Below are 72089 nucleotides of genomic sequence, written 5' to 3' on the forward strand. Positions count from 1 at the left end.
GTTCAAAATTTATTTTAAAACCTTGCTCTGATATCACTAAAATGTCACACCCTACTCCTCGTAAGATGTAACATGTTCCCGTAGTACCTAATGAATTACCGTACTTCACCTACCGGTAATCTATTAAATATACTACAAGGGATTTTAAAACAATTTTCGTTCATTTTAGAATTGGTGGGTAAAATTTTTTTTTTCAAATTTTAAAAACCTTTATTTAAAGTCCAAACATAAATTAAATTTTTGGATATTTAAAATCTTCGCAATTTTTACAAAAATTTCAGCAGAGTGCCGTCTGTATTTTGAGAAAACAGTTCTTCAAAACCTGAAAATAGAAACACTCCCAATATATTTTTCAATCACAACTTCAATTGAAATCACCAAACTTCAATTCAACAGCAATAGCAACACTTCAATTCAAAATCTAAATTTCAAATCAAGAATTAATATCTCAAAACATTTCATAACTCATGCACATTGCATTTTAAATCATTAATTTACAATCATAAGTTAATTTATAGATGCAAAATCTCAAAAATAATATTATTACAATTTTATCTGTATAACTGCTCAAATTACAGAGATACATATGCATACTATCATATTTACATCAAAATAAACTACCAGGGTATAGAAAAATACCCGTACAAAAATTCTTCAATTGTGCTCCTCTCTAACTGTAGCAGCTCGCTCTATTGCTATGTCCTTTTCTCTATCTGCGACAATAAGTTAAAGCTATCGCTGAGTATATAAATACTCAGTGGTGCACAATAAAGCATAAAATGCATAATATAAAACATTTATGAACAAATCATCATTCAAAAATCTCATAATCGCATTTCACAATTTTTTTCTCAAATCACATTTCTAACAAATCATTATTTTCAAAGCTTAATATAGCACAACTTGATCAAACAATTTAATAAATATAGTGTTGCCAAACAATAACACAACTTAAGCCATGACACAAAATTTTCGAACATGTCATGTGTACATCACGATAAGGCATACTCACCCCACTAATCAAAATCAATGAGGGAGGTGGCTAGCTAGCTAATGAGTACTCATCTAAACTCGCCCCTCAGACTGGAAAGCCAGAGAGGGAGGAAAATTTTCAAATATCATACTCACCCCACAAGTGGAGGAGGAACATATTAGTATTGCCATGCCAAGTGTGAATTAAAAAAAAATTAAATCAAGTTATTCAAATATTTTATACAATTCATAAATCATATTTCTTTCTAAACTTTTCATTTACAAAGTAGGCAACACACTATTTTTCAAATAATATTTTCAAAGCCACAACAATCAAAATTATTCACAACATTTATTTCAAGAATTGTCAAGTAGAAACAAGGAATTTTAAGTTTATTGTGCACAAACCTAACGTGAGTCACCTCTAGGCCTTAACTCAGTCTCTAATACCTTTCGGGTCTTTTTCAATTGAAACACAATATTTATAGTGTTTCAGTATCTTATTTCACACTAAATCTAATAATTAATTCATAAATACATAATTCTAGCCTAAATATGCTTAAACTAATATTCTTGGAAATTTTCATTTTGGAGTTACTATTCATGGTACTATTCAAGTCAATTTATTGACTTTCTAAGGCTTAATAAGTATGAGAATTCCAACTTCACCCACATACCACATTTTAGTCACTAAATTTGTTGGTTTTGGTTGTTTACTCAAATTCTAAGTCTTTTAGGGAAATTTGCAAATTTTTAGTTTTGGTGTCTAAGGTTGCACTGTTCCATTGGTCATCTTACTATTAGAATTTGGCAAAACTTTATTCATAGAAAATGTTCCCTATTGTCTTAAGTTTATTTTCCTTTTTGAATCACTCCAATTGGAGTTTTTTAGCTCAAGTTATAGCCATTTGAACCATGGCTGCCGGATTGGACTCTACCCAGTTTTCTGGGCAAATTTTGGTTCTGACAGTTTTAGGTCACTAATTTTGGGTGGCCAAGTGACTAGGTTAATGGCATAATTTGATTTGTGTTCTTCATGAAAGTTTTAGGTCTATATCTCATCTGTCCACTGGTAAAATTTTAGGTCATTTAGACCTGCCTAACTCAAGTTATGGTCAAATGAACAAACACTATTCATTTGGTTAGTTTGTATAGGGACAGACTGAGATTTTCCAAGTTTGGTCAATTTGTTCACTAGGTTTTGGTCACTTTTTGGGCATGCTTCCTAAATAAAAATTGTGTCATTTAGTGTCTATTTTCATTCCCAATTGGTCTCATACCAATTGGACTTATAAAATTTCATTTTTGGTCCCTGAAAGGTAACTTGTCCCTCAAAGGTAATTTGGTCATGCTGCTTACTCAATCCGAATTTGGCCTTAACTCCAACCATTCTAACACACTTCATTTGGTCACCATTGACCATTTCTCACTTCAAATTAAGTCCAAGACATCATTTACAAGTTTCTCATATTTTTGGTCTCTAAACCCTAATGTCCAAAACCCTAATTCACAAACTCTTGCATTTAGCTACTTTCAAAGCCTTTAATCATAACCATTTAACTAATTAAAGTTCATATACCCATTCAAATAAATCAAAGCATGCAAATCACCCTCCCCTTCATGCTAGCCGAATTTCAGTCATGGTCCCTCAACAAATTTTTCTTTTCATTTCTTTAATTTCTAAGCTCATTTAAAATAACTAAACATGCATTTGAAGTAGAAAATTAAAAGTTAGCATACTAACCTTTCTTAGAACTTCAATTCCTTCAAATCTCTATCTTTTGTATTTCTTTCCTCTTTCAATCTTCTTCTCAAGTGACTAAAACAAGCTCTAATGAGGTTTTTATGGAAACTATTAAGGTTTAATGAAGAATTTCAAGCTTGAGTGCAAGCTTTAATGGAGGACCATTCATGGAGATGGGAGGGAGAGAGTGAGGGCGGCAACTTGATAAGGAAGAAGACCTTTATTTCTTTTTTTTTTCTTTTTTTTTCTTTTTATCTTATGGAAGACCGTAAATTCTAATTAAATAAAATTTTAATTAAAATACTTATGGCATCATGCATGATGTCATGCATGATGTCATCTCCCTACACCTTTTTCTTTTTCTCTTTTTTTTTATTTTTTTATTTTTCTATTAGTTCTTTATTTTAATTCCCGACTCCAAAATTTTCTTTTCTCCGATTTTATTTTACAGTTAAGTCAGGAGTCAGCTCTCGGGGTCAATTGACCAAATTGCCCCTCGCCGGTTCAACCCGATTTGCAAATAATTTAATATTTCTTTTGGATCCCTGACCTAATTATTTGACTGGCTTAACAATTCTTTTTCGTGATTTTCTCTTTTCCACTGTGTTCGTAATAGTCCTAAGGACCGTAGCGTCATATTTTACGGTTTGAAATTTGACTTTAAATTGACTTCACAGTCGTTCCCGAGAAGGTCACCCATCGCTGTGACTCTCGGCTCGTTTAACTTCTTATGTTCTGTTTTTCTTATTTATACTTAATTAATTGGCAATTACTAATTATTTGTGTTTATAGCTTATCTAGTTGTCTTAAGTGTGATTCCAATCCCCTTAATTGTCCGGACCGACTCTGGTCACCGGAACAGTGAAATATACTAGGCTATGCAAATAGGGGTGTTACAACTTGTATATTTTCATCTTGAAATGAATTGAAGTTTTTTTGTTTGCTCAATTTCTTGATGAGATAGGAAAGCATCCAAACCAAATTGTTTGAGTATTTATTTGATTGAATGTAGTTTGAACATTAAACTTGAAAGCGATTATTAATCAGAAGATAAGAGATTGGAAAAACATTACATGTGAACATGAGATCGGACTAAGTCATGACCAAATACCAGATGAAACTTTAAAATATTAGAATTGCAGAGATTTGACATTGACTTGTACTTTTAAGATCAGAACCATTATTAGACCGGATAAAAAACTTTCATTTTAAGGAATATCTGGGGCATTCAGGCGAGAAGCCTGATTACAACATTAACCAAATGCGATTCTGTAATATTTGTATAGAGAGAGATCGGAGGATATCAATGGGTAAGATTAGATGGTCCGGAGACCCAATATTGACTCGAACTCATCTAATAAAGACCAAGAGATAGGAAAACAATCTAACTTGAGCGTGAGACCGGTCTGTTCTAAGGACGAGCAATCTGTGATTTCGGAAAGCCATTTGTGATTGGGGACATCGGTTGAGAGTGGATAATAGAGTTTCAATTTAAAAGGGTCCTGGCGTTCGAAGGTCAACCAAAATATGTTATCTACAGTGATCAGTACAAAATCCGACATTTCAATTCTTTATCCTACCGTCCCCAAATGAATGGAGCGGTGGAAGCCGCTAATAAAAATCTCAAGAGAATAATCAGGAAAAAGACCGTCACTTATAAAGATTGGCATGATATGCTTCCCTTCGCCCTTCATGCTTATCGGACCTTCATAAGGACATTGACTGGGGCAACTCCATATTCATTGGTCTACGGAATGGAAGCTGTTTTACCTATAGAGGTGAAAATTCCCTCTCTGAGAATTCTAAAAGAGTCGGGAATCGACGAGTCAGAATAGATTCAATCGAGGTTAGATCAGCTGAATCTAATAGACGAGAAAAGACTAACAGCTGCGTGTTATGGGCAATTATACCAAAGGAGAATGGCTAAAGCATTTAATAAAGACGTTCGCCCTCGCAAATTCCAATCAGGAGATCTGGTTTTGAAAAAGATCCTCACAAATCAAAATAATCCTTGGGGCAAATGGTCACCAACTTACGAGAGACCCTATGTGGTTAAAAAGGCATTTTCTGGCGGTGCACTGATCTTTAATCATATGGACGGTGAAGAGTTCCCAAGAACCATGAATGCAGATGCTGTAAAAAGATATTATGCCTAAAAAAAAAAGGTTGGAGTGAAAACCTGAAAGGGCACTCCTAGCAAAATGTGTGAAAGATGGTGAAAACCCGCAAGGGCGCTTTCTGCAAAATAAGTAAGGGGTGAAAACCCAAAAGGGCATCCTGAAAAAAAAAGTGAGAAAAAAAAAACTCTAGGGGTGAAAACCCAAAAGGGCGCTCCTAGGACCAAAAAATGGAGAATTAAGGAAGGGAGCCCAAGACCAGAAAAGGTAATAAGTCACCACGGCACGAACGTTCGTCGAAAGATTACTTGAAATAGTGGCAATTAAGGGAGTTCAAAGTTAGCTACAAGGAATTTGTGAGATCTATTCTTGTACCATTTTCCTTTGAAATTGTACCTTTGTTTTTAAGTAATAATAAAATTGTTCCTTCACTCTAATTTATTTCTCTTATATACCTTGATTTATGCACTATTAATTCGTTAAAACTTTATTATAAGATCGGGATTTGAATATTAGTAACCTCATATACTTCGCTATGAGATTTGCAGGGGATAAACGATGGCTGGACGATTGGGAAAAAAAATGTAGGAGTGAAAACTCGAAGGGGCGCTCCTAGCAATATGTGTGAAAGAGGGTGAAAACCCACAAGAGCACTTTCTACAAAATAAGTAAGGAGCAAAAACCCAGAAGGGCATCCTGAAAAAGTGAGTAAAAGGAGGAAATTGTAGTCCAAGCCTTGGGACTCATTCTAACCCTCTCCATTAATCATCTATCTTCGGGACCTTGTTAAGTACACTTTGATCGGAGGAACATCTTGTGTCAGGTTTGCTTTGTGATCATTAAAGGTACAAACACAACATTTCATACCCTCAACCTCTTAGTTAATTTTAATTTCCTGTCATCAACCTCTGGATTCAAGATTCAAGTTGATTTTAATTTTCAGCATTTAATTTCCTGTCATCAACCTCTAGATTCAATATCCAAGTTGATTTTAACTTTTAGCATTTAATTTCCTGTTGTCAACTTCTAGATTCAAGATCCAAGTTGATTTTAATTTTCAACATTTATTTTTCTGCCATCAAACTCTGGATTCAAGATCCAAGTTGATTTTAATTTTCAGCATTTAATTTCCTGCCATCAACCTCTGGATTCAAGATCCAAGTTGATTTTAATTTTCAGCACTTAATTTCCTGTTATCTACCTCTGGGTTGATTTTAATTTTCATCATTTAATTTCCTATTATCAACCTCTGGGTTCAATATCTAAGTTGATTTTAATTTTCAGCATTTAATTTTATCTTATCAACCTCTGGATTCAATATTCAAGTTGATTTTAATTTTCAGCATCTAATTTCCTCTTATCAACCTCTGGGTTCAAGATCCAAGTTGATTTTAATTTTCAGCATCTAATTTCCTGTTATCAATCTCTGGGTTCAAGATCCAAGTTGATTTTAATTTTTAGCATTTTAATTTCCTATCATCATCCTCTGGATTCAAGATCCAAGTTGATTTTAACTTTCAGCATTTAATTTTCTGTTGTCAACCTCTGAATTCAATATCCAAGTTGATTTTAATTTTCAGTATTTATTTTCCTGCCATCAACCTCTGGATTCAAGATCCAAGTTAATTTTAATTTCTTGTCATCAACCTCTGGATTCAAGATCCGAGTTGATTTTAATTTTCAGCATTTTAATTTCTTGTCATCAACCTCTGGATTCAAGATCCAAGTTGATTTTAATTTTCAGTATTTTAAATTTCTATCATCAACCTCTGGTTTCAAGATCCAAGTTGATTTTAATTTTTAGCATTTTAATTTCCTGTCATCAACTTCTAAATTCAAGATCCAAGTTGATTTTAATTTTCAGCATTTAATTTCCCGTCATCAATCTCTGGGTTCAATACCCAAGTTGATTTTAATTTTCATCATTTAATTTCTTATTGATCTTTGGTTCTAATATCCCAGCTGCCCAAAATATGATTCTGAATCTTTACATGGTTCCTATACAAGAGAATTTCATTCTCTTTAATAGAAATTATGTAAAGAGGGGCAGCTGTAGACACCAAATTGAAACTTTATTATCCATTCTCGATCGATGTCCTAATCACAAGTAGCTTTTTCGAACTTACTGATCGCTCGTCCCTGGAACAAATCGATCTCAAGCTTAAGTTAGATTGCTTTTCGATCTCTTGGTCTTCATCAGATGAGTTCGAGTCAATATTGAGTCTCCGGACCATCCAATCTTACCTGTTGTTGTTCTCCAATCTCTTTATGTACAAATATCGCAGAATTTCATTTGACTAATGTTATGATAGGGCTTCTCGCTCGAATTGCCCAGATATTCCTCAAAATGAAGTTAAGGTTTTTATCCTGTCTAATAATGGTTCTGACCTTAAAAGTTCAAGTCAGTGTTAAATCTTTGCAATTCTAATATTCTAAAGTTCCATTCGGTATTTGATCATAGCTCTGTCCGATCTCATGTTCCCGTATAATGTTTTTCCGATCTCTTAGAGTAATTGGATATCTTTTGATTAATAGTCGCTCTCAGGTTTAATGTTCAACTACATTCAATCAATTAAGTAATCAGACATTTGGTTTGAATGCTTTCTAATCTTATCAAGAAATTAAACATAAAAGACTTTAATTCATTTCAAAAATAAAATATATACAAGTCAATTAGAGAGGGGGGTCTTCTCCGCCCTGCGCCCCAGTTACATTCCTCTCTCCCTCCTCACCCTCGTGCTCCTCATTGCTATCCTCTTCAGCCTCTAGGATGAGCTTATCCATCCAGGAGAAGTCCTCCTCAGGATAACGCTTTTTTAGTTCAGACAGGAGGTCATTAGGGGCATTCACATATGCCCCAGCCTCTTTTGTAGTACTCTCCTCCTCCTTTGCTTGGAGCTCCTCCTCTTTTGCCCGAAGTTCTTTAGAAAAATGAGTAAGATTGGCAGATCGGCCAACCCAGGAGACTTCTAGTTCCCACTCCACTTCAGCTATCCTCTCTTCGCAATAGTTCACCCGATCTTCCAGTTTAATGATGTAATCATTGGCAGTGGAGAGCTGAGCCTTTGTAGCTGATGCATCCTGAACCGCTTTAAGAATCTCCTTCCTTAAGACGTGGGCTTTTTCTCTAATCATGCATTGGTTTGCAATAGCCTCTAAGCCCAAACTCATTGTTTGAGTTAGAATGTCATTAATACTCTCCTCAGCCAGCTGGTTTCGATCTTCTTGGAAGCAGATAGAAATGCCAATGACCTTAGCTAGACCAGGATTCCCTCAGGTGGAATGATTTCTTTCCAGCGATTGGATAAGGAGTTGAGCTCCTCGGGAGAGCATTCTAACAGTAGGGCCAGAAGACTCCCCTTCTACATTGGAAGAGATTGGAGGAGGCGGACATTCAATCTGCTGAGGAGGAGAGACGACGAACTCTACTTTTCGAAACCGGTTGCTCCTAAGGTCGAGGAGGGGAGCTTGGTACTTCTACCAAGTCTTGTTGAGGTGTCTGAGCAGTGGTGGCAGTAGCCTCTTTCATCGCTCATACCTTTCAGGAGACCTCCCTCTTTTGTTTGCGGTTCTCTTTGGAAGCATCACCACCCGCCATACCTGCACAAAGAAGAAGTCAGTGAGTTCACTAAGATTGAGAGACTATAGATCCAGATTGTACCAGTAGCAGGATCGAGGTCAGAAAGCTAAAACTCGTAATCTTCATTGGAGATTATCCGCATCATCCACCATTTCAGTTCGCCCATAACCGCATCTAAGCATGAATATTTATGGGTAGCCGCCTGAGTTTTTAATTCTTTCACCATAGCTTCTTCGTCTTTATTTAAAGTAAGCTTCTTAGGGACTTGGAGGACCAAATAATTCCAATTACGTGGGATCCCCTTAAAGCCGTTTCGATCCTTGCTCCTAAGGATGAAAAACCGATCCTTCCAGTTCTTCAGCGAAGAAGAGAGATTGGTGAAAAGCCCACAGTTCGACTTCACCTGAAAGAACCAAAATTCGTCATCCTTTCTTCAGGCAAGCCTATGCAGCTCGGCAAAGACCCTAACCGTGGGCTCCAGTTTCTTGGCTCGGCAGAGGCCTCTAAAGGCTATTAAAGTCTGCCAAGAGTTCAGATACACTTGAGCTACCGAGACATGGTGGAATTTTAGGACAGCCTTGTAAAATCCATACAAGGGAAAACGGAGCTCGAAATTCAGATGCTCCTTGTACACTATGATAAAATCGCCTTCTTCAAAGAAGTGATCGGCTCGAAGATCGCTATGGCATCTGATCAATTCAAAAGAGTCGATCCGCAGATTGTATTCTTGACTTATGGATTAGAGATCGGTTTCTCTAAGGACTGATGACAGCTCATCAACTGACAGGTTCTCCTTTCTCAAAGATGTTCCTCACTTCGGTCTAGTAGCCGAACCAGTAATCGGAATAATGGCTGTGTTGGATCATCTGCCTGGTCTAATCGCGTCACCTTCTTCCGAGGTCCATGAAATATGGACGAAAGGTGGGCTCGCAGCTCTCTGACCCTTGGTACCACTCATTTCCACAAAATAAAAAGGAATTAACAGAGAAAAGATCAAAACCCTTACCGGAGTGTGAATCAGTGCCTGAAAACTTTAGAAAGCGAGAATAAGTGTTGGAATCACTAGGGGAAGTTCTGAAAATGACATAAGGAAACAACCAACTCACCTTTCCCCTATTTATACCCATCTAAGCATTAAATTCTCACGAAGTCCCAAGTGACGAATACATGTCGCAAGAAGGTTTCAGAAACATACTAAAAAAATCGAATAAATAAGAGTAGTCAACTAAGGTCATCGGATTGAACAAATTTCCAAACCCAGGGTTTGGCAAATGGCGATTTGTCTGCTGATCAGATCGAGTACACTTATCAGAGATCAAAAAAATAACCAATGCAATAGCAAAACAAAAACATTCAAGCAAAAATTTCATTTCATTTTCAAAAGGTCATATTATATCATTTGGGTGATCTCGAAAGATCAAATTACATCATTTGGGCGATCTTTGCAATCTCAAAAGATCTGATTACACCAGTTGGGCGATCTCAAAAGATCTGATTACATCAGTTGGGCGATGTCAAAAGATCAGATTATATCATTTGGGTGTTCTCTCAAAATCAGCACTATTCCGAAGCCCAGAATGCTAGCTTATGTCAATGCCTAGTCCTGTGGCTAAATCAAAAGATGTGTTTGATCAGAAAGCCAACAATAAATATTGGGCAGATGTACAGCTCAGGTGGGATGACTATGACTCTCATGATATTGAGCGGCGTTATTATTGATGTCATCGACCAGAACCGAGCTGCAATCAGAACCCTCGAGATGGTAAGGAACCAAGTGAACTTCAAGAGGCGGTCTCTGATATTAAGATTGAAATTAGTGGTCCTCTTGTCAGAGATCGGTCTATGAGTTATGTCAAGGGGCCGATCCGATATTGGTGCATTAGTTAGTTTTGACATTGATTGGTTAATTAGTCCAGTTCCCTCACCATCATCGGATGATACCCTCATAAACCTCTGATCACCGGAGTTGCTCATTTTTGGGAAATGAACAAAGAAAGCATTTAGAAAAAGATTAAAGTGGTTATCATGGGAAGTATTCTTGTCGGAAAAGCTAGGAACTAAAGAATGAAACATTGAAGGTTCACCAGGGAAAGTTATGAATATGCAAAGGAAAATCCCTAGGCATATATAGGGCCCCGACATTTATTGCATACAGAACCCGAAGCGGACGCATCGGTAACTAAAGAATTTATTGCTTTGACCAATGCAAGTTAGATAGAGAGGAAAGATCAGGAATGAGAGAGATCGGGAGATAAGAGGGGACCCGATGTAAGAGATAGAGATCGGAATAATGACCCTAAAAGGGGATGGTCATAATGGGAAGATCGAAAAAGCAAAGAACGACCCATAAGATCGGAGAACTCAGGGAGTTGAATAACTATCGATCTTGGCCTTTAATTAGCTTCCCCCACTGTTAGATCCGATTTAGTTAAAGCATTGTATGCATGATCAGATTCTCACCACACATCTCATTTGCAAGGACACCCTCGTAGCCGCCAGATGCCAAAACAGTTAAAGCAGCCCTGTATATCCCGATCTACACCGTTGATTATAATTGTAAGGATGGATCTAGAGCCCTCAAATCAAAAGCAGATGACAGATTTAGTGCCTTTTATTCCCGGCCTTTGGATTCATTTCGTAAGGTGTGACCCTTGACCGTTGGATTAAGGGGAGAAAGGACAGATATTTTGAACGGAATCCTAACCCTCTATTTTGATTCTCTTTAATTCTCAGACATCAGATTATTTCCTTTTGAATCTAAGCCTTCCGTCTCCCCCTGATAAGATCCTGACCCTTCATTTGGAGCACCCATTCCCTATAAATACCTGCATGCAACACTGTAGAAGAAGAAGATGGTGATTATCGTGGAAAGACTTTGGACTTTGATTCAGTCTTGCTACTTGTCATTCAGAGCTTTCAAAGTGTTGAGAAACTTTAGAAACCAGTTTTCTGAAGTATTTCATCTAAAGGAGCTCTAAATCCTTAGATTTTCCTTTTCAGTTCCTATGCACCACCCTGTGAAACCATCTTCACTCCGCCTCATTCCCACAGCCCTAGTATCTGTGCATTACTCTCCGAGCTCAACTTCATTCTGATCTATTCCCATTACCTCAGGTAAGCTCAAGTCCTTCGACCGTCAGCTTTCACCTCTCCAAGATTTGTGGATACCGGAGTCAGCTTACCTATCTCCTTAATTTTCCACAGGTAAGCGTCTAAACTATCATTTTGTTGAATATCCTTAGTTTATTTTCTCCAGTTTTCTTTTAAAGTTTCTTTTATATCCAGTCACACTAAATCTCAGAATAGGTTATCTAGGCCCATAGATTTTTCTTGTGCCTTCTTTTTATTCATTCATAAACTCCATTTATCGTCAACTAGTTTTCATTCCTTTCAAGAATAGATGTTCGAGTCATCGGCGACTCGTAAATGCTCTAAAAAATATAGGCAAGAGTACTTTAACATGAGAGTTTTTGGTCTGAATAAATGATAAAGGAAGATAGGTGTAGCAAAGGTCGAATAGGTTGGAAACAAGATTAGGTCAAACAAATAAGTTATGAGGTCGGGTCTTGGAACGACCCAGGCGTTAAGACAATAGATCGGGAATCAAAATAAGTTTGGATCCTGGGCAAGCAACTAAAAAGAGATCGGATGACGCAAATCAAAGAGTACTGATAAAGCGATCATGCTGAAGATTGGCAAGGAGTTCAGTCTTTCATCCACCATCTAGTTATAAGGTCCCGTAGCTCAGGAAAAGCTTTACACAGGGGTTTCCTGTGTCTTTGGTACTTCATAAAAGGGGGTCAAGAAGGACCCTTTACCTGAATCCTTAGTTCAAAGTTCCTACAAAACACCATTCTAATAAACACATTAAAAAATATAGGCAAGAGTACTTTAACATGAGAGTTTTTGGTCTGAATAAATGAAAAATGATAAAGGAAGATAGGTGTAGCAAAGGTCGAATAGGTTGGAAACAAGATTAGGTCAAACAAATAAGTTATGAGGTCGGGTCTTGGAACGAACCCAGGCGTTAAGACAATAGATCGGGAATCAAGATAAGTTTGGATCCTGGGCAAGCAACTAAAAAGAGATCGGATGACGCAAATCAAAGAGTACTGATAAAGCGATCATGCTGAAGATTGGCAAGGAGTTCAGTCTTTCATCCACCATCTAGTTATAAGGTCCCGTAGCTCAGGAAAAGCTTTACACAGGGGTTTCCTGTGTCTTTGGTACTTCATAAAAGGGGGTCAAGAAGGACCCTTTACCTGAATCCTTAGTTCAAAGTTCCTACAAAACACCATTCTAATAAACACATTAAGAGATCGGGGGAGAGTTCTTACCCGAACTCAGTCTAATTTTTAACGCAATACATTAAGAGATCGGGGGAGAGTTCTTACCCGAACTCAGTCTAATTTTTAATGCAATACATTAAGAGATTGGTGGAGAGTTATTACCCAAACTCAGTCTAATTTTTAATGTAATACATTAAGAGATAGGGGGAGAGTTCTTACCCTAACTCAGCTTAATTTTTAACGCAATATATAGAGATCGAGGGAGAGTTCTTACCCAAATTCTCGGCCAAAATCTTAATGAAATATGTGGAGATCGGGGGAGAGTTCTTACTCGAAATCCTCTGCCTAAATTTTAATAAAATACATTAAGAGATCGGGAGAGAGTTCTTACTCGAATTCTCTTAGCTTAAATTCAAACTAAACTATACCAAGAGATTGGGGGAGAGTTCCGAGCTCTCGAATTAAATGCTTAATACACCAAGGGATCGGTGGGAGAGGTCTTCCCAAAGTATCTCGAATACTAGGTTGAGGCCCGATGGAGAGTTCCGAGCTCTCGAATTAAATGCTTAATACACCAAGGGATCGGTGGGAGAGGTCTTCCCAAAGTATCTCGAATACTAGGTTGAGGCCCGATGGAGAGTCCTCCTCAAGGCCCTTATATTTATAAGACAAAATTTCTCTGAGAATATCACAACTTCAGCATTCATATTAACCCTCTAAAAATCTATTACATAACACCTATTCACTGAAGGGTCATTCTCATGTACTCGTGTTCTTGGGCAACCCAAAATAGTGAAATATCAAATATTCTTTTTATCCGCACAAAGGATTAACATCATCATTTTACCCCATAAATTAACAATTTATAAAGAGCACAACATTAAATTTGCTTACCCTTGTTGAGAGACGAGGTGGGGTGCCTAACATCTTCCCCACCCGTATACGGACCCCGAACCTAGAATCTCTGTTTTCAAAGTGGATTTTAATTTTTGCAAATGGTTTTCTTTAATTTTCCTCAAAATTAAAATGGCAACTCCTCACTTTTCCCACTTCGGTGATAATTCGTCCAGCGACCGCAAAGTTTTTGCAACAAATTCATCCATCCTGATAAGTGATAACACTTTGCCTTGCCAGCTTCGGACTTTTTAATAATTATACAAGCATTCATCTCATTGCATGAAATATTTGTGTTCAAGATAACATATCTTTTCCCCTAAAAAAAAATATTAATCATTAACGCTTAATGTCATTATAAAAAAAAAATCATATTTACCCTCTCAAAAATGACAAAAAAAAAATGGAGTAATCCTCCACCGGAAAAAGCCTGCGTTAAGCTGGGGCCACCGTCGACCGTCGAAGTTGAGGTGGCTTGCAATATAGGGAAAGGGAATAGAATATATTTCGTGTGTTACCACCAAATCTGACACAAGATGTAAATGAGGAAACACTTTCCTCATCAACTTTCAATCTCTGAACGATGATATTACCACATAATCTCACAAAGATTCCTGGGAATTCAATTACAGTAGTAAGCTTCAAGCATACTAAATATTAGGCACCTCTCTATTCTTGACAAGTTTTTATGATTCAGAATTTTTTTTCTCATCGCAAGTAGCGCAACAATGATTGATTGCGAGGAAGAATTTATGATGAGCCTTAGAGAGAGGAAGATCTGTAGTCAGGCCTCTTCAAAAGCAGTGAAGATCGTTCAAAAATCTTTCATAAAGCAAGCTTCCTAAGCTTATCATTGGTTTTCAATAGCATTTAGAACAAGAATCAATATTTTGATTCCAGCGTAAGAGAGCACCTTATCATCGGCTTTATACCACATGCACCCCTTTACATCTTGTGAATCCCTTATTAGGGAATACATCATTTTCTTTTCCCTTTAAGAACCATCATAAATTCTCAAAAACATGAATATAAGCATCAACCCTCTCTTCAATTCGTTACAGCATACCTTCTTTAATTTCTTTCTCTCTTCCATGAAATGATTCATTTCATCCTTTTCAGAGTTGATAATCAATATTGGGTCAGGATTGGGTAATCTGCATCCTGAGGTTTAGATTGCCATGTATGTTAATGGATGATCTAGTCCTTGGGATGCAGATTATCCCCTCCTCACTGGCAATGCAGGAAAGCAACTCGAGGTGGCTGCGTTATGTATAGACAACAGTTGCTCTGTTCTTCTACCATATGTTCAGGTGATTTCCTACTCATGCTCTAAAAAGTTCCTTTATAAGTATTTATCAGGCTATCAAAAGCATGCCTGCACAACTACTACGCTGACGTAATAGTTTTCCACTTTGCACTCTCACAGCGTCTGATGATTTTGTTGGTGAACTGAAGGTGTAAACTTTTGGTGTAAAGTTTCAAGATGGTAGAGGCATGGCTATGCAGTACAAATTAAACACTGGAAAATTATGATTTCAGACAGGCAAGAAAAAATAGAGAGAGAGAGAGAGAGAGAGAGAGAGAGAGAGATTTCAAGCAATTAATAGAGTTCTTCCAAGATCGAACATTCTGACACATATGTTAATCCTATATATAGAAGCCAATGACAATTTCTTGAACTTGATGAAGTTGCAGACTGATGAGAGTTTCCTCTGAGGCATAGCAATTCTTTCAATATGAACTTGTATAAATTAGTCACATTTCTTGGGTTTCTGCACAATCCAACAGCTTCTTCCTTTCTGTCAGTGAAGTCCTTGCCATCTTTGAAGATTAGAAACTCCAACATCTCCACCAGGAAGAAAATGAAATTTCCACATAAATGGGTGATGCAAGAACCAAAGTCTTTGCCAACCACACAATCCTATGATGCTCCATGAGCTTCATCAAATTTCTGTTTAGCAAGTAGTTTGATACTATCACTAACTCCACGTTTTTTGCCCACTTGCAAATTGGCATATCCAAAATTCATTGTAAAAGATAAGCACAATTCATTTAGCTCCCAATTACAAAGGTTTATTCTTGAAAAAAAAAAACTTTTTGAGGTAAATTATATATAGCATATACAGTAAAGGGACATGCTACTATAGGGAGGACAATGGGTCGGGGTTTTGTGGGCATCCAATCCTACCGAATCCTAATATGATAGATTTGGATAGTATATAATTGAGTTTGGGACGGATTCAATTTTGAAATTTAATATGATGGGTTCGGGTTTGAAATTTAATACCCGTGACGGGTTCGAGTTTTACATGTTGGGTATCTATTATCCAAACGCATTTATAATAATATTTATAATTTTTTATATTTTTTATTTTATATAAAATAAAATTGAAATATTTTATAGAATTATTAAATTTTTAAAATATAAATTATTAATAAAAATTATTTTTTATATATATTATTAATTAAAATATATAAAATTGAATGGATTTAAATATTTACTGAGTAATAATAATCGGGTTTGGAACGAATTTAAGTAATTAAGAATAAATTTTAATTAGACTTGAGACGAGTACCTTACTTGTTTTCATCCATATACTAGTTTTCATCCATATACTACTATAAGAAGGACCCTCCAAACAATGACATCTATCAAAACCAACAGCCACGTATTATATAGAATTTTTTTTCCTCATTGTAAAACCATGCTAGGAAAATTTTTATTCATCTCTGGATGTATATATACTTAATCAATAGAAATTTAATAAATCATAATTTTGAATAGGTTTTATTATGATTTTAAATATGATCCATCATAATTTTATATGATGTGGCATTTATAGATTAGGTAAATGTATATATCTAGGTGTATACAAACAAATCACTTTCTTCCGCTCTCTATATATAATTGATTTCTTCCTTAAAATTGTATAGTGTAAATATAGTAAGAATTTTTCTTATTTAGATTAGGTCTACTATAAATTCAAAATATAAAATATATAGTAAAATCCACTTATCAAATACATGGGTCATACATGTTTGTATCTTAAATTTATGATGAACTACGTTCAAACAAGAATTTTTCATATAAAAATATCTTGTATATTTACTTTAATTTTCCCCTAAGGGGTAATGATTCTTATTGCCACAAGTAGAGCCTTTATAATCTAATTAATGTTCAAACATTGCTTTTGTAAAGGAAAGATGCCTTCTTTCAATTAGGCATGCTTTGTCACTGCGTACTATAAACTTATCTATCATACTTGTATCGCTCCTTTTGAAGGTAGCGATTAGTGTTTTGACTAGGGTTAAAATACTTCTTTTATTTACACTGATCATTAGCATAGTGTTTATACTAGTATTTAGAAGTAAAGAGAATGATTCGAAAAATGTTACTTCTCTTAACTTTTAAAGATTAAGTGAGCATTTTAACTAAGGTAAATAATATGATACTACCTTTTTTTACATCTACTAGCTAATGTAATGTACATTTTTACTGAATATTTCTATTTTAAATCACTATATAAATAGCTAACCGTTCACAACTAATATCTAACAGCTAATAAAATAGTTAATAACTGTTAAGACAACATTAAATCACTATATAATGAATTCCTTAAAATTGCATTGTGTAAATATAGCAAGAATTTTTTTTTACTTAAACTCGGTCTACTATGGATTCAAAACACAAAATATATGGTAGAATTCACCTATTAAATGCATGAGTCATAAATATTTGTATCTTAAATATATGGTAAACCCGTTTAAGCAAGAATTTTTCATTAGCAACAACTTGTAAATTTACTTTAATTTTCCCCTAAGGAGTAATGATTCTTATTGCCGCAAGTAGAGCCTTTACAATCTAATTAATGCTCAAACGCTGCTTTTGAAAAGGAAAGATACCATCTTTCAATTAGGCATGCTTTGTCATTGCATATCGATAGTTATATGGCTCTGTTCGACAATAATTTTTAAGGTAGAATTTAGTATTTTGATTAGAGTTAAAATACCTTTTTCTATTTAGTGGTAGCTAACATAGTGTTTATACTAGTATTTAGAAGTCGATAGTTATATGGCTCTGTTCGACAACAACTTTTAAGGTAGAGCTTAGTATTTTAATTAGAGTTAAAATACATTTTTTTATTTATAGTGGTAGCTAACATAGTGTTTATATTAGTATTTAGAAGTTGAGAGAGTGGTTCATTAAAAGTTATTCCTCTTAACTTTTAAAGGTTGAGTGAGAGTTTTGACTAGAGTCAATAATTTGATACTACTATTTTTTACATCTAACAACTATTTTTACTGAACATTTTTACTTTAAATCACTATGTAAATAGCTAACAAATTATAACTAATAAAACAGCTAAAAATTGTTAGAACAATTAATGATTATTAGAACTGTTAGTGTAACACCCCTATTTGCATGGCCTATTATATTTTACTATTCCGGTGACCGGTGTCGGTCCGGATAACTGAGGGGATTAGAACTACACTGAAGACAACTAGATAAGCCCTGAACACAAATAATTAATAATTGCCAATTAGTTAAGTATAAATAAGAAAAAAATAGAACATAAGAAGTTAAACGAGCCGAGAGGCACAACAATGGGTGATCTTATCAAGAAGGACTGCGAAGTCGATTTAAACTCAAATTTCGAACTGTAAAATGTGACGCTGCGGTCCTTAGGACTATTGTGAACACAGTGGAAAAGAGAATCGTGAAAAAGAACTATTAAGCAAGTCAAATAATTAGGTTAGGGATCCGAAAGAAATATTGAATTATTTGCAAATCGGGTCAAACCGGCGAGGGGCAGTTTGGTCAATTGTCCCCGAGAGCTGACTCCTGACCTAACTGTCAAATAAAATCGGAGAAAAGAAAATTTCGGAATCGAGAATTAAATTAAAGAACTAATGGTAAATAAATAGAAAAAAAAAAAGAAAAAGAAAAAGTGAAAAGTGAAAAGTGATGACATCATGCATGACATCATGCATGATGCAATAAACACTAATTAAAAAAAATAAATTTGGATAATTTGTGGTCTTCCATAGAGGATAAAAATTGATAAAAGAAAATAAAAAAAAAAAAAGACTCATCTTCACCAAGTTTCCGTCTCCCACCTCTCACTCTCTCCCTCACCCATAAACCTCCATTAAAGCTCTTTTGTGAGCTTGCAATCTCAAAATCCCACCATAAAAAAATAACCTATCATAGATAAAACTTGTTTGGGCAACTAGAAAAGAAGGTCCAAGGGAAAAAAAGAAAAAAAAAACCTTAAAGGAAAGGAAGAAGAAAATTTTGCATTCAAGTTAGTAATTCAAACTTCAACCTTTTAGTTTAATTATTATGTTTGTAGCTTAACTAACTTAGAAATATACTTAAAATGAAATGAAAATGATTGTTGGAGGACTAGAAGTAAATTTGGTCAGCTAGGGTTTGTGATGATAATGTATGAATTTGATTGAATTAATAGTGTAGGTAAGCTTGTATGAGTGTGGAAGTGATGTGGATATGCTTTGATTTAGTGAAATGTAATAATTAGTGTAGTTAGGGTTTTGGCACCTAGGGTTTTGAAGACAAAAATTTGAAGAAGTGGTCAAATAGTGTGTTTGACTTTGTTTGAGATGAAAAATAGTCATTTGTGACCAACTGGGGTATGTTGGAAGTGTTGGAATTGAGTGGAGATTCGGATTGGATGTGGGCAGTATGCAGGCAGCATGACCAAGGTCCCTTTCAGGGACCAAAACTGAAAATTTACCAACCCAATTGGTGTGAGGTCAATTGGAAATGAAATTAGACACAAAATGACACATTTTTCATTTAGGAATTATGCCCAAAAAGTGACTAAAACCTAGTGAACAAATTGATCAAATTCAGATTAGGCAATCTGACCTGTAAAAAAATAACCAAATGAATAGTATTCGTTCATTTGGCCATAACTTGAGTTAGGAAGGTCAGCTAGGGTTTGTGATGATAATGTATGAATTTGATTGAATTAATAGTGTAGGTAAGCTTGTATGAGTGTGGAAGTGATGTGGATATGCTTTGATTTAGTGAAATGTAATAATTAGTGTAGTTAGGGTTTTGGCACATAGGGTTTTGAAGACAAAAATTTGAAGAAGTGGTCAAATAGTGTGTTTGACTTTGTTTGAGATGAAAAATAGTCATTTGTGACCAATTGGGGTATGTTGGAAGTGTTGGAATTGAGTGGAGATTCGGATTGGATGTGGGCAGTATGCAGGCAGCATGACCAAGGTCCCTTTCAGGGACCAAAACTGAAAATTTACCAACCCAATTGGTGTGAGGTCAATTGGAAATGAAATTAGACACAAAATGACACATTTTTCATTTAGGAATTATGCCCAAAAAGTGACTAAAACCTAGTGAACAAATTGATCAAATTCGGATTAGGCAATCTGACTTGTACAAAAATAACCAAATGAATAGTATTCGTTCATTTGGCCATAACTTGAGTTAGGAAGGTCTAAATGACCTAAAATTTTACCAGTAGAAAGCTGAGATATAGACCTAAAACTTTCATGAAGAACACAAACCCAAATTATGCCCTTAACCAAGTCATTTGGCCACCCAAATTAGTGACCTAAAACTGTTAGAACCAATTTGGTGCCCAGAAAATCTGGATTAAGTCCAATTCTGCAGCCATGTTCAAATGGCTATAACTTGAGCTACAAAACTCCAAACGGCTATAACTTGAGCTACAAAACTCCAAATGGAGTGATTCAAAAAGGGACATAAATTTAAGATAATAAGGAACAAATTCTATGAAGGAAACTTAGCCAAATTTTGACAATAACATGACCAATGAAATAGTATAAAATAGGACACCAAAACTGAAAATTTGCAATTTTGGTTAAAAGACCTAAGTTTTGAGAAAACAACCAAAACCAACAAAATTGGTGATCAAAATGTGGTATGTGAGTATAGTTGGAGTTTCCATACATTTTAAGTATAAGAAAGTCAATATTTTGACTTGAATAGTATCATGAATAGTAACCTCAACATGAAAATTTGCAAGAATATAAGTTTAAACATATTGAAATTAGTTATTGGAATTGTTATAAAGTAAAGATACTGAGACACTATAAATTTTGTGTTTCAGCTGAAAAAGACTTGGAAGGTCTGAAAGACTGAGTCAAGACCTAGAGGCGACTCACGTCAGGTTTGTACACAATAAACCTTATTTGAGCATTTTGTCATTGAAAAATTGATTTAGTATAATTTATGAAAATTTGGTTTTAATAATGAATTGTATTGCCACTTTGTGAATAAAACTATGACTTTGGAAATTTATCAGATTTCTCATGAATTATTTGAGTAAAATGTTTGAAATAGATTTTTTATTCACACTTAGCATGACAGTGCCTTATTATTCCTTCTCCATTTATGGGGTGAGATCGATTATTTTTCCTCCCTCTCTGGTTTACCAGTTGAGGTTGTAGATCGGATGATTACTCATTAGTTAGCTAGCCACCTTCCTCATTGATTTCGATTAGTGGGGTTGTAAGTATGTAACTTTTGTAGTGTAGTTGTGGGAATCAATTGTAAATAGAGAAATGTTTTTGGTGTAAGCTGGAATGAGCTGTGAGTCTGTTAGGAGATTTTTTTTCTGCCCAACACGTCAGCTTGCGTGCTATTAGCGTGTGTAGATATTTCTTTTACTTTTTTGTATATAAACGTCATTCTTGACAGATATGAAAAATGTCTCTTCCCATTCCCTCTCATTTCTAGCTATGTTTTACTTTGTAATTCTTCCTCAGTTTCTGCATGGTATCAGAGCCTGAAGGTTGTGATTCTTTGTTCTTGCTACTTTGCCTGTTTTTCTGCCTGAAGGCTGTGATTCTTTGTTCTTGTTACTTTGCCTATTTTTCTGCAAATTCCTTTGTATACTCTGCAATATGAGTATGATAGATGAGACATCAGGGGTGAAAAGTGAGATAGGAGTTGAAGGTCAAAATAGCCTTTCCAGCGATCCGTTGTATTTGCAAAACTCAGATCATCCTAGTCTCATTCTGGTAAGCACACTATTGACTGGTCATAATTACCTTTCATGGAGTAGATCTATGGTGATAGCTCTTAGAGCTAAAGATAAGTTGAGTTTTATTAATGGGAAATGTGTTAAGCCTGCTGCTGACTCACTTTCCTTTGAGAGATGGTTAAGGGTAGATAGTATGGTTGTTTCTTGGATTTTGAATGCTATATCAAAAGAAATTGTTGAAGCTTTTTTGTATACTAATTCTGCTCAAGAACTTTGGGAAGAATTACAACAGCGTTTTGGGCAAAGTAATGGTCCATTTTTGTTTCAAATCAAAAGAGATATATGTGGATTTGCTCAAAACAATTTACCTGTGAGTGTCTATTTTACTAAGCTGAAGAAAATGTGGGATGAACTAACCTGTTTACATCCTTTTCCTGCATGCACATGTGGTATTTGTAAATGTGGTTCAACAAAAGCTGTTGCAGATATAGACAATGAAGATAGACTTATACAATTCTTGATGGAACTTAATGAAAATTATGAACATGTAAAGAATCAAATACTGTTGATGGATCCACTTCCTAATGTTCAAAAGGCTTACTCTATGATACAAAAGGTTGAGAAAAATAGAGAGGTGCAGAATACTACAGTTGAATCCAGTGAGAATACTGCTATTATGTTAGCTAAAATGCATAACTATAAGAAGGTTTTTTCTAAGGATGGTGGACCAAGTGGTGGATATAAACCTTCATTCAAAAAAAAGGATTATGGAAAGAAAGATGATAGATTCTGTACTCATTGTAATGTTGGGGGTTATGTTAAAGAATCATGTTTCAGATTATTTGGCTATCCAGAATGGTACAAGGATTTTAAGCAGAGGAAGGGTAGGCAGCAATTCAGTATCACAGCTAATATGGTTGATACCCCCATGAGTGATACCTCTCAGAAAGCACATGAGGACTGGAATGTTGATGTTAATATTTCTGCACTGGCAAGTGAAGTCATGAAACTGATTAAGGGAAAGACTGTGGAAAATGAGCCAATCAGTGTCAACACAGCTGATTTTGCAGGTGAAATATTTAATAGTTGTCATGTTGGTATGAATTCTAAGCACAACAGTACTTGGATTATAGATACAGATGCAACTAACCATATGTGTTCCACTATTCACTCTTTTGACTATACCACCTTATTGTCACACCCAAAAACTGTTAACCTACCTGATGGTTCATCCCAATATGTCACATACATTGGCACTATTACCTTAACTCCAAAGTTGATACTCACTAATGTTTTATTTTTACCAAATTTTAAATGTAATCTTTTATCTGTCAGTACACTTGCTAGAACATCAAATATCTCAGTAACCTTTCTCCATGATAAGTGCCTATTGTAGGATATATAGAGTGATGAAGTCATTGCTATGGGGCAAGCTAGAGCTGGACTATATTACCTTGATGTCAATTCTAACTCTGGTCAAGTTTATGCTACTACTTGTAATAAATCTTCTGCTATTGAGTCATCTGTCATGCTTTGGCACTCTAGACTAGGTCATGTCTCTTGTTCCAAGTTGAGCCACATTACGGTATTAAATATGAGTTCCAACAAAATACCTATTTGTACTATTTGTCCTTTTTCCAAACAGCAACGAAAACCTTTTCCCATTAGTAATATCAGTACTTCTGCTGTTTTTGAGCTCATTCATCTTGATGTTTGGGGTCCCTATAGGGTACCTTCTTTGACTGGAGCAATTTTTATGGTGACTATAGTAGATGATTTCAGCAGATATACATGGACTTACATGATTGCAGCTAAGACTCAATTACCATCTGTCATTCTTAATTTTTTGCATATGGTTCAGACTCAGTATAACAAGTTAGTAAAGAGAGTAAGAACTGATAATGGGACTGAGTTCATTAGCCAAAAGAGTACTGAAATTTTCAATTCCAAAGGAATATTACATCAGAGGTCTTTTGTTTATAGTCCACAGCAGAATAGTGTTGTTGAAAGGAAGCATATACACCTCTTGCAAGTAGCTAGATCCATCATGTTTCAAGCTAATTTTCCAATCAAATTCTGGTCTGAATCTATACTTGCAGCAATGCACATAATTAACAAACCACTGTGAGCCGCTCTTCAGCAGAAGCATAATATCGTAGCATGGCTACTACAGTTTGTGAACTCCAATGGATTACTTATATTTTAAAAGACTTGCAGGTTCCTGTTGCTTTGCCCATTCCTTTGCGCTATGATAATCAGGCAGCCCTTCACATAGCCGCAAATCCTGTTTTTCATGAGCGCACTAAGCATCTTGATATTGATTGCCATATTGTTTGAAATAAATTAGCTACTGGGTTCATTTCCACTGCACATATTAATTCTAAACACCAGTTAGCTGATTTATTTACCAAGCCTCTTTGTAATCAAGCATTTAGTTTCTTATTGTCCAAGATGGGGTTGGTTGATTTCTCTCCAACTCCATCTTGAGGGGGGGATGTAAGTATGTAACTTTTGTAGTGTAGTTGTGGGAATCAATTGTAAATAGAGAAATGTTTTTGGTGTAAGCTGGAATGAGCTGTGAGTCTGTTAGGAGATTTTTTTTCTTCCCAACATGTCAGCTTGCGTGCTGTTAGCGTGTGTAGATATTTCTTTTACTTTTTTGTATATAAACGTCATTCTTGACAGATATGAAAAATGTCTCTTCCCATTTCCTCTGATTTCTAGCTATGTTTTACTTTGCAATTCTTCCTCAGTTTCTGCAGGGGTTGTAGATCGCTTTGTCGTGGTGTACAACACGGCATTGATCGAAAATTTTGTGTCATGACTTAAGTTGTGTATGAATTGGCAACACTATGTTTATTAAATTGTTTGACCAAAATTGTGCTATAATGAGTTTTGATAATTTGTGAAATGTAATTGTGAAATATTTAAATTGTGATTTATTAATGAATGTTTTATGTATTGTATTTCAAATCTTTATTGTGCACCACTGACTATTTTTATACTCAGCGATAGCTTATTTTGCTGTCACAAATAGGAGCAAGGAAAAAACAGCAGAGTGAGCTGCTGAACTGGAAAAGCATTCGTTGATTTTGTACGGGTATTATTTTATACCAAATGTAATTTAGTTTGATGTAAATAAATATTATTCATATGTATTAATGTAAAATTGAGCAGTTATATTTATAAATTGTAATAATATTATTTTTGAATTTTATATCTGTAAATTAAACTTGTGAATGTAAATTAGCTTTATTAAATGCAATGTTAATGGAATTATTTTGAAATGGTTTAATCTGAGAATTTTGAGTGGAATTGAGATTATATGGAGGTTGGAAGTTGTGGAAATGTATTGGAAGTGTTTTTTTCAGGTGTTTGAAGAACTGTTTTCTCAAAATACAGACGGCATTCTGTCGAAATTTTTCTAAAATTTACGAAAAAATAAAAATGGACAAAAATTTATACTAGTTTTAAAGCTTCGAATAAATGATTTTAATTCTTACTAAAATGTTCGCCACTTCCAAAATGTAAGAAAATGGTTTTAAAATCCCTTGTAGGATACTTAATAAGTTATCGATAGGTGGAGTTTGTTACTTCATTAAGTATTCTACGGAATCATGTTATGTCTTACAGAGGGGTAAGGTGTGACAGTTAGTGCTGCCGAACAGGGATATATCTTACTAATCTAGCCTTTGATTGGTATATAAAAAATGCTACGCAACTATATATGTAAAAGTTCAATTAAATTGAAGAAAGTTTGGAGAGACTGATTAGGTTTTATGAGAAATCATTATTTTAAAGCTCACATGGATCACGAATATACTAGACTAGAGGAATTAAGAATTCTTGATCATCAATCTAAAAATACACCCAAAACTCCAAATTTTCAACAATGAACAATTTAATAAATGAGATATTATATATTTAACATTTTTTATATCGCTTTCTCATATAATCATATGAGATTTAATTTTTATAAGCTATATATAAATGTGAAAAAGAAGAGAATACTAACTTTGCCAAAAATGTCTTTAATTGTTTAAATTAATTAAAATTATATTTTTATTATTTAAATTAATTTTAATATTTATATGAATTTAAAATTTTAGTTCTACTTATACTTAACTTTAATTGAATATAAAATTTTATAAGAAGTAATTAAGAAATTAATAAATAAAAAATACAATTTATTAATTAGAAAAAATTCCTCTAAGAAATAGCGTTAATAACAATTTTGTAGATAATATATACATATTTTCATTTCAAATTATTAAGAAAAAAAAAAGCTTTCTTAACAAATTAGAATTTTTACAGTTAACAGAAAAAAGCTATTGAGAAAATTAGGTACGTAACTATAAAAAAAAAAATATCTCCTTATTTGGTTAATAATAAAATTAATATTTTTTTCCAATATATGTAAAAATATACCTTCATTAAGAGAAAGTTTTATTAATTTACTTCTTAGAGTCTATCCTAATATCATCATCTATAATTTATAATTATAATATTTAAATTTAATTTTTAATTTTATTTATAATTTCTATAAATCTTTTTTTTTAGAAGAAAAAAACAAGGTTTATTAGCCCAAAACTTCAGGAGCAATAAGAAGATTACAATTATCTAGAAGGGTCTCCTAAATTAAAGAACAAGCATATAAATGAGACACTCTAACCAAAGTATGAGTAACCCCATTTGCTCACCTTCTAGCCCAAAACAAAAAATGGTTCTGTCCTTAACTAGACAGCATTACTATTTTAAAGCATTTTAAGTAAATTAAAAATATGGCATTTATTGGGTTTGATTTAGTTATTTATTTTTAATAATATATTTTTTTAATTTATGAGTCAAATTAAAAATAAATAATTAATTATTTAATAAAATTATTTAAAAATAATTTTTAAGTAATTTAAATATTTGATTAAAAAGTGCTTAAAAATAATTTAATTGATTAAAATTACTAAAAATGATATGTAATTAAGTTTTATAATTATTAACATGAGGATAATATTGATATTTTTAAGTAGTTTTAAAGTAAATAAATAAATTATGGGTAAAGTATTCTCATTTGTAACCTTTTAACTTATTTTAAAAAAAATTTTTAATTTATAACTCAAATTAAATACTAATTTACTTATGATTTTCTATTGATTAACTTATAAAATAAACCAAACATCTTTCTAGCATCTTAAAAATAAAGTAACATTGATAGTAAAAAAAAGGTAAATTTACATAACTCTTTGATACTAAAAATTTTAAATGAATTACTTATCTGTATTTTTTTATTAATTTTCATAAATTAATATAAATAAGTTAAATTTAGAGTTGTCACTAATAATTTTAGCAATGAGAAGTTATATATATTGATATAAATTCATTACTAATAATTTTTAGAGATAATTTATCTGTATAGTTATTAATTTATTTTATTTTTTAAACATCTTCACTTATTTATATTTTTAAATTTTATTATTATATCATATTTTATTTTATTACATTTAAGTTTATAATTAAGTTATTGCTATATGTAACACATCACTTTTATAAAAAAATATATATCCAATAAAAATTACAATAATTCTTAAATTAATAAATACTTTATTTATATAATTAATTAAAATAACATTAAATTTATATTTTAATTTAAGCAATTAAATATAATATTTATAATACTATAATAATATTATATTATATATATAAAAAAAATTAACAAAACATTATACATAAAAATTAAATTACGAGCATGTATAATAAGTACGATAACGTATAAAAATGAGAGGAAGATATGAAAAAGAAAAGAAGGACAAAAAAATAAATGGACTATTTTAGAGTATTCATTATATAATTATTATGAATTAATGAAAAACTCATGATTAAATCCAATTTAAAAATCCTAAACTATATAAATAATAGATTCAAATAGAATAAATTTAAAAAATATATATATAGAAATTAAATATTTAAAAAGTTTAAAAATATAAATTAATTTTAATTAGTAATGAAATATATGACTATATTTAATTAACTATCAAAAATAAATATATTATACTAATATTATAGTATATATAAAAATTATCCAAAAATTATTAAAAAAAATTAATCAGAGTACGTCTAAAAAGAAACTAATATATGTAAATAAATACAATGGGTATATTATTATTTTAGTGAAGAAATTGCTCGTAACAGAAATTGTTTGGACCCTAAACCTTTTGTACGAATAAGGTGTGGGATTAAAGTGGACTCTACGTTATGTGATCTCATTCAAGCCATCAAAAGAATTAATTTGGGCTACCAGTGGAAAAATTAAATAAAAAATGCTGATGAATTCATTATTAATTTTTAATTTATTGGTTATTTTATTTAAATAAAATGAGAAATGCTTTTAATTTTCTATTTTGTTATATTAATATGTATATTAATTTTTTTATTTACTAAACAAAATATTTTCAATGTAAATTATTCATAAAATTAAAAATAAATTAAAATAAAATAATTATAATTTAGTAAATATTTACTTCAATCAATATTTTTAATTTAAATTAATAACTTTTTTAAATCGATTATAATTTAATTTATTATAAAATTTAATAAAATAAAATAAATATAAAATTAATTAAATAAAAAATATAGAACCTTAGTATTATACATTTCCCATTTAGACAAATTAAAATATTTTACTTGAGATAAAGTTAATTACCTATTATTCTATTTTAAATTTCTTATACTTTTGAAGGAACTAAACAAATTTTAACTTGGGATAAAAAAAAAAAACTGAATTAATGGGAAGTTAAATGATTTCAAGGGATGATTAACAAGAGACCTGTTTGATGTAATTAATGAACAAAGGATTGGCAATCAGAGACTCATAGAAATCAAGAGCTTGGTAAGCTAGCTAGTTACATCACATGGCTCTGCATGTCTGTCTCTCGGCAACCAAAGAAAATTAATGTTACTTGTGGCACAGTTTTATGCTTGGTAAAAGGCCTTTAATTGCATTAAATACTATTTCATTAGCTGAATAAACTTATTTTCAATAGCTGCTGAATGAATCTGGTAGTCCAGATACGATCAATTCATGATATTTTCTTTCTGCTGACACAAACGTGTAGGCCTGCCCACTGTTCAGGCCGATTTAGGTTCAAGAAAATCATCAACTTCAATTAAACTATTATTGGATGGTTTAAAGAATGATTTTCGAGCTGTTTAGATTTTCATGTGAACCCCAATTTAAAATAATTAAGATGGTGATTCGAAATAAGGTAATTCATGACAGTTTGAAAAATGATTTGGACAAAAAAAAATTGGAGGCAAAAATTTATTAATTTAGAATAAAGTTATGTTTGTAAATATATTTTAATTTTTTTAGAAATCTTTTAATTAAAATAAAATAAGAAAAAATTGAAATTAATTTATTTTTTTGAGAAAATTTAATAAGAAAAGGTTTGGATTTAATTATAAAAATTTAAAGACAAGAAAAGATGAAAGTAATTTTGTCACGACCCAACCTATGGGCCGGACCGGCACTAGGACCTGGGCCAGCCTAAAGCCCCCGAGGCCCGTAGTAAGCCTAACTGTTCATTAACTCAACTCTAAGGCCCATTTGGGCCCAATTTCAAGAAAACAAACGGGGAGTTTTCGACTCACCCGACCTGTAAACACAATATATAGTCAATTGGGGAGCTCAGCTCACCCTCCACATACTCATCAACATAATAATAAATGGGAGCTCAGCTCCCTCATCCAATCCATCAAACATGCATAGCATATTAAGTTTACAGGTCCCAAAATAATAATTTAGTTTACAGACCCAAATCAAATAAACATTTCTAACACATGCGGAAATTCTAAGATTTAACAAGTTTATACAAACAGTAATAATTGACCTGCGAGGGAGAAAAGCAGGTTAACCAAAATAAAATCCTCCTCAGAGTCTAAAAATATTGAACAGAGTGAGCGTCGACTCAGAGAGTAAAATATCAATTTTAACCATAATCTCTATAACTATCTAGAACTAATGCACTCAGAGAGTGAAATGCAACATCAACAACATTTTCACATCATAACATCAAAAAGGTAATTTGGAGCACTCACGCACCCTGTAGCATCAATCATAATATATGGGAGCTGATCCCCTATACAGCTCTCTTAATTCCAACCTGGTGCCAGCGAAGAACTCAGCTCGGACTTCCACTTAATAACCAAATCGAGGGTCCCAGCGAAGAACTCAAGCCGTGACTACCCCTCGAAGGATCGGGTCCCAGCGAAGAACTCAAGTCGTGACTACCCGTCCTATCCATCGTCCACACCACATCACACGCACGCCAACGCACGCACACTGCTCCAAATTACCACAACAACATTCATGGCACTTTAACAGTTATCAATGCAACATAAATCGTGCCTAGAGTTTAACTACATAATTATATGCATATAAGTGATGCATGGGCATGCTGAACATATAATAATATCGAAATTACAATTCAAATTAATATTTTACTCACAGACTTGACGATGGTCACTGAGGCGGCTGGGCGGAGGAAGAAGGCTGTCCCGGCTCACCTGACAATTATATTACAATTATTTAATACAATCTGACTCAATACAAACAAAGAAAAAGATCAATTACGTCCTAAGTTGTGCCGAAAATCCGACAGAGTCTCCCCTATACCTAGGACCTACCCAACCTGCAAAAGGGTTCAAAACACACTTATATACTCACAATCCATATATCCACAGTTCAATCATATCACACAGCCCCTCCTGGGCCCATCAAATCAGTCATCCATCACAATACGCAAAATTTCAATTTAGTCCTTATTATTGATCATTTTTGCAAAAACTGCCCAAACAAGCTCTAAAAATTATAAAACTTTGCCCCGCGGTCCTTAGCAATATTACTAAGCTATTGCAAAAAGAATCGTAATTTTCTAAGCTACCACGAATATTTTATGGATTTTTAATCCTATTTAAGCACTAGAAATTTACGAAAAAGCAAGGTTCGGGTTTACCTTTGCCGATTCCGACTTAGGAATGCGCTCGACGTCCGACAATGGGGCTAGCCAAAACCTCGGTCCAATTCGAGACTTTTCCAGAACTGGTCCGTTCGCCCAAATTTGCGATCTTGGTCAATCGCCGAATTTCCGCGAATTGAGGATACCTACACGAAGCCCATAACACGGGGGTTAGTACATAAATTTTTTAGAATTTTCTAAGCTCATTAAATGCTCGGAAAAACACTGCGAAGTTCCGTGGGACCCACCGAAAAACGGTGTCGAAAAAATTTGAAATTTATGTCGTTGCGAAGCTCTCGACGAATGGAGCGTGCTAGTGGCCTCGGTTTTCTCGTGGAATTCACGGTTTTCGAGAAATCTAGCCCAAAAGTCGAAATGGGCTAAAATCTTCCCGAGCAAAAATCGGACAAACCGCTCGATGGATTTCGGCGTTCTTGGTGTCTATGGAAAGCTCTCGCCGAGTAGATGATTTTAGACACAAGACCCGGTCCAATTGGTGGCCGGATCGGCCGAATTTGGCCGGGGAAGTCCAATAGCGCCAGGGGCGCGCTGCGTTTTCCTAGCTGGGCGACGCACGGCCTACCGGGAGGGTCTGGCGGCGCGCCGGCCTACTGGGGTCAAGGTGGTGGCCTGGCACCGGGTGGGGAGGAGAGAGAAAGAGAGAGAAAAGGGAGAGGGACGACGCGACGGAAGAAAAAGGGAAGAAGGAAAAGTCAGGTCCGATTCGACCGGTCCGAGCCGGTCCGGTTCGATTCGACCGGTTCGATTCAGAATACAAAATTTTGAATTTTTATCGCCTGGACCAAAACGAGGTCCAAAATTCGAAAAATTTTAAAAACTCGAGAAAAATACATAGACTCCAAATATATTTTTAGTTTTGCCACGTCGTCTTTAAATTAATTTTTAAAAATCATCAAAGTTTATATTTTCGGAAAATCGAACCCGATTTTTAAAATCCGAAAAATCTCAAAAAAATTCCTAAAATTTAAATAAAATTAAAATACCAAAAATGCTCATAAAATTTAAAATTTTGGGGTGTTACATTCTTCCCCCCTTACAGAAAATTCGTCCTCGAATTTTTTACACAAGGCAGAATAAAGCACATGATTATACATTGAACAGATAAGGGTACTTGCTATGCATGTCCCGTTCTGACTCCCAGGTGCACTCTTCCACTGACTGACTCCTCCACAAAACCTTAACCATAGGGATCTTTTTTGATCCCAGCTGTCTCACTTGGTAGTCCACTATGGCTACAGGCTGCTCCTCAAATGTCAAGTTCTCCTTTAGCTCTATCACATCCGGCTGCAGTACATGAGAAGGATCGGGAATGTATTTCCTGAGCATGGAGATGTGAAACACGGGATGAATGTGAGAAAGGTTGGGTGGTAGCTCCAACCGGTAGGCAACTGCTCCAACTCTATCCGTAACCTCAAAAGGTCCAATATACCGAGGTGCCAACTTGCCCTTCTTTCCAAATCTCATGACTCCCTTCATTGGAGAAACCTTCAGAAATACATAGTCGCCCACTGCAAACTCCACATCCCTTCATCTGGGGTCTACATAACTCTTCTGCCTCTTGAAAGTCGCCCTCGCTGCTCGATTAAAGGAACTACCTCTGAAGTGTACTGCACTAGGTCTACATCATGCACCTTCGCTTCCCCCATTTCTGTCCAACACAGAGGAGACCTACACTTTCTTCCATATAATGCCTCATAGGGTGCCATCCCTATGCTGGAGTGATAACTGTTGTTGTAGGCAAACTCCACCAAAGCTAGCTGCTCATCCCATTGACCTCCAAAATCCAAGACACTCATGCGAAGCATGTCTTCCAGTGTTTGGATTGTCCTTTCGGACTGTCCGTCTGTCTGAGGGTGGAAAGCCGTACTGAAGTTCAACTGTGTGCCAAGTGCCTCCTGCAACTTTCTCCAAAACCGAGAAGTGAACTGGGGCCCTCTGTCAGATATTATGGAAGCCGGAACTCCATGCAATCTGACTATTTCTCGAATGTAGAGCCGGGCATACTGTGCCACAGAGTATGTAGTCTTTACAGGTAAGAAGTGAGCTGATTTGGTCAAGCGGTCTACAATTACCCATATCGAATCATATCCTCGCGTGGTACGAGGCAACCCAGTCACAAAATCCATAGTGATCATTTCCCACTTCCATTCTGGGATAGGGAGCTCTTGCAGCTTCCCTGACGGTCTCTGGTGTTCAAACTTCACCTTCTGACAAGTCAAGCACTTGGACACAAAGTCTGCTATGTCTCTCTTCATGCCATTCCACCAATAGCTATCTTTCACATCATGGTACATCTTGGTGGAACCTGGGTGGACACTGTACAGTGTATAGTGTGCCTCTTGCATGATTTCATTTCTGAGATTGTCTACATCGGGCACACATATCCTCGAACCATGCACTAGGGCGCCATCATTGGCAAATCCAAACTCACCACCTTCACCTTGCTGTACTCTTTCTATAATCTTTATCAGTTGTTGGTCTCTGTGCTGGGAAACTCTAACTCTGTCCCTCAAGTCTGACCTCACTGAAAAGTGAGCCAACAATACCCCCTCATCTGAAAGATCTAGGATTAAACCTTGATCCATCAACTCATGTACCTCCTGAATCAATGGTCTCTTCTCTACTGAAATGTGCGCCAAGCGCGGAAGATTTTCTGCTCAAGGCATCTGCCACAACATTGGCCTTTCCAGGGTGGTACTGGATGGTGCAATCATAGTCTTTCAGAAGCTCCATCCATCTCCTCTGTCTCAAGTTTAAATCCCTCTGTTGGAAGATGTACTTCAAGCTCTTGTGGTCGGTGTATATCTCGCACACTTCACCATACAGATAGTGTCTCCAGATCTTTAGTGCAAAGATTACAGCCGCCATTTCCAAATCATGGGTGGGGTAGTTCTGCTCATGCCTCTTCAGCTGCCTTGAAGCATAAGCCACTACCTTTCCATTCTGCATCAAGACACACCCTAGGCCAACTCTGGAGGCGTCACAATACACGGTGTATCCTTCACCACTCACAGGTAGTGTCAACACAGGGGCAGTGGTTAGACACTCCTTAAGCTTCTGGAAACTCACCTCACAGTCATCTGTCCAAATGAATGGAACATTCTTCCTGGTTAACTTAGTTAGGGGAGCCGCTATCCTGGAGAAATCTTGTACAAAACGCCTATAGTAGCCAGCTAAACCCAGAAAACTTCGCACCTCAGTGACTGTTGTAGGCCTAAGCCAATCAGTTACAGCTTCAATTTTCTTGGGATCCACTTGAATGCCGTCACTAGAAACCACGTGTCCCAAGAATGAGATGCTTTCTAGCCAAAATTCACATTTTGAAAATTTGGCATATAGCTGGTGCTCCCTCAATGTCTGCAACACCATCCTCAAGTGCCACACGTGTTCTTCCTCGGTCCAAGAGTATACCAGAATGTCATCTATGAATACGATGACAAAACGGTCCAAAAATGGCTTGAACACCCTGTTCATCAAGTCCATGAAGGCTGCTGGTGCATTAGTGAGTCCAAAAGACATCACCAAGAACTCATAATGGCCATATCTTGTCCTGAAAGCCGTTTTGGACACATCCTCATTCCTGATTCTCAACTGATGGTAGCCTGATCGCAGGTCTATCTTGGAAAAGAATCTAGCTCCTTGGAGCTGATCAAACAAATCATCGATCCGAGGAAGTGGATACTTGTTCTTCACAGTCACCTTGTTCAGCTGTCTGTAGTCGATACACAACCTCAATGACCCATCCTTCTTTCTCACAAATAGAACAGGAGCGCCCCAAGGTGAAGTGCTCGGACGTATAAAACCCTTGTCCAGCAGCTCCTGTAGTTGCTCCTTTAACTCTTTCAATTCTGCTGGGGCCATCCTGTAAGGTGGCATTGATATGGGGTTTGTACCCGGAACAACATCAATGCAGAACTCTATTCCCCTTTCTAGTAGCAACCCTGGAAGCTCCTCTAGGAAGACATCCATAAATTCTCTGACAACAGGAACATTTTCCATGCTGACACCTTCTACAGATGTATCTCTCACCAATGCCAAATACCCTTGGCATCCACGCCTCAACATTTTTCTGGCACTAATTGCTGACACCAAATTATATGGAGCCACGCTCTTGTCACCATCAAAGCTAAACTCTTCCACACCAGGTATGTGGAAATACACCTTTTTGTTCCTGCAGTCTAAAGTGGCATGGTGAGTTGACAACCAATCCATCCCCAGGATTACATCAAAATCCATTACTGGTAGAGGAACCAAGTCTGCTGGGAGGATCTTTCCATCCACTACCACTGGGCTACCCGGAAAAACCATATCTACATCTATGTTGTCACTAAGTGGGGTAGCTACTGACAAAAGGCATTCTAAAGTTGTAGGGTTTCTACCCAACCTCATGGCAAACACAGGGGAGACAAATGAGTGCGTAGCACCCGGATCTATCAAAACACGAGCCTCATAAGAACAGACCAGAAGAATACCTACCACAACTGCATTTGAAGCCTGAGCATCCTGATGGGTCAAGGTGAAAACCCAAGCTTGACCCCTACCCTGAGTGGCAGAACCCTTGATACTGACTTCTACCTCTTGATCTGCCTCCAAATCCACATCCCCCTTGTCCTCGGCCCTGTTGGCCACTGAACTGACTGCCTGCCATGTTGGAAGTACCCGGATACAACTGGCGAGGAACATTTGCAATGAGAACCACGTGACCCCATCCGTGGCTCATCAAAGCAGGGCATTCAGCAGCAAAGTGACACAGTTGGCCACACACAAGCATACTCGACCCCATCAAACAAGGTCTGAATGTCCTCTTCCACACTTTGTGCACACGATGCCAAAGAGGATCTGAACGAGCGAGCTGCGTACCACTGAGCTGTTACCACTTCTTTGGATCCGTACCACAGTGCGAACCCTCGGGATTTGTGTCTAAAACCACTCCTCTTATTCCTGCTTCTTCCTCTGTAAGTAGTTTGGCCACCACTATCCGTAGTACCCATGTGGGGAACACCTGAAGAACCCTCTGCTCTGTTTTTCTTTGCTCTTCCATTTGTCATCCACAAAGATAGCTAATCTCAATCTGCGGCTCGATCAACCACCACATCAAAAGACCGATCCGACATCATGGCTGGTTCGCATACCTCTGTCAAGCCCCTTTAGGAACCTCTTCACCTTCATAGTTTCGTAGCTACCTTTGTAGGGGCATATCTGCTCAATTCGAAGTGCAGAGCATATTCATCTACAGACCTGCCATTCTGTCTTAGGGCCTCAAAGGCCCACTGTTTCTGATCTCTGAAGCTTTCTGGCACAAACCGATTGATGAAAAGTTCTACAAACTGAGCCCATGTCAAACCCTCCATCCGGGGTAACACGTAGTCATTCATCCATTGTCTAGGCATAGGCCCCATGACATGCTGCATACACTATATCAGTCTTTTATCGATCAATCTGTAATTACATTTCTGCTGTCTCACAGAATCCAAAACCGATATGCATCGTCTGACACATCATAAGTACCAGGCACCAACTTCTTAAAATTTATGATCTGTTTGTAAGGTTCCCCTCTTGGTGCGGTGGACTGCTGCTGCTGTGGAGGGTGGACCATATACTGCGCCATCATATCGATGGTTCTCTGCAGACCAGCTAGAGTAGCTGCCATGGGGTCCATGGGACCCTGTGCCATAAAGGGTGATCTGTCTTGGGGGTGGCTGCTCCTACTTGAGCGACTCTAGGCCTCCTACCCCGCCTCCTCGGGCGGCGCCTCATCTGTCTTGACACCTCGTCAGCACATGCAGTTACAGTGCGATGGCGGCTCTCACCTTCTGCGCATTTTCCTGAAATTCAGCAGCATTAGCCCACAAAATTCAAAACTGCACATTACACAGCTCTATAGACTCATATTTATACACAATATATGGAGCAGAAACTAGAAGCAAAGACGACAATGCAAGACGAATGTGGACCCTATTTTTCCGCATGTGACTCCTAGTAGACTCTTCCCGACACTTTAGACAACATTCCCTATGAATCTGGAGCCTAAGCTCTGATACCACATTTGTCACGACCCAACCTATGGGCCGGACCGGCACTAGGACCTGGGCCAGCCTAAAGCCCTCGAGGCCCGTAGTAAGCCTAACTGTTCATTAACTCAACTCTAAAGCCCATTTGGGTCCAATTTCAAGAAAACAAACGGACAGAGTCCGGCCATAAAATGGACTTACCAACGGGGAGTTTTCGACTCACCCGACCTGTAAACACAATATATAGTCAATTGGGGAGCTCAGCTCACCCTCCACATACTCATCAACATAATAATAAATGGGAGCTCAGCTCCCTCATCCAATCCATCAAACATGCATAGCATATTAAATTTCTGAGTCCCAAAATAATAATTTAGTTTCTGAGACCCAAATCAAATAAGCATTTCTATCACTTGCGGAAATTCTAAGTTTTAAGAAGTTTATACAAACGGTAATAATTGACTGCGAGGAGAAAAGCAAGTTAACCAAAATAAAATCCTCTGCTTTGAAAAAATATTGAGCAGGAGTGAGCGTTCAGAGAGTAAAATATCAATTTTAACCATAATCTCTATAACTATCTAGAACTAATGCACCCTGTAGAGTGAATTGCAACATAAAAAAAATTTTCACATCATAACATCAATAATGTACTTTGGAGTACTCACTCACCCTGTTGCATCAATCATAATATATGGGAGCTGATCCCTATCTGACTCTCTTAATTCCAACTGGTGCGGTGAAGAACTCATTTCGGACTTCCACTTAATAACCAAATCGAGGGTCCTAGCGAAGAACTCAAGCCGTGACTACCCCTCGAAGGATCGGGTCCCAGCGAAGAACTCAAGTCGTGACTACCCGTCCTATCCATCGTCCACACCACATCACACGCACGCCAACGCGCACGCTGCTGCTCCAAATTACCGCAACAACATTCATGGCACTTTATGATTATCAATGCAACATAAATCGTGCCTAGAGTTTAACTACATAATTATATGCATATAAGTGATGCATGGGCATGCTGAACATATAATAATATCGAAATTATAATTCAAATTAATATTTTACTCACAGACTTGACGATGGTCACTGAGGCGGAGGAAGAAAGGCTGTCGGCTCACCGACAATTATATTACAATTATTTAATACAATCGACTCAATACAAACAAAGAAAAAGACCAATTACGTCCTAAGTTGTGCAGAAAATCAGTGAGTCTCCCTATACCTAGGACCTACCCAACCTGCAAAAGGGTTCAAAACACACTTATATACTCACAATCCATATATCCACAGTTCAATCATATCACACAGCCCCTCCTGGGCCCATCAAATCAGTCAACAATCACAATACGCAAAATTTCAATTTAGTCCTTATTATTGATCATTTTTGCAAAAACTGCCCAAACAAGCTCTAAAAATTATAAAACTTTGCCCCGCGGTCCTTAGCAATATTACTAAGCTATTGCAAAAAGAATCGTAATTTTCTAAGCTACCACAAATATTTTATGGATTTTTAATCCTATTTAAGCACTAGAAATTTACGAAAAAGCAAGGTTCGGGTTTACCTTTGCCGATTCGACTTGAGAACGCTCGGGACATCGACAATGGGGCTAGCCAAAACCTCGGTCAATTCGGAGACTTTTCGTAGCAGTGCATGCGGCCCGAAATTTGCGAACGGTCAATCGTCGAATTTCCGCGAATTGAGGATACCTACACGAAGCCCATAACACGGGGGTTAGTACATAAATTTTTCAGAATTTTCTAAGCTCATTAAATGCTCGGAAAAACACTGCGAAGTTCCGTGGGACCCACCGAAAAACGGTGTCGGAAAAATTTGAAATTTATGTCGTTGCGAAGCTCTCGACGAATGGAGCGTGCTGGTGGCCTCGGTTTTCTCGTGGGATTCACGGTTTTCGAGAAATCTAGCCCAAAAATCGAAATGGGCTAAAATCTTCCCGAGCAAAAATCGGACAAACCGCTCGATGGATTTCGGCGTTCTTGGTGTCTATGGAAAGCTATCGCCGAGTAGATGATTTTAGACACAAGACCCAGTCCAATTGGTGGCCGGATCGGCCGGATTTGGCCGGGGAAGTCGAAATGGCGCGCGCACAGAGGCGTTGCGCGCGTTTGGCTGCGACGGCCATTTGGGGAGGCTGCGGCCTACCTGGGCGGTGGTGGCTAGTTGGCGGTGGGGTGGGGAGAGAGAAAGGAGAGAGAAACGGGAGAGGGCACGACGCGCACGGTGAAGAAAAAGGGAAGAAGGACAAGGCCGATTCGGTCGATCGATCCGGTCCGGTTGATTCGGTCCGATTCGATCGGTTCGATTCGGCCGGTTCGATTCAGAATACAAAATTTTAAATTTTTACTCTGCCTCGGGACCGAAAACGAGGTCCAAAAATTCCGAAAAAATTTCAGAAAACTCAGAAAAATACATAGACTCCAAATATATTTTTAGTTTTGCCACGTGGTCTTTAAATTTATTTTTAAAAATCATCAAAGTTTATATTTTCAGAAAATCGAACCCGATTTTTAAAATCCGAAAAATCTCAAAAAAATTCCTAAAATTTAAATAAAATTAAAATACCAAAAATGCTCATAAAATTTAAAATTTTGGGGTGTTACAAATTTTTTCTTAAAAAAATTAAAACAAAAAAAGAAAGTGCTGGAATTTAATTTTGTTGTCTATGAATCGTCCTAGAGTTTAAAGAAATTAAAGTTTCTAGTTCTACTACTTGCCTTTTAAAAAAAAATGCTATGATTAAAAAAAAGTGTAAAAGATAAAAAATAAAATAGAGGGTTTGGAAAGTTTATTAAGGGTATAAAATAATAATTGAATAATTGAGAGAGTATTGAAAATTTTAATAAGCATATAAAATAATAAAATAAGAAAATTAACATACTATTAAGAATTAAATAGAGTGCACATAATAATTTTGTAGAGAATTTGAGAGAATATTAAAAATTAAAGAATGTAAAGAATAATTATATAAAGAAATTGAGATTTGTATAAATGAATTAGAGGTAAATGGAGTGTCTATAGAATTTTGTTTTAATTGTCAATTTGGTTCGATTATAAATTATTGATTTAGTCTAATTTAAAATCACTAATTTACAATTCTTCAAAAAATATAAATTTGAACCGAATTGCAAGAGGGTGATTCTAATTTGAATCAAAACCAATTTTAACAACTAGGCATTGTTTCAAACTTTATATTTAATCATATTATTTTCTTTTTTTTTATTTAATAGAGATACAATATCAGTTGACTACACAATAAAAAGTAATTATTTTTTATTTTTACTATAAAAAAAATAATTTTAAAATAAATAAATCCACAACTTCTAAGGTGATATTTGAGCAAATTTTCACATATTTTTCTAACTTATTTAAATATACTCCTTTAAAATTATGACTTGAATACTTCTCAAAACAGAACAATTAATCTTTAATTTTTCAAAAGAAAATATTTTGTAATTTGATTCCATAATTCGAATATTGTAAAATAATGAAAGAACGACAAATAGATTGAAAAGTTTTAAAGTATTTCTAATAAAATAAATCATTTTGAGTCATTCATCAGATCAAATCACCACATAAAAAGAATTTTGGTCAATTTGAAAAGTTGTTGTTCGTTTCGAGACAGAATATTAACTTTTATCAAGAAAAAAAAACCTTTTTATTAATTTAATTTTAAATCAAAATTTAGATTAATCAAATCAATTTAAACATATTAATTTCAAGTAAATCGTTAAATTAACTCTTAAATTTTATGAAAAAATTAAAATAAAATCATTTAAAATTTTATATAAATTAAAATAAGTTGAGTCTTTTTGCATGGTACAGATTTGGGTTGTAGTTGCAGCAAGTGCTTCCTGGCTGCTACATTGTACGTCGATAATTTGGTGATTGAAGTGGTCCATGACTTAAAGAAGAAAAGGACCGAATGGTCAGTCTGAAACTCCATGACAGTAAAGGCCATTAAACTTTGAATCTGATGTCTTGTGAGTTGCTCAGGCTCAGGCTCTCAAGCTCTCACCATCCATTCAGCGGCAGAAAAAAGGTTCTACAAGCTGCATTAAAGCACCTTTGTCTACAGTTTTCGAAATATTACGTCCATTTCCTTTTGAACAGGACCATCACAGCACAGGAACATATGCCATTTTTCGTCTAGTTTGCTATTTAAAAAAAAAAAAAAAAAAAAAACTTTGTTCGATAATAAGGTTCAGTGTCGCCCAGGTGCTGGTTTCAACCAGAAAAAGAAAGGCATCATTCTCGAATCAGATGCATCCCAACCAGCGATTAAAATATAGTGGAAGAATCTTGGAACAGTCAAAGACGATATTAATGCATCAGAACACCAAAAAGAAAATCGATTTCTGGTCGGTCAAAATAAGCATCTCCAATTCATTCAGAATTTGCAGATACAGAACTTTCAAGCATTGAATTCTGCCAAATAGCTTTTACGTTTGGAAAACCCAAATTAAGTTTCTAACTAAAAACAAATTTTTACAATTACCAGCTAGCTAGACATGAATCTTGCACCAAATATAATTAAATGCGGATTCTTTATCAGGATCACCTAATTATCAAAATTCTTGATAAAGAATTTCCAAGCACGAAGACCCTTAGTTTTCATGTCGCCTGTAAACAAGACTATAATTTGAAGAAACAATCTCGTCAAGGCTTATAAATTACCCAGACCTCATCAAGAAAACACTCAGTTCTTGACCAGGGCACTCGTCTGGGTTAATCAAATGAAACGACTCCGAATCAGCATTACCCACTACGTGCTCATAATTAGCCCGCATATACATGATCTCCTCTGAACCCATTGATCCGAATCCGGATGGAATAACACCAGCCCCGACCGTCATTGATTGCATGGTCTTCAACATCAAACGGTTCTGATCGCTCGCCTTCCTCCTTAGAGCAAACCCAACTCTCTTCCCGTTGCAGTACATGGTCCAAACCGGAACCGAACGAAGAGGGCACGAACTGAAGTCGGATCGGTCGCACTCTAGCGCTATCCGGACGAGTCCGCATTGCATTTCTTTGACGAGTTGATTGGTGGGCATGGAGAGTTCAAGGAGGAGGAGAGGTTTAATGGAGAGGCGGTCGTGTTGAATGCAGAGCCACACATGGCCGCGACGGTTCCCAAAAATGGTGCCGACTACCATGGTTTTCGAGGGACGTGAAGGGGCCAAAGTATTGTTGGCGTTGATGGTTGATTCAGAGGATGCTGAGTCGTGGTCTTGATCTTGATTGTGGGATTCTTGGGTGGTTTTGGGGTTAGGAAGATCATCGCGAAGGGAGGTGCTGAGACGTTTCTTGGTGGTTAGCTTGTTGGCGGTGGTGTTAGTGGAAGGAGAGAAGCAGGGGAGGAGGAATCGACGGAGGACGTCGATCTTGGTCATGGGTTTTGAGTTTCTTGGGAGGGCTTTGAGGGATAAGGGAATGGACGATTGAGAGGATAAGTAATGGAGGATGATTGGGTATGCGATGCTGTTGAATTCTGTAGGACATATTAAGTAGAGGGCGGGAATGAGACATAGCCGTTGGGATTTTGCTCCTTTTGTCATGAGATGACACGTGGACTTACGGTATTAGGTGGCAGTCTGAAATTGAGCCTCAGGGCCCTCCTCCTCCTCCTCCTCCGCCGCCCTTTCCCCTGTGTCCTAAGTAAGAACGCACTAATAATACATGTTTGCTGACTGCAACTCTCAACAGAAGTTCTGTTTTTATTCTATTGCCTTAATTCAGAAATGTCCATTGAATTTCAAGCTCAAAAACATGAGATTACTCGCTCCTTAATTATAAATCTCATAATCTGATTCGATTTGGGAAATAATTAATCCAAAAAAAAAAAGAAAGAAAGAAACACCTTATACCCATGAAACTAACACCTTCCAACGTTGAATTTGCTGACAAAAGAAACAGATAGAAAATAGGAAGAAAGAAAGAAAGATCCAGAAAGGAATCAAAGCAAATTAAGCAGTTGCTTTCATCTCGAACTCATTTTCGTCTTTTCTTGATTGTTGAAGTGAACAGAAAATAAAAGGGAGAAGATATAATAAATGCAATTATTAAGGATATTTATAATTTTAAAAAGTTATATATTTTATTAAAATATTTGTGAAAAACTAAAAGTTATTTGTCATATTTGATAAAAAAATATATATATTATAAATACACTTATTGATAAAAAATTTTAAATTATTTTTTTAAATAATAAATTATAATAATTTAATATTTTATTGTAACAGTGATGAAAGATTAATGGCGCAAAAAATATAAATTTTCGTGACTTTTAACGTTTTAATCTAAATTTTTTAATTTTAAATTAATTAACTGGATTTTAAAATCTTAATTAAATTTTTACTTAAAATTAAAATTGAAATTAAGAGGAATATGTCATGTATGTTGCCATTTTTTATTCTAAACATGTTATAAAAAAAAAAAAAAAAAAAAAAAACCTCATCTTCTCCCCTCTTTTTCCACTCTCTTCCTTTCTTCTCTCTTTCCAGAGACGTCAATCAGTTGATCAACTATGAAAAGATGAATTTTCAATCTCCACTACCTTCTAGAGACAACATCCTACAATCTAAATAACAACAGTAATTCATCAATTTCCACAACAGCAATTTGTTCAGCAACAGTGCATTAAAAAGCAGCAAAACAAGCAACATCAACCTCTGTTTGATGATCTTTTGATCAGTCTCAGCTATCCGATCACGGTAATTAGGTGAAGTATGAGCCTGGAGTGGAGCATCATATAGTGAAGTTCTACGCTCGCAAAACCTCTTGGCAGTTCCAAATGTATGAGTTGCAAAATCAATTCCAACAGAATGCTGTTGATGATTATTCTCATGGTGCTTAAAGTCTCTCTCTTTCATCTAGACATCATGACATGTGTTCATCGTTGGCGCACAATTCATAGGAAATGCAACAGATGTGGCATCCACAACAATTGGTTTTAGATTCTCAAAGAGATTTTAATTTGCCTTCCTGTTGGAACACCATCAGATACAATATTGCAGGGTCAATGGCATCCTCGTTCGCAAGACAGAGCTGATATTCCTAACATGTCACATGAGCAGCATTTCCATAAGAGAATATCTAATCAAGATGAAGCTCAACAAAATGATTTAGCTTCAAAAGGTTCCACTATTGATAAAAAATGTTCCTCCTAGAAACTCTTCGGAGACTCAAAATTCAAATGGTGTCATTTGTATATCTAAAAGTGCAAATCGAGATAGACAGTCCAGAAGTCAACGTAAGTGTTTCTTGTTCTTGCGTCATGCTTGCCAATGCACAGCTCCTGCAGGGGATTATTCAAATGTTAATTGCATTACCGTGTAAAAGTTGCTGAGACATATGGACAAATGCAATTCATCTCCATGCCCATTTCCTTGATACCATCATACCAGGATATTGATTCAACACAATAAGCACTGCAAGGATGTAGGTTGTCCTGTTTATATTCCCGTCAAAAATTATATAGTGGCACAAATGAGGGGACACACTCTTTCAAGCACAGGTTCTGATTATATTGGTGATCATTCAGCTAAATTTATTTCAAAAAATCCAGCAGTTGTTGAAACTTCAAAAGAACTACTTCCTTCCCTGGTGCGCATTAAAATAGAGCAGTCCCCCCAATCCTTTAAACTCGATAATGAAACTACTGTTGTATCTACTTTTGTAACCATTGATTCTAACGTATCTCAGGATGTCCAGCAGCAAGATTACAAATAGGGTGACACTCTTTCATTTTCTGGATGGAAAGAGAGAGGAGAGAAGTGGGGCTTTTTTCTTTTTCTTTTTTTTTTTTTTTTTTTTTTTTAATTTTGCATGATGTGTCATGTGCTATTCATACTACGTCAGCAGAGAGCACACTCTTTCGATTGCAATTTCAATTTTGAATAAAATTTAATTAAATTTTTAATATTCTATTAATTGATCCAAAATTAAAAAATTTTGATTATAAATTTAAAAGTCGCAAAAGTTTAAATTTTTTACCCTATTAACCCTATTATCAAAATATATTTCAATCATACTACAATATAATTTAACTTTAAATTAAATAAACTAATATTTTATTAAAATTAACAAAAAATAACTTGCAAATTTATTAAAATTAATATAAATAAATTATTTAAATTATTGTAGGAAAATAATTTTTTTAATGTGAATATGAGAATAAATACAAAAGCAATATACAGTGAAATTATAAAATTAATGAGAATAATATAGTAAAACATTTGCTCAAACTAATAACTTATAAATACCAAAATAAAATTTTAATTTTGAATAAAATTTAATTAAATTTTTAATATTCTATTAATTGATCCAAAATTAAAAAATTTTGATTATAAATTTAAAAGTCGCAAAAGTTTAAATTTTTTACCCTATTAACCCTATTATCAAAATATATTTCAATCATACTACAATATAATTTAACTTTAAATTAAATAAACTAATATTTTATTAAAATTAACAAAAAATAACTTGCAAATTTATTAAAATTAATATAAATAAATTATTTAAATTATTGTAGGAAAATAATTTTTTTAATGAAAATATGAGAATAAATACAAAAGCAATATATAGTAAAATTATAAAATTAAATGATAATAATATAGTAAAACATTTGCTCAAATTAATTTATATGCTTGTAGCTTATAAATACCAAAATGAAATTTCAACTTTGAATAAAATTTAATTAAATTTTTAATATTCTATTAATTGATCCAAAATTAAAAAATTTTGATTATAAATTTAAAAGTCACAAAAGTTTAAATTTTTAACGCTATTAACCCTATTATCAAAATATGTTTCAATCATACTACAATATAATTTAACTTTAAATTAACTAAACTAATATTTTATTAAAATTAACAAAAAATAAGTTGCAAATTTATTAAAATTAATATAAATAAATTATTTAAATTATTTTAGGAAAATAATTTTTTTAATGTGAATATGAGAATAAATACAAAAGCAATATATAGTGAAATTATAAAATTAAATGAGAATAATATAGTAAAACATTTGCTCAAACTAATTTATAAGCACGTAGCTTATAAATATCAAAATAAAATTTTAATTTTGAATAAAATTTAATTAAATTTTTAATATTCTATTAATTGATCCAAAATTAAAAAATTTTGATTATAAATTTAAAAGTCACAAAAGTTAAATTTTTTACCCTATTAACCCTATTATCAAAATATATTTCAATCATACTACAATATAATTTAACTTTAAATTAAATAAACTAATATTTTATTAAAATTAACAAAAAATAACTTGCAAATTTATTAAAATTAATATAAATAAATTATTTAAATTATTGTAGGAAAATAATTTTTTTAATGTGAATATGAGAATAAATACAAAAGCAATATACAGTGAAATTATAAAATTAATGAGAATAATATAGTAAAACATTTGCTCAAACTAATAACTTATAAATACCAAAATAAAATTTTAATTTTGAATAAAATTTAATTAAATTTTTAATATTCTATTAATTGATCCAAAATTAAAAAATTTTGATTATAAATTTAAAAGTCGCAAAAGTTTAAATTTTTTACCCTATTAACCCTATTATCAAAATATATTTCAATCATACTACAATATAATTTAACTTTAAATTAAATAAACTAATATTTTATTAAAATTAACAAAAAATAACTTGCAAATTTATTAAAATTAATATAAATAAATTATTTAAATTATTGTAGGAAAATAATTTTTTTTAATGAAAATATGAGAATAAAAACAAAAGCAATATATAGTGAAATTATAAAATTAAATGATAATAATATAGTAAAACATTTGCTCAAATTAATTTATATGCTTGTAGCTTATAAATACCAAAATGAAATTTCAATTTTGAATAAAATTTAATTAAATTTTTAATATTCTATTAATTGATCCAAAATTAAAAAATTTTGATTATAAATTTAAAAGTCACAAAAGTTTAAATTTTTAACGCTATTAACCCTATTATCAAAATATATTTCAATCATACTACAATATAATTTAACTTTAAATTAACTAAACTAATATTTTATTAAAATTAACAAAAAATAAGTTGCAAATTTATTAAAATTAATATAAATAAATTATTTAAATTATTTTAGGAAAATAATTTTTTTAATGTGAATATGAGAATAAATACAAAAGCAATATATAGTGAAATTATAAAATTAAATGAGAATAATATAGTAAAACATTTGCTCAAACTAATTTATAAGCACGTAGCTTATAAATATCAAAATAAAATTTTAATTTTGAATAAAATTTAATTAAATTTTTAATATTCTATTAATTGATCCAAAATTTAAAAATTTTGATTATAAATTTAAAAGTCACAAAAGTTAAATTTTTTACCCTATTAACCCTATTATCAAAATATATTTCAATCATACTACAATATAATTTAACTTTAAATTAAATAAACTAATATTTTATTAAAATTAACAAAAAATAACTTGCAAATTTATTAAAATTAATGTAAATAAATTATTTAAATTATTGTAGGAAAATAATTTTTTTAATGTGAACATGAGAATAAATACAAAAGCAATATATAGTGAAATTATAAAATTAAATGAGAATAATATAGTAAAATATTTGCTCAAACTAATCTATAAGCACGTATCTTATAAATACCAAAATGAAAAGCTTTTCTCCCAACTTATTTTTTGACTTATGAATAAATATTAGCTTAAAAGTATAACTTATGAGTATAAATTAAGTCAAACACTCTCTTTTAGTAAGATTTGTATCTTAATTAGCGAGATTTATCAACTATAAAAATTTGGAAAGTAAATAATTTATGTTAGCATTGATGATTCTGGTATTAGCATCGTTATTCAAATAAATGCATAAAAAAAAAAAAGAAATATAGGAGATTCAAAGCTGCTAAACCTAGGGATGGCAATAGGTTAGGTTTTTGCGGACACTCCATCCTATCGAATCTTAATGAGATATGTTTGGATAGTATATAATCAGGTTTGAGACGGGTTCGGATTTGAAATTTAATACCTGTGAAGAGTTTGGGTCGGGTTCAGATTTGAAATTTAATACCCGTGACGGGTTTGAATCGGGTTCGAATTTTACATATTGAGTATCCGTTACCGGAATCCATTTATATAATATTTAATTAAATATAAATGTATTTTTTTAATAATATTTATAAAATTTTATATTTTTTATATAAAATAAAATTGAAATATTTTTATAGATTTGTTAAATTTTTTAAAATATAAATTATTAAAAAAATTATTTTTTATATAAATTATTAATTAAAATATATAAAATTAAATGGGTTCGGGTATTTATTGAATAATAATAATCGGGTTTGTAATGAATTTGAATAATTGAAAATAAATTTTAATTAAGTTTAGGATGAGTTTAAATTTCGATAATATTAATCGAATTCAAATTATAATAGGGTGATTTTCGCGATTACCTTACCCGATGCCATCCTAACTAAACCTACAGTAATGTAGAAATAGTTGTCCACTCTAACTCAATTAAGATCATGACTGCCCAGCCATGGTGATTTTTCATTCCTCCCTTATTGGATTGATTCCTCTTACATGTATAATTTATGCCATTTCACCCTAAAACTATATAAACAAGAAATCACAAATAGAGAGGATATAAAAACACTTCAATATAATGAAAATACTTAGATCGGTTGTAGATAGCGTCTGTGTGAGATATAAAACTTAGCATATTTTAATAAAATTATCATAATTTTGTCAAAAGATATGCGACTTCCTTGTTCTGTATATATGCATGTGTTCTTAACTAATAATACTTTTTAATATATATACTCCTGTTCCATAGAGATATGCTTACTTTCTTTTTTTATTTATCTCAAATTACAAGTCTTTATATCCCTATTTAATTTGTATTGAAAATAAAATTTAATAATTTCAATAATAATTTAATAACATGAGTTATTAAATTTTTTAATAAAACAATATAAGGGTAGAATATATTAAAAAAATAAATAAAATTTATTACTTTAATTATATTAATTATAATTTTTTAAACTATATAATTTGTAGGATGAAAAGAGTAACAACTTAATTATCTCAAATACTTAACCATTCATATTTCTATATATAAATATTAAGTTTACCCTCTAACATCCTCCCATAATCTTTCACATTCTTTATTTACAAATGATAAATTACTCACTCCACACCTAAATGAAAATCACGTACAACAATAAAACAAATATTCTAAAAAAAACTGTGGAAAATGACGAGAAAAAAAAAATAGATATCTATATATATATATACTTTAAAACTGTGCACATTTTTATATTCTTTTATTCTCACATTTCATTTTGGTATAATCAAATATTCAAATTGCTTACTGGTTATGGTAAATACTCTTTAATATTTCTTCATTTACTTAATTTGCTTTTTACCTAATTTTTAGATCTAAAAAAGAAATCAATCATTTTAGCAGGGATTAAATATTTAATAAATTGAGGTATTGATCTTTTCATAAATAATATTGTGGTCATTGTTCTAATACCAAATTGATTTTTTTAATTTTTTTTTTCTTATTTTCATTTTCAATACGTTTGATAAAATGTCTCAATAAATTTATGCTTTTATATATTTTAATTTATAAGTAATTGATTGACAATTTTTTTTATAATATATAATAAATTCTTGATGAATAAAGCATAATCAATCTACAATTGAAATTATTATACTATAAAATCTTGATATGTACGTCAATAATTCTGGGTGATAACTCGTAGAAGGCCTAAGTGGTAGGTTATTTATATGAATAGTATTAAATTTTTATTGTTTAAATATTTTTCTTAATTATTTAGATATTTGTTGAAACTTATATTACTTATTTTAATGAATAAATATTAAACATTATTTAATAAAAGTGTAATGTATAGATTTTTATTAATTATAATAATTATATAATTATGTAAATTCTGACCCTCCATAATTAATCCTCATCATTTTTTATTTGAATTTAATACTTCTCCTTTCCTAGCTTAACAAATACCCACCTACATATCTCTAGGTGTGCAAACAGTCGGTTCGGTTTCGAACCAAACTGAACAGATAAAATCGAAAATCAAAAATTAAAAATTTTAAAAATTGAACCAAATTGATTAATAAGAGAAAATCGAATCGAATCAAATCGATAAATATCTATTTGATTCGATTTTAAACCGATCAAACTGAAATTTATAAATTGAGCATTTGATTTTTAATTGGGTTCGGTTCGGTTTTAAACTGATCAAACCTAAATCTTATGGTTCGGTTCGATTTTCTTTGATTTTCTTGATATATATATATATAATTTCGGTTTAGTTCAATTTTTTTATTTTTTATGAAAATAATCAAACCGAACCGATTAATCGAAATTATCAAAATTATAAACCAAATCAAACCGATTAAGTTTTAAAATCGAACCGATTGAACTAAATTGACTCGATTCGGTTCTATTTTTCAATTTAAACTAAAAACTGCTTTCCCCTACATATCTCAATCACCAAATGAAAAAAAAAATAATAATAATAATAATATAGACTTACGAAAATATTACGAATAGCTCTTTTATTTAATTTGATTTTTTTTTTAATTTTTTCTTTACCTTTGAAATCTGTCTAATCCGTTGAAGAATATCAAAATCAACTTTGGTGATTGAGAGGTGATGAAACAACCCGTTTAAAATTAAAGTTTTTTTTTTCCACACAAATTGAAATTAAGCGGTGATGAAACAACCCGGGAAAAATTAAGGCTATTTTTTCTATGTATTTATTGACGTTGAAAGAACTTGAGAATCATTATGCCTTCCACACCCCATATTTAACGTTGAGGAAATGGATTTCCTAATTGCAAACTCGGTTCCCACATAAATGATACAAAGTCACAACAGGCTGTTCCAGCACTTTGTATTCTACTATATCTGCTTGCTGAATTTCGATCAATAATATTAGAATTTTAACTCAAAATTTTAATGAAATTTGAAAAGAAATCTTTTTGTAATTTGAATGAAAGAAATATTTTTCGATAGGATGAAGAAATATTTCCTATAATGAGTAGAACTCTTATTTTAGTGTTATTAATAAATTAAATGAGACTCCTAATTAGATAAGGATTATCGAAATTAACACTACAAATAGGACAAGAGAGTGACTTTTAACTTATAGAGTGAGACTGTCGACCATTGTAGAGAAGAGTCTTGCCAATTACTGCGAATTTGTCTCTACCCATTTATGAGGAACTTTTGCTCATTGTAGTGGAAAGAGACTTCGACCTAAGGTGGAGAAAGAACATAGAATTCAAGAGGAATGGATTATTATTCATTAGTAAGAGAACTCTTGCCCATATAACTGAGAGACTCAATATTGTAATATTAAATATATTAAATTATGTCCAAAAAAAACTGAGACGGACTAACTAATATATTTACTATGAGCAATTTGATGTAATGTAAATTCTCTTGGGTATAATTGAATTTATAGATAGTATATTTATTATTGTTGATAGTAGAAGATGGTATGCCCATAGATGTAGCCCTATATAGAGATGGTGAATTTTTTTAGCTACTACTAACTAATATATGTTTCACATTTGATGCCACTACAATTTTAGCTCTATCCCAGCGTGAAAGTTTGAAGCAAACACAAGCATAAGAGCTGCACCATTATTGCACCCCACTCCACCTAGCCCAGTCCACAAACTGCATTCCACCATAAACGTTGTTGGCAAATCGCACCCCAACTGTGAAAGCCATTGCAATAGGTGGAACCTGCTTTGCTAAGGGCGATGCTTCTACCACGCGTTCCAACCCATTAATTATTTGGTAGCGTGTGTTGGATGAAACTGCAAGAAAAACACCTGCAAATTGGGGACAAACAAAATATAAACTTCAATGGATCTCCCCAAATAAAGTAGTTGGTTAACACTAAAAAGCTAGAAAGTCACTTTTAAACAACTTAGTTTGTATTTCATTAAAGATAGGCAACAGACAAAAGCAAACAAAAATTGATGATCGCTGGTGCAGAAGAAGAAACAAAGAATTATTCCATTAGAATGCACACATGCACCAGATACTATAAATAGTTAAACAGTGCAAGGAATGCTACTCCAAGGTTTTGTAATATGACAAATTGTTTGTTTTGAGTGTGACTTTTACTTTGGGTAGATGTAGACAACTGATAAAAGCATGCCATTCTTCAGCTGTTAAAGTTGTGATGGTCATGAAGCATAGGAGAAGAATGACAGAGTGCCAAGCATCATGCAAAGAAATAGATACCCATAGGATGAGAATAGCCATAATACAAGCTGCGATACTACCATTTAATATTTAAATACACAGATTTAGATTCAGGCAAATATAATAGGCTGCAACCAGCAACTGGTAATGACACCAAAAAGATGCGGGGACTGATAAACATCTTGCAACTGACACAAAATCTAGATGGGAATGCCATGTAAAGCATATTGGATACCAGGCCTAAAATGCATTAATAATGAGTAGCTCTATAGCATAATTATGCTGCATAAACACTAAATCACTAATTATGACTCACTATAAAATAATATCTAACACTAAAAATTGACATGTCACTGTAACTTAAGACAGCCACAAAGAATTGGGACGACACAAGATCAAAGAATATGATATAAAAAAGCCAACAAAAAACTGAGTAATACATCAGATAAACATCTAAAAAAAACAGTAATTCAAATGAACTTGGCAACCTATGACAAATCTAGACACCAAAATAAAGCATACCCCAAAGAGCTGCACTTTTCACAAGAGGCGGTACAGGTATGTCGTCTTCTGATTTTTTTATGCTCCTGACACATGCAAAATTACTTTGTAAGGAATGATTCGCTTCAAGAAAACAAAAGCTTAAGGAAAATGTGAAGAGCATGTTGATCACTTAATGTTCTTAGACATTAATATATACAATAGATAAGACATCTATGGGGGATGCAGAAAGTTGTTCATTAGAAAAAATGATATAACATAGTCAAATAAACCATATACTTACCCTATGTTACACAGCATTGGTAATTTATATAGCACAAGCACATGGCAATTTTTAATCAGGAAACACGTCAATTACAGAAATCTGAAATACTAATTTTAATACAATCTCCATTGAAAAAGAACCATAAGGACCTATTGCACAGTTCTACAACTGTCTAAATAAGACTAAATGACTAAATAAGTCCAATTTTCATAAAGGGGGAAAATAGCAACTACAGAAGATAACACCTACTGGAGACATAACAGTTCCACCAACAGTAAAATCCTTCTTTTCTTTTTTCAGCATTACTAGTAATAACAGATAGGATAACATCTAAATTGTGCATCAGCACTTCAAGCTACTAAAAACAGTATGTCGTATGCAGAATTTAAGTTCCAACTACAAGGATTAACAATGATATGATGAAACTTGTCACCAGAATTTTAAATCTAAAGTACATGGAATCCACAAAAACTCACTCAGGTGCCACAAACCCCCCCCCCCCACCCCCCCAAACAAAAAATAATAATAATAATAAATAAATAGACCAAAGTAAAAGGTTAAATGCATAACTTATTAAAGGAAAATAAATAAATAATGCATCTAGTCACAAGTAATACCGCTTGGCAGTCATTATGAGATTTGCAATTCCTTGGCCAATAAGGCCACATGCAAAGCCAACAGATCCATAAAGGACTCCCTGTAAAAAGGGCTAGAATGTCAATAACAAGTCCACAAGAATTCCAATGTTAATTCAATTAGCTTACATGAAAACCACCTTGTAGAAGTATGTTGCAATTCTCTGCTGTACAGAGAATCTACATCCAGGCCTTTCGGCTTCAAAGACACTGCATCAGATGATCATTTCAGAGACAAAAAAAAAACATCGTTCACCATATTCTAAAGCTGAAAAAGAGATTGTGCTAAAGTATGAATCTGCCAATTAGCATGCAAGAGAAGCAGATTGGTACACACAGTATACATCTAGATCAAGCTACATGAACACTGATGCCAAGTTTCTTTATGAAGAAAACAAAGAATATTGTAGCGGGCATGAACTACTAACCTACTAGGAAGAGCTCCATAAGCATGTAATAGCCGTCCAAATAACCCTTTAGATACAGATGGTTGCCCAATACGTACATAGGGTGCTAGCATGCCAACCAAAGCAACGTTTACCACGACACCAACCAAAAGGTCAGCAACAAACAGTTCAAACTCTGCCCAGAAGTCTTTACCCCTCTTTTGAATTTCCGCAAATGTAGCACAACAAGAATCAATAATTATCTGCATTGCATTATGCCAATAGTGGTAACTTATTACAGGAAAAAGCACAATGCCAAAACCAACTCAAAAAATGCTCTCAAACATTAAACACAAAAGGGTTCATTAGACATGATAACAACAGATCATATGAGAAGGAAGCCACAATTTTAACTCATCGAAGCCTTCAAATTATACAAGGTAAATACTCACATTCACTTAACAATGAAATGCATGATCAACTGCTTTCCAAATTTGAGTAATACCTAACTTCTTGAAGCTTACAGCTTACTATTAAAGGATTTATATAGTAGGGGCTATTTTACACTCAATTTCACTATTAATCAATGGATCTATCACTAAATTTCAGAAAAATCACTTAGCTTCAATTTGTATTTCAACAAGTTCACTGCCACAAAATTTTTATAAAAATTCAGCCAAATATATGATATGTCAACCAAGTAAAATATTTTTCATTTATTTGTAAAGTTAAAGGAGGATCCTAGAGCTTTCTTACTTGGCCATCACCCAAAAAAAAATCCAAATTTTACTAGAATATGTCAATAAGAACCTTATTGAAGCTCAATTTGAAATTGAGCTAACTATTATGTCACAAATTGAAGTTAAGAGGCCACATTGAAATTCAACTAGAAATATAGCGATCACAGATGAAACTATGCAACCTAGATCTATTTGCCACTGACAATTTAGCACAATCATCTCCCATCCACATTCTAAATATGCAGAATTTACATAAATTCAATGTCCATTATGTTTGAAACAAATTTAAAAAATTCATTTCATTTGCAAATGAAATTTATTAATAGAATTTATTTGTAAACGATTCTCATATTAGGTACCTTATCTATTAAATATAAATTTCATTTGCAAATTACAGTAATCTTTAGTCAAGTCAAATTAGTTTAGAATTTATTTGCAAATTCTACCAAAACTGATACACTCTGACTCCAGCATAACAGATTCCATCTAATAATGATATAGAATTTAAAATTATTTTTTGTGCTTACTATATAAGTTCTTAGAAGGAGAGAGAGAGAGAGAGAGGAGGAGGAGGAGGAGGAGGAGATTTTACTTCTGTTCCGATTTTGAACAAGAAAGATGGATCCGCCAACATTCTGTTTCGAAGCATAGAGCATGATTTCACCGCAAAACCCAAAAGCCCACCTGACCCCTACGGAAAGAAAATAAATGAACCATTAAAAACACACACACACACACACACACACACACACACACACAACAAGAATGAAAGCAGCAGCAGAATCCTCTCACAATTTCTACCCAACGCACATGGAATCACAAATTACCTGCAAATCCAGATATCTTAGCAGAAGCAATTTGCGAACTCCCACACTCTTGGCTGCCTCTAATATATCAGACGGGAGACTTGCTCCTCGAGCCTCTACCTCTTTAATCACCTCATCAAACTTCATAATGGGTCCAAACTCTTCTTCTTCTTCTCCTTTGTCCTCTCCTTCACCATCCTCACTACCGCCACTGCCGCCACCTCCACCTCCACCTCCACCACTTGGATATTTCCCATTTCCTCCACTGCCATCAAATATACCCCCACCGTTGCCGCCAACATCAGTTTTTAATTTATTTCCGTTCTCCAAAATCTTAACATCCTTCCCTACTACATTTTCCACGCCTTCGTGTTTAACAACCGTGGTGGTGCCCTCACCCGATTGCGGTTCAGAGGGTGTCTGTGAGTTCCTGACCACAAGCCTCTGTTTCTGAACAGAGAAATGTCTGACCTGCACATGAAAAGTTACGGCCCCCTTCGCAAATGTTTTGAGTCTAAAATTATTGCGAATCATCAAGTTCCAACAACCCAAAACGACATTGTTTTGCAAATTCAAAGCGTTTGATAATCTGAAACTCGATGCACAACCAGCCATCTCCATAACCAGCTCAGAGAAGTCGACAAATAAATGCATGCATAATCTTCCGCCGATAAACCTAGCAGAAAACAGTAGTCATCACCGAACAAAGAGTCATTAGACGATAATCAAGAATCAGAAAACCACTAGAATTTGAGCTCTTCTTAAACAACACAATCTACCTTGTTTGAAGAGGGAAAGATAGAGAAAGTTGGGTGAAGTGGAGCTGGTTCTGGTTGGGAGTGGTAGGTGCTGGAGGCGGCGAAGGAACGGGGTGAGAAAAGTGACGTATAAATAGAGATGTTAATGTCAGGTTTCAGCTTTTCCTTGCCTGCAAGTGGGGTTTGTGGCGTTTTGTCTGGGTCTTGGAGCTGTTGGTATAGATGCTGTCGTCGCACGTGTGGGGAGATATTCTAAGCGTGTGGCAACTCCAGGGTTTTGCTATTGTACGAGGCTTTATTTGCAGACAGCCACCATCTGAAGTATCCATTCGGAATTCTGCACTATAGGACTTCGTGCGCACTCCAGCAAGGAACGCCGCGGATGGGTCAAGCGCACCGTAGACAAAAATCGATCGGTCAAAACTAATTATTTAAGACAATTTCTATGATCTACTTTTTTTCAACGAAGTAATTTACTTTGTTTTATTGTTTGGATAAAGGTGGCCAAAGGCTTAAATAATATTAAACATTGTTAAATTGAGTATAACATCCACCTAACATAAATTTGAAAATGTATTTAATAATTATTAGATTAAATATTTATATTAAATTTTATATAAATTTATATTTATATGTGGGAGGGAGAAATATTAATTTTGTTAAAAATATTTTTTATTTTTAAATTAATTATATTATTATTTAAATTAATTTTAAAATTTATATAAATTTAAAATTTTTAATTTTAGAATATATATAAATCTGAAATTTTTAGTTATATTTATACTTAAATTAATAAATATAAAATTTTATAAAAAATAATTAACTAAAATAAAAAATTAATAAATAAAAAATAAAAAATACAAGTAATCTATAATCTATCTATATTTATATTCTATATAATATATAAATATATAGTGGAATATTGGATTTACTAAAAATATTTTTCATTATTTTTATTATTTATAATTATATTATTTTTTTATTATTTAAATTAATTTTAAAATTTTTTTAAATTTAAAATTTTTAATTCTATTTATATTTAAAATTTATTGAATTAAATTTCTTTTATAATTCAAACATTTATTTTGATCACTGTATTGTAGGATTTCGTTGGGGTAAAGTTACATTAATAAAAAAAAAAACCCTTAAAATTACGGGTTTTTTTTTCCCTAAATACTATAGAATGTTTAAAAATGAAAAAATTAATAATTTAATTGATAAAAACCAACATAATTATTAAACTTTAAAAATAATACATCTATACCAACATATAAATTAAGTACAATAGATTTTAAGAGTTTAGGTGTTCTTGGGATGTCATTTTTATTATTATTATTAATTTCTGTGTTTATATATATATATATATATATATATATATATATATATATATATATATATATATATGTATATATATATATATAACGTATTTAGGTATAGATAAAAAAAAATTGAAATGATTTTGTAATTTTAACGTTATATGGACAGTTGGCAGTTTATAATTTTTTTTAAATATAAATATAAATTTATTATTATTTTAAATGATCATCTATGAAAATGAATCTAAATAATTTTCATAATTTATTTATAATATATAAAAAGTAAGAAGAAATAATGGAATTATAAAAATTTTATTAAATATTATTTATAATTAAATTATTATTTATTAGTTATATTAATTTTAGAGTTTTTATAAATTTAAAATTTTTAATTTTATTTATATTTAATTTCCACTTAATTAAAATCCTATTTATATTATAAAATGCTAACGGCCAAAATGGAGCTGCAGACTTGGCTTCTAGCTTAGGTGCTATTGTGACCCAGCTACCTTCATGCAAGTTTAGTTCTTTCACATTGCAGATTTGCTTTGGAAATAGATTGGTCCATCAGTGGATTCTTTTTTTTTTTCTTATAATTTCTGTTTATTATTGCTTTAAATTGCTTTAAAATCATTTAAACTCCAAAGGGTTAGCGACCTTTTGTATTTTCATTATTTGCATAGGGCAAAAGTTGAACAATGAGTTACAATGCTTCAGTTTTGAGATCTTTACATTCTCTTCTCATTTTGTGTTCTTCCATATTAAAAGTTTTTTTTACAAATTATCGTATGTTATGAATTAATTTGTTCTAATATTTTTATATGATAAGATTTGTGGCTATCCTTATTTTTCTATGGCTAAAAAGAAATCATTTTAATTTTATTGTCATTATTATTGATGTTGTTCTATGATGATCCCTCTCGAGTCATAAGATTTAGGTGATGTTGATACATATATTAATATCGATTTTTTTATTTTTTATATAACAAATTTTATTTATTAATTTATTATTTATAAATAATTATTTATACAACTAATATATTTGTCAAACTTATTTTTAGAATTTTTTTCCATACCATATAAGAAAAAGTGAAATTATATAAAATATTATATATCAAATAAAAATTAATAATATTGATATTTATTGATAGGGGTATGCATAGTTAATTCTATTAAATAAATTTAAAAAATAAATAAAAAATAATTGAAATTAAAAAAATCATGATCATATGAAACTACACTAAATTGAATTTGGTTTAATATTATATATATAAACTCTTAAATAGTATTGAAAAATGTTTAGATTTTTCATGTTAATTATATATATGTTTATAGAGATAATAAAATGTTAAAAGGTAAATGCTAATAAACTCAACCCTTTATTATTGAAAAAATTTAACACAAAAATATATCAACCAACAAAATAATAAATAGTTAACTTATATATTTATAAAGCATTTACAATTATAAAATTATATTATAATTATAAATTTATCATTATAAATTTCACCTCTAATCATATTCACTCACAAATTTATAATTTTTTATTTTTATTGATATACTTTCATTTTCATAAGATGCACATGTTGACACACGTCATAAAAATAAAATTATTATATTATCATGATAATAATCAATATATTATATCATTTACAAAAAATAATAAAAAAATATATATGAAAATATTAAATAACGAGTACAGAAAACGTGCAATGTGCATTTAAAGAAAAGCTAATTAATTAAAGTATGTATATAAAGTATACAAATTTATATGTAAATATTTAATTTAACAGTTGATGAGTCATTATCATATGAGTTCGAACTCTTTATAGCCATACCCTTGAATATAAGAAACATCAATAAGATCATGAGAAATTCAATAATAAAGCTCATAAGAAGCAACGTCCAACTGATGGATACTAATCAGAAGAAACATAGTAAGCCAATCAATTAACATCGAAATTAGCCTATTAAAAAATAGGATAAATAGTTATTTAATTTTTGACATTTGATAATATTAATTAGTAGATCCTCATAATCTTAAAAGGTAATTAATTAATGCCTAAATTTTAATTTGGTTGATCAAATAATCCTTCCATTAATTTGCAGGTCCTTTATGCTTTTGAATGGGTTCCTACTATGGTTGTTTCCTAGTGGGTTTTGCATGAGCTCCTCTATTTAGCCGACATTAGGCATTACACTGCCTTACATGCTTTCAAGCCCTTGCTAGGAGAAGCTGGTGTGCGGCATTGATGTGTTGACATCATCGGATCCTTGGGTCGGGCTGTATTTGTAGCCTAGGTTTTTCTATTTTTTGGGGGCCTTTGTGCTTAATTTTTAGGCTAAATTTGTAAGGTTGTAAGGGATCCTTTTGTACTTGGGCCATGGGCTAGAACTATAATATTGATTTTATTTGAATAAATTTTATCTTTAAAAAAAAATGTAGTCCTTCCATTTAATTAGTCACTAATTTTCTTTTAGTCAAAGGGGAAAAAAATTGAGATAAAAGGTAAGATAAATACTCTTTATCTCAATAATGCCACTTAGAAACTTACCTTTTTCTTCTTGAAGTAACCTTGAAACAATCCCATTAATCCCCACAACTCAGCAAAATCCTCCTCAAGAACACAAAGTCCTCCACCAAAGTCATCTTTTCCATGGGCGAAATCTGCTATATTCACCAACCCACCAAAGTCGATGAGATGATGGAGTCGAAACTGATGAGATGATGATGGGTTACTAAACTTTTAAATTTTGACAAGTCCTTAAAAAATCCTTGAAAATTATTTTAATGCAAACAAAAACCTCCAAAAGGCTAATATCTATGCCATGTTTCCCGTGCATAGAATCAACTCTCTACTCACTATTGTCAATATGGTTTCTCTATTAGTCGCTACCAATTCTGTTCTCAAACGGGCTTCCAATATATCTCAACAATTTTAGCATACTACTAGTTAGTGCTTAATATGATTGGCAAAAAAATGTGACATTACCAAAGCATGCAAAGCTTATAAAAGCACGCAAAGACAATGGAAGAGAAAGATCTTTTGACTTTAAAAAGTTAGTAAAGAAAGGAGATCAATCAATGGGAACTTTTTTCAAGTATCTTGCATGCAATGCAAGACAAAATTCCTCTCCCACAAGTTATGAAAGTTGGTCCTCGACAGGCAACATTAATATTCAACTTTATATATCCAATCTGAGGGCGGACAACACCATCTAACCCATAATAATTTTTAATGCCCTACTTGGGAATTTGTACAATCTAACTTAGTTATTGCTCAAAGAGTTCCCTTCACATACACCAGAATGAAGTCAATTAAGTTGTTAGAGTCCACAAAGTCACCGTTAAACAAACACTGATTGTGTCGTGAAAGTATTATGGTTATTTATGATTAAAATGCACCTTAAAAATAGTAGGTCATTTAAATGAAATGGTGAGTTAAAGGAAGGAAGGTTTTCAAAGTAGTAAAATGATGTGCAACACAAGAAATGCAAGAGACACTTTGAACTTTCCATGTGAGTTCTTATTCTGTTAGTTTGTTACACACAACCGGCAAAGCTGTTGAATTGGTCAGAAGAATTAGCTTTCTTTTTGTATATAAGAATGATATAGTCACTTTCTTTTCCCAATTAATTCAATAAATTTTTTTTTTCTCCATACTTTGTTCATGGTATCAGAGCAAAATCCAATGGTAATCGTCTACTTTTTTTTTTTCTCTCTAAGAATTGATAATTCTTAGATCTAGTTCACTTATTACTTAAGTTTATTACAGTTTTTAGTATAAATGGAGACTTTCCATGATTTGTTGTCTGATGAATCAGAACCTACTACTCAGATTAATGTTGATATGCTTTAACTGCAAAATTCCAACCATCTAGGGATGGTTCTGGTTAGTGTTCCTTTATCTAGACACACCTACTTACCATGGAGTAGATCCATGACTATTACACTAATGGCGCATGATACGTGAATTTCACCCGCTTAATGTGGTAGTTGAAAGCAATATCACACATAGTATATTTCCAACACCATATTTTATTTTAATCGCTTTTATTTTCTTAATTTATTTCTCTTCATGGATATGAAGTAATCATAGAAATTTAACTCATTTAATTCATTTATTGAAATTATAAATTCATTTGGGGTTTGTTCTAAAAATTTTATAGAAAAGAAAATTACCAGCTATCGCTAAAATGGATAAAACAGTTCTTCGGAACCTGTGAAAAATACTTCAAATAATTTCCAATCATTCTCAAACTCCATTTGTATCACATCAATTTACAACAATTTCTTAACAATTCATCCATTTGTCATTCATTCATTTCACATCATCATCATGCTCAAATCACAAATAAATTCTCACATGGTATTTATAATCACAAAGTTACAAATACTTACATTAATACAAAATTATATTACATAGGTTTTAAATATACATGATAAATAAGAAAACAAAAAAAAAAAAAAAAACAAAATGAGACCTAGTGTCCTACAAATGCAATCAATGCACCTGTGGTGTGAAGGTGACACTGAGCTTACCCAATCACTGTGTGAACGCCCTCCACTCTCTGTCCTCTCTCCTCCAAATCCTCGCACGCGCAAAAGCTACTAAGCATAAAGCTTAGTGGTGCCAATAATACAAGAAAATATAATATGCAAATAAACATAATAATTTCCTAGTTATTGTGTTCATAAGAAATTAATAATTACTAACTTATTGTTTAGTCGAAGACTAACTACATTTTATGATGTTAACTTCTTCATGCATTTTGTTAGTTTTTTTCTTAATGATTTTGAGCTTCTTTATTTTATTGTAATAATTTTTTATCTTTATCTTGATATTTCATTTCCTTATTTTCTTTAATAATCAATTCAATTACAATTATACTTTTCCATGTCCAAGTAACCTATACAAATTGACCGGACTGGATAAATGAGTAACTGCCGGGTACCGTGTACAATCACACCATCGGTCACAATGTGTCTCCCGGTGTGCAAACAGAATGGCTAATAAGCCATAAAAGTAATAAGGCATAAAGCCAAGTAAAACATCATAATTAGTATAGCCATAGGCTATCACATTACAGAATGGCAATGAAGCCATACATCATACACAGTACTGCTATCAGAACCCTATTGGCATGCCAACCTATCCAAACCAATCACATTAGGTCTACTAGGACATATTACAAAGTCATTTCTGAATATTTGTACTTTATATATAAGGTTACTATTCCTTTCATTAGTCAACTAAAATGTTAACTTTTTCATAGATAATAGGTATATTGGTTCAAATATCACCAACATACCATATTTTTCATTCTAAAGTTATTGGCATTGGTTGCCAATTCCATTTCAAAGCTTAGTGTTAGTTATTCACAATTTTCAGATTTCAAGCACTAAGTTTACTGTTTCATTGGTCATTTGAACAGTAGGAATTTGATAAAATTGTCTTCATGAAAGTTGTTCCTTATTGTGTCTAGTTACATTTCTTTTTTTGAATCACTCCATTTGGAGTTTCGTAGCTCAAGTTATGGCCTAAATACCATAACTGGCCGGATTGCAAACTTTTCAGATTTTTTGGACTGACCAAATCTACAGTGTTTTGTATAGTGACTGCAGGTCACTTTTTGAACATGTTATGGTCAAAATTTGGGTTAGGTTTCTTCATGAAAATTGTAGGTCTATATCTCAGCTTTCTGTTGGTAAAATTTCAGGTCAATTGGACCTTTCTACACTGAGTTATAACCAAATAAATAAACACTGTTTATTTGGTCATTTTGCCCAGGCAGAATGCAAGTCACCCAAATTAGGGTAATTTTTAGGTCAACTTGGTTTGGTTTTCTGGGTAGGGTTTCTTCACCAAAGTGGTGCCATTATGTGTCTAGTTTCATGTCCAATTGGCCTTGCACCAATTGAACCTCTAAAACTCCATTTATAACTGCCCAAACCTGCTGGACTCGTACTCAGTCCTGCAGGTCAGCCAAGGCAGCTCACCCATACTCAAATGCCAAGTCTCAACTCACTTCATTTCCTTATCATACACATTCAAATGGTCACTAGTTGAGCATTACAAGGTTAATGAACCATCACATGAGCAAACCCTAATGTTGTTCAAGTGTCCACATTTTCAAGGTTCATTCATGCATCACACTTGCATTTCACTTACTCTTACATGTTCAATCACTCATCTCATACTATGGGCAGCTTATAAACACTTTACTTCAAGTAAATTCATCAAACCCTAACCATCCCTAGGCTGCCTAAATTGTAGGGATGAATATACATAAGTTTTATTTTGTTTTTCTTATACTTTTCCACTTATCTCATGCCAATAAACATGAATTAAGTAAAAGAGATAGGAGATTGGACACTAATTGACCCTTAGAACACTGATTCACCATCAGTTGAACAAAACTCTAATTGCCCCTAAACCCTAACTCTCCAATTCTCTTAATCTTGCAATACATGCCACTCCCAGTAAAAATTCATGCATATACATGTTAAATAGCATTAGGAGGTAAGTTTAAACTAAATAAAACATAGAAATTTCCCTTGCTTCCAAGCTGGCCAAATTTCCTTTTTAGCCATTGCCCATGATTTCTTCAATTCTTCTTCATATTTACAACTCAATTCAACTAATCCACACAATTTAAACACTAAATCTTGAAGTTAAGAGCACTTACCTTTTGTAATAGTTTTCAAAAGCTCCAAATCTTCTCTTTTTCCGTTTCTTTTTACTAGTTAGATGTTGCTTAAGGTGTGAGGAAGAGGTTTTGTGAAGCAAGATTAAAATCTTATAGTGGTTTATCAAGGAATTTTAGTGAAAAATGTTGATCAACAATGGTGAGAGAAGAGAGAGGAAGGAAGCCAGCTGAAAATGAAGAAGATGAACTTTGCTATGATAGTGAAGACCAAAAGAAATGGGAAATGGGGAATGGCAAATCACAGAGTAAAAAGAAAGAGTATGGAAAAAGAAGAATAGATTCTGAAAAGGATAATAGATACTGCAATTATTGTAATATTGTTGGTCACACTAAAGATACTTACTTCAAGTTAAATGGATATCTAGATTGGTATAAAGATTTAAAGAACTAAAAAGGGTAAGATAGGGTAAATGTTGTATCACAAAATCTAGAGACATAACTGGATATTAATGATAAGAGCAATCAGAAGAGAGATAAGTGACGTGTTGATTTCTCTATAAGATTTTGGCAAAAATTTATGAAATATATGAAGTTCCAGACCCCAACTCATAATGAAGCAAGTTGTGTTGAATTCTCTAGTATTGTAGGTAACCAACTTAGTTACTGTCCTAATAGTTATGTTGTCACTAATAAAGGTATGTGGATTATGGATACAGCCGCCACATCTCATATGTGTAATGACTTGAAAATGTTTATTGATCCTAATCCTTTATCAAAATTATAGGATCGAGTGCTTACCACCGTGCCAAAAGCTTAAGCTGTTAGCAAAGGTGCAACTCCAACTCTTTATAGTGTAACAGCCCAAGCGCCATGGGCCGAAAGGATTTGGGCAGGTTGCTGGCTCACTAAGTTATCCCCACCTAGTGCCAACAAAAACCAAGTATTGTAATGTAACCTGATGGAACCCTTAACCACATCCTTTATTCAAGAACTGTTATTTTACACCCAAGACTTCATTTGACAAATGCTCTACATATTCCTACTTTTTAACATAATCTCACATCCATCAGCAAACTCACACAAAATTCCCCTATTAGTGTCAAATTTGTCTCTAATAAATGCATTTTGCAGGACCTAGTAAAGGATGAGGTTGTAGCTACTGGGGAAAATGCAGGGAGGATTATACAAACTAAACAAAAAATCTTTTCCATCATTCACTTATTCTGTCATTTCTAGTGCTAAACCAATTTGTAATACTACAGTAAATAAAGTGTTTCAGTGTTCTAATAATATTGTGCCTTATGAGCTATGGCATTTAAGACTTGGACATATATACAAATCAAAACTATCTCATATTACTGTTATTAGTTGCAAGGATCCAAATGATCATCATATTTGTGAACTATGCAAAGCAACAAGGATTACCTTTTTAGGAAAGTACTATCTCTACTACATATGTTTTTGAAATTATTCACATTAACTTATGGGGGGCATATTTTGTTTCATCTATAACTGGTGCTAAATATGTCCTACCCATAGTATATGATTTTTGCAGGGCTACATGGACATATTTGCTATTAGACAAAACTAAAGTACATTGCTTTAGTTGGTTTTTTAACATTAGCTCAAAATCAATTTAACAAAGTTGTCAAAATTATAAGGACTGACAATGTTTTAGAATTTATCCAACATTCATGCGCTACCTTGTTTCACACAAAAGGGATATTACATAAAAGGTCTTGCCCCTATTTCTCTTAGCAGAATGGGGTAGTAGAAAGGAAGAAAGCTCTTCAGGTGGCAAGGGCTTTAATGTTCCAATCCAAACTTTCGAAATGTTTTTGGGGTGAGTCCATCTTAACTGCTACACATATTATAAACCTGTTACCTAGCACAATTTTGAATTTGAAAACCCCCTTTGAAATTTTGTATAACAAGCCACCACTTTAATAAATTTTAAAGGTCTTTGGATGCGTGGCTTTTGCTATAAATACTAAAACTCATAAACAAAATTTTGATTCTACGGCATTTAAATGCATTTTTCTTGGATATGCTGCTACTTTTAAAGCATACGAACTTTATAAACTTTCAAATAAAACCATTTTTATGTCTAGAGATGTTAATTTTCATGAAAATCATTTTCTTTTTGCATCTCAAGATGACTTTACATTTGATGATGATTAAGTTTCTCTTCCTTTAACAATTTCGGATTCTGTTTCCAATTCATAACCTCCTATTCCACAAGTCACGCCACTATCACCTTCTGTTCGAAGAGTCATGATAGATTCCCCTTCTCCTTCACATCACATGTCTCCATCTTAAGGGGGGGCTGAGAGTATTATGGTTATTTATGATTAAAACACATTGTAGAAAGAGCAGGTCATTTAAGTGAAATGACGCGTTAAGGGAAGGAAGGCTGTCGAAGTAGTAAAATGATGTGCAGCACAAGAAATGCAAGAGACACTTTGAACTTCCCACATGATTTCTTATTCTGTTAGTTTGTTGCACATAGCTAGCAAAGCTGTAGAATTAGTCAGAAGAATTAGCTTTCTTTTTGTATATAAGAATGATGTAGTCAGTTTCTTTTCCCAATTAATTTAATACAAATTGTCTTTGCTCCACTCTTTGTTCACGCCGACGCCACAAAAACCAAAAAGCCAATTTATAGACAACATTCCAAGACATAACAACCCTAATAGTTGTACTTAATCTCAAACTGTATTTGAACCAATTTGTAACAGAAATAGAAGGGTCCATAAAACATCCCACAAACCTCTAGGGCACAAATGAAACCATACTTGCTAGGCACTAACATAGTCACACAGCACGTGAAGAATGGACTTATCATACAAACCCATGTAAATACTACAACTAGCTAAAACAGGAAGCTATCATCAAGCTTGCTCATAATTAGTAAGCAGATGTTCATGAATAGCTAGCCATATGAATGATCTTATACACTACGAGTGTGGCCAACTAGGACGGATGCAGAATTAAATATGAAGGGGTCAAAATTTTAAGTCGTATAATTATCATAAGATCACATATATAAGGGCAAAGCTAAGTGTCAATGAATGGGGTCAATTGACCCTACTCAATCAAGGAAAAAAAATTAAAAAAATGTAATTAAGGGGACAAATTAAAATGAATATATTGTATAGTAATATTTATTTATTTGCTTATCCTAAAATTAACGAAAAATAGAAATTAGACTCTAATTTATATATTGACTTAAAAAAATTTAAACAAATCAAATTTATAAATTTGACAGCCTACTAATTCATAAATTTTACTTTGAATCCTTTAAATGATATAAAATTTAAATTATTTAAAAATTATTCAATGAGATCAATCATTTATTAGTTTTTTTTATTGAAAAATTTATATGTATGTGTGTAATTTATAAGTATTTCCGTCTCATATTCATATATTACATTTATATATTAAGTTTTAAAAATGACCCCCTTAGAACGATTTTTTTATTCTGCCTATATATATATATATATATATATATATGGATCCAATTTTGTACAGTAAACACTGAGACTAGAAATCAACATTGGTTCTTATATAATAAATTAACAATAGCAAGACTCACATAATAAAATAAAATAATAAAAAAAAAACTTACCTATTAGTTCTTTTTGTAGGACACAAGATAATATTAAGAACTGCTTCGATATTTGCACCTTTTTTCGTCTACTCGTAATATTTTTTCAATCAAAGTGTTATAGAAAAATTAAATTTAGGTTCTAAAAATTAAGTTGCTTAGAAATTTTTTAAATAAAATTAATATTTTAAAATAATAAGTTATAATTATAATAAATAGTGACTAAAATTTTTATTCTATAAGGATAAAATAAATTAAAATAAATTTTTATACTAAAAAAATTAGATTTTTTATTTAACATTTAATAAATTTTTATAATTAATGATAAAATTAATTTTAAATATTAACTTTAATAAAATTTTTATTTTTAAATGTTTTTTTTTTCCAATGGGGTAGGCCCCCCACCTAATCCACTAAGGTTGGCTTTTAATCCACTGACAAGATATTAGCGTCCATAAACAGACTTAAAAAAAATAAAAAATAAAAAATAAAAATAAAAATAAAAATAAAAAAAACCCTAATAAATTGGAGTCACCCCAACGCATACTATCAAGACCATTGGCAGCAACAGAAGTGTAATGTACCGAAATTTATATTATTATGTATTTAATTTGGAAAATTTAATGACTAGATTTCTACTGCTCTTGAGTTATCAGTCTCATTATAGCACCTAATATGTTGCATTGCTCTTTAGCTATTAATACTTTTATTTTGCGTCTTAGATACGAGCATTATCTATAAAAAGAATATTGCGAATATATAGAAATATTATAAATTTAATAATATTTCAACGAATTTATCTAAGCAATTTTTTATAGTAAAAAGTTTATTTTATTCTAATTATAATGACTTATTCTAACATAACATGCGGTTGTAAGATTTTGCGTGCGACTTTAAAAAATTAAATAGGCTAAAATTAATTTCTTTAATATAGTTAATATTAATTAATATTTATTTTAATTAAAATAAATTTTAATTCTAATTGTATAAGGATTACTTAAAGCATGTACTAGATTAAGTCATATATATATATATATATATATATATATATATATATATATATATATATATATATATATATATATAAGCTGGTACTCTCTCTACCCATAAGATCACACATATTTTTTTTCATAAATTCAGAAATATTAAAGCCATCTTAAGTAAGTTTTCCATTGCTAAAGTTTTGTGTGTGAACCAAGAAGGATCAAGAGGGAGAAATCAATTTATCGAATCAAAGGGTCTCTCTCAATTATTACCATGACTCAATTAAACTATACATCAGGTATACTTTCTAGATCTGTGAGAATTTATTTATTCAATATCTATTATTAGAGTGATAGTTGAATCTTATATTTATAATTGATATTATGTTTATGATTGTTATGATTTATTAAGAATTATTTTACATGTGATATCAGAGCCTTGAAATTTGAATAGTTAAATTTCTCCATTAAATTATGATGATGAACATGATGATAAAATTCTGGCTTGTTGTTTAATTCTAGGTAGAATTAAAGTGTAGATTGTGAAAGTTTAATGATTAAGGATGATAATAATAATAATAATAATAATAATAATAATAATAATAATAATAATAATAATAATAATAATAATAAATTTGGCCAAATTAAATTATGGGCATGAGAATTATTAACACGGTGAAAAATCGTGTTATACAAAAATTTAAGTTTAGGATAAGTTCTCTCAAAGAAAGGAATTAAAGGAAACAAAATATTATATATATATATATCAAAGTGGTCAAATTGTTTTGGCCATGAAGTTCAAAACGCATGAAAATATGTTTGTGATAGAAGATGCTTAAAAAATAAATAATTAATTAATAAATTAAAGTATTGACCCAAATTTAATTAGGCTATGAAAATTCAACATGATGAAGAAAACGTGTTGAAAATAATGAATCTTTTAGGAACATGTTTTCCCAAAAGTAAGAAAACGAAAAAAAATCTAACTAAGATTTGTAATTAAACCTAATAATTGAACAAATATGAGGTTTATTAAGATACAAATTTATATGCATGACTTATGTTATTTATTTTAGTTTGTTAGTTACCAAAGTGATCAACCTAAAATAAAATAAAATTAATAGTTTGTTGGTCACAAAAGTGGCCAAACTATTAATGATATTTACATGTATATAAAAATTATTAATAATCCATGCTAATAAATGCCTATGATAAAAAATAAATTAATTGATACCTACTAGTCATCAAAACTTAAGGATTTTACTCAAAGGTAAATCAATTATTCTATGAATAGTGAGAATTATGAGGACAATAATATTTTATCAAATATATATTGGATGTCCAAAAACAATATGTATATTTGGTGCAAGTTAATTATTGTACAATCAAGTTTAAAGGCATTTAATTTATGATAGTATATTATAGTATCTACCTAAAAGAGAAATGTAGTATACTCTAACTATTCAAATTATCTGAATCTATTTTGAGTTTATAAATATCATATTGCAACTATTTCTCTTCATTCACAATCTTAATCTATTATTGTTTTAATAGACTGAACTTCTTTGAATGGTATGAGCAAATCAAGTTCCATTTAGGTATCTTAGACCCTGACTTGGCATCATTGAAGATAAACTTATTGCTATTGTGGATATAAGCAGTGAGGAAGAGAAGTTATACCATAAGCAATGATAATGGTTAAACAGATTGACCTTATGTTTTTGCAAAATGATTATTGCCAACAATATTAGGACTACAATTTCACAAACTAAAAATGGAAAAGAATACCTTAACCTTGTGAAAGATAGGTTACATTCTAAAGTTAAGTCATTCGCTAGTACTCTAATGGCATAACCCATGACTATGAAGTATAATGGGTCAAAGAGTATGCAAGAGCACATTATTAGAACAAGTGATATTATAACAAAACTAGAAACCTTAAAGATGACGATTAATGATTCCTTCTTGGTATAGTTCATTCTGAACTCATTACCTCCTAAATATGAGTCATTTCAAATTAATTACAACACTATTAAGGATAAGTAAAATGGTAATGAATTGGTTAGCAAGTTAGTTTAGGATGCAACAATATTAAAGAATCAAGGGACTCATTCAGTCAACATTATAGGTCAAGAAGCTGGTAAAGGACTTAAAGTTAAAGCCTACAAGTTTAAGAAGAAAAAGAAAGGATCTCCAAATATTACTCAAGCTTAGGAAAAGAAACAAATGATAGACAAGTGTCGCTTTTGTATGAAAGTAGGACACCATCAGAAAGATTGCTTGAAGCACAAAGCTTGATTTGAAAAGAAAAGGTAATCTTTATGCTTATGTATGTTTCAAATGAAACTTATTTGAAGTTTCTAATAATACTTGGTAGATTGATTTTGGTGCTACTATTTATATATCTAGTGTGATGAAAGGATTCCTTACGAAACGCAACCCAATTAAGACTTCTAATTTATGAGGAACCATATGAAGGCTTTAATTGAAGGCGTAGAGACTTACTGTTTGGTCTTAGATAATGGCTAACACCTAGACCTATTATAGACCCTCTATGTGCCTTTCAATTTTTAAGAATGTCATGTTTATTTCAAAACTTGATGAATTTGGATTTAATGTTAAGTTTGAGCATGAATGTTTCAATTTATTTAATAATAATAATAATTCCATTATTATTTTTGCAATTCTTACTGATGGTTTATATAGACTGAAACTTAATGATAATTTTGTTGAATCCTTACCTGTCACTTATAACAATATTGGAATTAAGCATAGTAGACTGAATGATAATTTTATTTTCTTGTGGCATAAGTGATTGGATCACATATCCAAAGAAAGGTTAAAGAAATTGGTAAAGAATGGGATTCTACCAAGTTTAGATTTTACTGATCTTAATGTGTGTGTGGATTGCATTAAGGGGAAGTAAACCAAATACAATAAGAAATGAGCTATAAGAAGCAGTTAGCTTCTTGAAATAATACACACTAATATAAGTGGGCCTTTTGATGCTCCATTTTTTGGTAGAGAAAAGTATTTTATCACTTTTATTGATGATTTTTCACATTATGGACATATTTATTTATTTAATGAAAAGTCTCAATCAATAGATGCACTTGAAGTGTCCATAAATGAGGTTGAAAGGCAATTAGATGGAAAGGTAAAATTAGTAAGTTTAGATAAAAGTGGTAAATATGATGGAAAACATAATGAATTGGGATAATATGTCCTGGTCCATTTGTAAAGTTCTTAGAAAATCATAGCATATGTGTATAATATACTATACCAAGTGAGTCATCAATAAAATGGGGTGGCGAAAAGGTAAAATCGGACTTTAATAGATATAGTTAGGAGTATGATAATTAACTCTTCTTTATCTATATCTTTGTGGATGTATGCACTTAAAACTGCTATATACTTGTTAAATAAGGTTCCTAGCAAGAGAATATCAAAAACACCTTATGTATTGTGGATTAGAAGAAAACTTAGTTTAAGGCACTTGCATGTTTGGGGTTGACGAATGGAGGCAAG

The 72089-nt window shown here is 32.7% G+C and overlaps 2 protein-coding genes across 3 annotated transcripts; both read right to left on the reverse strand.

The window, feature by feature from the left end:
* Nucleotides 1-41020: 41020 nt before the first annotated feature.
* On the reverse strand, nt 41021-42465 carry LOC110662423 (protein MIZU-KUSSEI 1). The gene has a single exon (XM_021821375.2). It carries the CDS (start codon nt 42208-42210, stop codon nt 41323-41325), a length of 888 nt encoding a protein of 295 aa, XP_021677067.1. The 5' UTR covers nt 42211-42465; the 3' UTR covers nt 41021-41322.
* Nucleotides 42466-51191: 8726 nt separating this feature from the next.
* Nucleotides 51192-56306, reverse strand: LOC110662441 (protein RETICULATA, chloroplastic). 2 transcript variants are annotated; one of them, XM_021821405.2, is made up of 8 exons: nt 56026-56263; nt 55268-55922; nt 55033-55131; nt 53743-53963; nt 53455-53524; nt 53297-53376; nt 52436-52500; nt 51192-51534 (listed from the first exon to the last, which is right to left on the reverse strand). In XM_021821405.2, exons 2-8 carry the CDS (start codon nt 55898-55900, stop codon nt 51341-51343), a joined length of 1362 nt encoding a protein of 453 aa, XP_021677097.2. In that variant the 5' UTR covers nt 55901-55922; nt 56026-56263; the 3' UTR covers nt 51192-51340. The 2 variants fall into 2 exon arrangements, with proteins under 2 accessions (XP_021677097.2, XP_058003056.1); XM_058147073.1 differs by having other exon boundaries at nt 55268-56306.
* Between the last annotated feature and the right edge of the window lie 15783 nt (nt 56307-72089).

Source organism: Hevea brasiliensis, chromosome 5 (assembly GCF_030052815.1).
Source record: "Hevea brasiliensis isolate MT/VB/25A 57/8 chromosome 5, ASM3005281v1, whole genome shotgun sequence".
NCBI lineage: Eukaryota > Viridiplantae > Streptophyta > Magnoliopsida > Malpighiales > Euphorbiaceae > Hevea > Hevea brasiliensis.

What these genes read in the sequence shown, in the direction of transcription:
- LOC110662423 (XM_021821375.2), bottom strand. Translation starts at nt 42,210, where the DNA reads ATGACAAAAGGAGCAAAATCCCAACGGCTATGTCTCATTCCCGCCCTC.
- LOC110662441 (XM_058147073.1), bottom strand. Translation starts at nt 55,900, where the DNA reads ATGCATTTATTTGTCGACTTCTCTGAGCTGGTTATGGAGATGGCTGGT. An exon ending in TAAGATATCTGGATTTGCAG is followed by an intron (nt 55,132 to 55,267) that starts GTAATTTGTGAT and finishes TTCTTTCCGTAG; the next exon opens with GGGTCAGGTGGGCTTTTGGG. An exon ending in TTGCAACATACTTCTACAAG is followed by an intron (nt 53,377 to 53,454) that starts GTGGTTTTCATG and finishes CCCTTTTTACAG; the next exon opens with GGAGTCCTTTATGGATCTGT.